Source organism: Gastrolobium bilobum, unplaced genomic scaffold, assembly GCF_033153095.1.
Source record: "Gastrolobium bilobum isolate Gb01-03AN ecotype WA unplaced genomic scaffold, APGP_CSIRO_Gbil_v1 utg3817, whole genome shotgun sequence".
NCBI lineage: Eukaryota > Viridiplantae > Streptophyta > Magnoliopsida > Fabales > Fabaceae > Gastrolobium > Gastrolobium bilobum.
The window spans coordinates 33,591-105,679 of NW_026896846.1; the positions used below are offsets into that span (position 1 = coordinate 33,591).

General features: G+C 36.2%; 1 protein-coding gene across 1 annotated transcript; it reads right to left on the reverse strand.

Moving 5' to 3' along the window:
• Positions 1–14,249: 14,249 nt before the first annotated feature.
• On the reverse strand, positions 14,250–54,707 carry LOC133302336 (uncharacterized). The gene is made up of 4 exons (XM_061502098.1): positions 54,382–54,707; positions 15,122–16,122; positions 14,600–14,926; positions 14,250–14,521 (listed from the first exon to the last, which is right to left on the reverse strand). The coding sequence occupies exons 1-4, from the start codon at positions 54,705–54,707 to the stop codon at positions 14,250–14,252; spliced, it is 1,926 nt and encodes a 641-aa protein (XP_061358082.1).
• Between the last annotated feature and the right edge of the window lie 17,382 nt (positions 54,708–72,089).

The following is a 72,089-nucleotide window of genomic DNA, read 5'->3' on the forward strand; positions in this document are numbered from 1 at the left end:
AAGCGCACAACCAAGCGCCCAAGAATACAAAAATTCAGACTCGAGGAGCACGCTCGAGCGCCCAGTAGCACGCTCGAGCGCCCAGTAGCACGCTCGAGCGTGCTCAGGAAGGCAGAAACAACTATTTGAAGCAATTCAGCACGTTCAAGTGGCCAACAGAGCGCTTGAGCGCCCAAGCACGTTCCTGACAGCGAAGATTTGCTGAGGTTTAATGAAGATTTGTCAGATTGCGATATCCGGAACCAAAACGAAACATATCAAAAGATATTCATGGAAGATTGAAGTAGGATATAACAAGATTCAAGCTCAAATCTATCAACCAATCCACAAGATATTAATTGCAAAAAGGAAGCAATTGAAGAATCAATTACAAATCTGATAAAGATTCGTTGAGAGATACAATGAAGGATACAACTTCAATGGTTATAAATAAGGAGCAGCGGATCAAACCAAACAATCAATTCACAAGTCCAGAGCATTACACCAAGACTGAAGGAGGAATCCTATTGCGGAGTGCTGGAACACTGAGGAACCAAGTCAACATCACACCAATGGAGGCTTGGGGTTCTCTTTTCTTTATTATTATTTTTCAATTCAGTATGCTAGTCTAGTCTTTTATGTAGTTAGGGGTAGATGGAACACAATTGAATCTTTATGTTTATGAATTAAATTGTCTCCGAATTCTGTTATTTTTATAATTAAATAAATTATCTGTCTTTTTTCTTTCTATGAGTTTGTTCTTTCTAGAATGATTTTGGAGAATTGTATGACAATAGGGATGTTGGTGCATGAACCCTGATTTGATAATTTATCATAATGATCGTGATCTAGGGATAGACATAGGGTAATTATGCAATCTTGGGATTCTTGATCTTAATGCATGTTTTCTTAGGGAATAATCGGAGAACAAGAGTTCTTTCCAGATTACATAGATTTAGGGTAACAAGGAATTGAGCCCTAATTAACTTAGAAAGAATTGATTGGCAATATATCAAGAAATAGATTCTTGACTGTTTAATTCATAACATATTGAGGAGAATGGGGGAAGTCGAAACCCTAACTACGCTTGTTTTACATTTTAATCAATTATCATCTTTTTCACTTATTCTTTGTAATTCTGAATTTTCTTTAATTGAATGCTTTTCATTACTTGTCTTTAATTTTCAAGTTCTTCAATTACAACTCTCTTCATCTAAATTTTTAATTGTTCAACTAAAACGTAATTAGCGAACTAGTGCTTGAAATTCTGATCCTAGTGGGAACGATCTCGTACTACGGTACACTTTATTACTTTACGACCGGTGCACTTGCCGAGTCGCAACAAGTTTTTGGCACCGTTGCCGGGGATCGAAATAGATTCCGCCATATTGCGATGAACAGTGGAGGAATCACACCTTTCTCTGGTGACAGTGGTCACCCGCAACAGTAGAGAAAGCACAGACATGGGCAACTCAAGCCCCACAACAATCGGGGTTGCAATGAATGAATGTGTAGCGCCGGAGTCAGACAAGACATCAACAGAAGATCCACCAATGGAAACAGTACCTCTGATAAGGTTCGGAGCTCGGTCCGACTGCTGACGATCCAAGGTGTAAACTCACCCCTGGTAGGTGGCACAACAGGTGCCGCTGTAGGTGGAAGGGGAACCATCTGAAGTGGAACTTCCTGAACCGCTGCAGCTCTCGCCGTCGACGATGAACACTCTCTAGCATTGTGGCCCTCCTTGCCACACTGGAAACAGATAGTCTGACTGGTAGCACACGGCCCCAAGTGAACCTTCCCACAACCCGAGCATCTAGGAGTAGGAGGTCTTGCTGAACTCCCCTGAGTGAAACTCCTCTTGAACTGACTAGGCGACTGCCTAGCAGCCAACTGCTTCCCTTTGCCTTTGCAGCAAACTTCTTCCTGTCCTTCCAGGAAGTGGAACTACCAGCTACCTTCGTCTCAGCCACCTTGGCCCTCTTGGCCTTACTCGAGTTACAGAAATCCTCGATGTCCCGACAGTGCTGCACCAATGTCCCGAAGTCTCTAGAAGCAGACCCTGCAAGGTAACCAGCAATATCCTCACTAAGTCCCCTGCGGAACTTAGCAGCCAAAAAGATCGGAGTGGGTCTCTCCATCCGGAAGTGTGCAAACTTCACCAGCTCATTGAACTTGGCTAGGTACTCGTCAACGGACAACGAGCCTTGAACCAACCTGTCGAACTATCCCTGTTTCCTCTCCTGTGCATCATAGGGAAAGTATCTTCCCAAAAAGCAGTCCTCAAAGAATGGCCATGTCATAACATGACCCTGCATCTCAAACGCATGAGAGGTGTTCATCCACCACTCGCCAAATAAGGCAACAAAGCCAACAAGGTCTCAACGACAGCAACATAACAATAACAAGCTAATAGCATATCATCAACAGATATAATCCAGCACCCAAACATGTCAGCATATAAACAGCAATATCAGCTAAGCTCTGGCCTCCTGCCGCTAGAGGTCTCAAACCCTGCATTACCTGAACCTGAAAATGGTGCCCCAAACGTGGGGTGAGATCTCTAAAAAGAAATCTCAGTAAGACAAGGGGTCCTCAAGGATCTTCCGCCCCAAGCTCACTTACATGTGAAATATAAGTTCAAAAGCCATTTAACAATATAAGTTCCAAAATCGTGCAATGCAACAGATAATCATGTCATGTGTGTTTATACTATTCTACTGATCAGAGAAGTGCAGGAATATGTCTATTACCCACATAATATCAGCCCATGCTGCACCAGCCCATGTTGTATTCGCCCACAGGATCGCCCCATGGCCTCCTGTGTAGGCGTCACACCACATACATATCATAAAGCATTTGCACTTAACAACTCCATAGCATTTCAACAAAATAGTACATGAAAACACATCATGCATATAAACCATCCCCCTATGGGACATGGTGGAACCAACAGTGGCGAAACCGAGGAAACGAAAGCTTACCTTGCAAGCTAACTATCCAATGCCAAGAGTCCACACACTGCTCAAGGCCCACAAACAGCACAATCACAATCTGTTTGTATCATAATTCATCATCAATAATCATAGCACATAAGCTTATACATAAAGACAACGCTTCTCTTTTATGTTTTACGTCTTAAGGCTTCTCACAAAGCCACAAGCCCTTAATCACTTGATTCTGACTTAGTTTAATTATTACAGAAGTTCACATAAGTCAATCATGGGTCCACAAACCCAAAATGACATTCTGTATGAACAGTACCGTCACTGTTCCGAAATTCCCAGAATATCCGGATATTTTTCGGGGACATATCCAGATATCCCATATTCGAATATCATATCCGGATATCCATATTCGGATATCACCAGACCCCATATCCGGATATTTCGCGACAGAATGCAATTCTGCATTTTCGCGAAGATATCACTTAAAGGTTGGGTTTTTAACCCATTACAACGTCCAAGCATGCATTTTTAAAGGCTTTTATGTTCATGTTTAGGTTGGATACTTGTTTAACCCATTAAGCATGTCAAGACACCTCTTTTATCAATTAAAACTCATGACCAAAGGTTGGTAACACTTACCCAAGCTTTAAAACAGAGAAATGAGTGCTCTTGGAGCTCACCAACAACCTCCAAGGTTCTGACTTTGAAGATGCACGAAAATGGCACACAACAATGGTTCCTTTCCTTCAAAGATCACTCCTTGAAGCTCAAAATGCCTTCACAAAGGCTCCACCCTCACAACACAGCAACACAGCCCCTAAGTCTCACCAAGACAGACCTCAAACTCAGAAAGGTGAAGGCTTTCACCCTCCAAACACACATCTCTAAGTGTTTACAAGGTTTAAAGAGAAGAATCCATGGTAAATGAGGTGACTTGGGAGAGTTTTCATGCAAGAAGGTCAAGGGAAGAAGGTGACCAGCATGAGAGTTCAAAAGTCATAATAGAGGCACGTAGGAGGCTGTAAAATTCCCTAGAAATCTGTGCCATTTAGTATTTATAGGCGGTTTAAGGTTAATCGCACTGTATTAGCGCTAATTGCTACGCTTAGCAATTTGATCCCAAACTTTGGAATCTGAACCTACCAATGTTATTAGAATCGGACCGGTCATTGACCCAGCCGAGGTACTGGGTCACTGGGTCAATGGTTCAACCGGTGGGTCACTGGTTGAACCGCATGAACCAGATATATATATAAATTTACATTTTATACTTAATTATATAATAAATATTTTAAATGGTGCAATTCAAATAATAACCTAATGTAGTCTAGTGGTAATTACTATGTTGTCTATCTTCAATGCAAAGGGTTCAATTCCCATTTGATGCAATTTTTGAAATAATTCTGTTAACTTATAGTTATATAATATGTATATTAAATGGTGCATTTTATTCAACAAGAGATGGTAGCCTGGTGGTTCAAAGTGGCGTTCCTCACCCTGAAGGACAGGGTTCGAATCCCACTTCGTGCAAAAAATGGAATATTTTGGAGCTTATTTTGAAAAACCGGTTGAACCAAAAAAACTGGTACCGGTTTATACTGGTTGGACCGCGGTTTATGACCGGATCACTGCGGTTTATGACCGGATCACTGGGTTGATACCGAGTCGAATGCTTAAACGGTCTAACACTAGAACCGGACCGGCTGATGGGCCGGTTTCCGGGTCAACCGGTTTTGATAACACTGGAACCTACTCATTTTTCTAAGATTTTTCATATTTTTATTTTATTTTTCGCAGCACCTTTCCAGTACGCGCTTTTCCATAGCCAGTGTCAGTTCTGGCACCAGTGCTTATTATTTCGACTTGAAACTCGTTTTACTAGTGCTATATATTATTCTAGGAATATTCATGCACTTATTATAATTTTTCGGGATACTTTATCGATACGCATTTATACCGACTAACAGAACTGGTATCTGCACTTTTCGTCATAAAAGTGACTTTCAGCATTATTACTCACTTACTATAATTATTAGAGCCTCATAATAATTAGTAGGGTCAATTATGGAATTTTTTTCTAATTTCACATAATTAATTAATTAACTTCCTTAATTAACGGTACGGGTTCTTACATTAGGAATCCCAAGTTTTGGATTAAAATGATAAGCGTAGCGATTAATGCTATACCGTGTGGTTAGAATTAATGAGACTATAAATACATCTTTTGGCCCAAAACCCTAGGCCATACTCAGATTTCTACGTGAGCCATTTCTGATAAGGAGCTCTCCACTTTGATGCCACCCTCCTCTCCTTTCTTGGCTTGAGTCTTTTGCTTGTTTACACCAAAGACACCATTTTTACTCTTGATTTCTTCTCCTCTTCCTTGCAAACACTGAATGGTTGGTTGTGCGAGTGAGTTTGGCATATCATTCTGAGTGTGAGCTACTATTTGTGAGATTTTGGGGGCTGAGTTGTGGGTTCTCCTTGTGAAAGCCATTGTCTTGGCATTTAGTGCTTCAAGGAACCATTTTAATGGAGAAATATCCAACCTTGTAGTACATTTTCGTGTTTTTACAAAGTCAGAACCTTGGAGCATTGCTGGGAGCTCCAAGGAGGAGTCTTTTTCTTAGTTTTGGACCTTGGAGGTATACCATGATCATAGCTTTTGTATTTTCTTGATTTAAGCTTGTTTAATCCATTAAAAAGTAAAACTTGGATCATTTGAGTTAAGGACTGTGTTTCTGAGTCTTTAGTATGTTAATGAACATCTGTTTATGGAGTCATTGGACTCCTTTAAAAATGGGATATTGCAGATGACAGTTCAAATTTCTGCATTCTGTTGGATAAGTATTTGAATACTTTTCGTGTAGTATTGGAATACTTGTCCTCTGGTAGTCGAATACCTCTTGCAGGAGTATTGAGATACTTTTTTGGGAAGAAAAGTATTCGGATACCTTTAAGTAAGTATTTGAATACTGGGTAGTATTCGAATACTGTTGTGGAAAGTATTCGGATACCTTGTGGTATTCGAATACTTAAGTGAAAGTAATCGAATACTTTCTGGAGACATGGAGTATTCGAATACTCATTGAGGAGTATTCGAATACCTCCTGCAGAAATTGCATGAAATGACTTAAAATGAGTTGGAAAGCCTTAATCACTTAATGGAATATTGTGCAATGATTATTGATGATTAATTATTGCATAAACAGATTGTGATTGTGCTGTTTGTGGGCTTTGAGCTAGTGTGAGCTTGGCTTGGATAATTAGCTTGCAAGGTAAGCTTTCGTGTCCTCGGTTTAACCATTGTTGGTTCCACCATACCCCATGGGGGATGGTTTATATGCATGATGTGTTTTCATGTATTGATTTATTGAAATGCTTTTGAGCTGTTAAGTGCAAATGCCTTATGATATGTATGTGATGTTTCCATTGTTGGCTATATTGCCTTATTTGGTGAGCATGGGGATTGTCCATGCCACATTGATTATGTTTAAGTTTATTTGAGATGTATAAACTTTCAAGATCTGTCTGGTCTACGTATTGTAGTTCCGTAACTAGCTAGAGACACATTCAGTTATTTATTTAATGAGGTATTTCAGTTAGTTGTTTAATTGCAATTTACATACAAGCAATGTTTTGAAAAAGAATTAAGTAAGCAACTTGGTAAATGATAATGACGTCATAATTGAAAAGAAAAGGATATTCCGCTTTTTTAATTAAGTGTGGCTTAATACAATGACATGATAACAAACCGGGTATACACGGGGGTTACAATATACACTACAGCTATAAGGGACGTAAGAAAAGTTTGTTAGAAATTTTCCTGTATATGGACAATATTAATTAATTAGTTTTCTGTTTTAAAATTAATCGGGTTAATGGATATTCCAATTGCATTATTTTGATAAGTCCGTTGTTATCATGTTGAGTTGGGCTTTTGGCATCTGTTGGTATTAGGCCTAGTTGGGCGGTAGTGTAGGCTTTAGTGTGACCCTTGTTTTCCGTGATAGGTGGACCCAGTGGACACAAACTCTTTTTAGGGTATTTGGCTAGGTCCTCTCTCTAGCCTATTTATATTGAGATTAAGTCTCATGAGCCATCATGCTCCCATCGCAGAAGGCTGCCATTTTGTAATTGGTCATAAAGAGGAAGACTCTAGCCGTGAGATCAAGGTTCTTCGCTCAGTAGATAAGATGGCCCAATCAGGTATACAAATTTTTCTCAGAATAAAAATTGATATGTGGTGTTTTATCTATAATACATGTATCGATCTAGCATATGATTATAAAACCTACAATTATTCAATTTTTAAAGAGTAAATACATTTTTTAGTCCCTAACAAAAAACACGATCTCCACTTTAGTCCCTTACAAAAAATAAATTAGTCAGTTAGTCCCTAACAAATTCAAAGTGGACCTATTTAGTTGAAATCGTAGTCCTTCACAAATTCAAAAAAGACCTATATTAGTCCCTCAAAAGGACTAAAGTGGGTCCACCTTAAATTTGTTAGGGACTAACTGACTAATTTATTTTTGTAAGAGACTAAAGTGGGGATCATATTTTTTGTTAGAGATAAAAAAAAGGTATTTACTCATTTTTAAATCTGGGTTGTTGTGTAAACCTTCTCTGTTCCGTCTTTTTTTATATATCTTGTCGTATATACCATGTTGTATACAATTGATATCAACCCACGCAATTTTCGGGAATTTGAAATCAACTTTCGTTTGTCGTGCCGATAATATCTACCATTTATTTGTCGTGAATACGTAGTACCATTTGTTTCGATTTTCGTTAATTGTTTTGTTGCATATATATATGTTTGGTTGCAATTTGCCATCTCGATTTTCGTATTGATTATCCGTAAGTCGATTTAAATTGCCGAATACCTGTATTTGGAATTATGAATTCTAGTTAGATTGATATTTCCTATATATATGGTCAATATGTAATCATATTGCTTACATAAATTTTAGGAGTTAAAATCACTCTAAATTTGTAACATTCCAAGTAAAAAAAAAAAAAAAAAAATCACGTATTCGGTAAAAGTAGTTTTTTGATAAACATTTTAAGGGCAGCATTTGATCTTGAAGAACTGAGTAGCTCCCATGGTCATTATTGCGGATGGTCAGGCTCACCAATGTTGAGGCAATATTATGTCTTTTAGGAAAAGAAACCTTATTCAAAATATGTAATATATCTGGGGTTATTAGACCATCATTTGGATTTATTTCATGTTTAATGTTTTGACTGGATTTTCAATTTTCGTGACTTTAGTGTGTTACTATTACACTATTATTTTCTTTGTGTAGTTATGTCACTCATGCATTAATTGCTAATGCTTTGTATGTATGAGCTTAAAGTACTAAAATCATGCCCTTGACTTCGATATTATTTTATACTTGAATAATCTTAAATGTTAATTTTGTGGTAGAAATTAACTTCCTTTATACAGTACTGTATGCACAAATTTTCTTATGCTTTGCCTTTTTCTATTTTCCTAATTGTTGATATTAGTGATATTCTACTGATATTATATCAAGTGGGCTACTGGCATTGCAATTGGGCTTTAATCATTAAAGTTTCAACGTTCATTTTGGTTGACATGTTATTTTTTGTACTTTAGATTTCACATCTGATTTGGGTCTGTAAATTACTGGACATTTGATTTTGATTTTAGTGAAATAAGTGAAAATCGTTTGAACTTTTGCATAGTTTTGTGAAATAAGATCACATGAGTATGTCTCATAATTAATAAACTTTGTCTTTTTTGGGACATTTTAGTGGGTTTTCATATTTCACATTTTGGATTTAGTGAAATTGGTTTCATATTTCATTTGTATATATGATTCTTCAATATTTTATTTAATTGGCACATTTATGACTAGTTCATTGTCATTGGTTTTTGGCATTGCATAAACGTTGTTGCAATATTTTTAGGCTCATTGTGCATTGCATCATGACTTGTGACTGACAATAGATTAAACGCAATTAATTATATTTTACATTAATTAAGGTTTTTGATTATAGCTTAACTTATAAGAGTTAATATTTACTCCATTTGGCAGTGCTACTGAATCATTTTATTGAATAAAAATGAGTAAAACTACTGTATAATTTGGCATTCATTGCGTGTGGCAAAAGGAAGGTAAATGGGTATAACGGATTATGAACCCATGACTGAAAGTTAGTATTTATGCACCATATGAATTAAATTAGGCAAGTTTTTATGTCATGTATTATAATGATTTGATTGTATGTATTAATTAAAGTTTGCTTATACATACAATATTGAGATGAATAATTTGAATATTTTGGTATTATTTCCTATGGTTTCTAGCAATAATTTGGGTTTGGAAATTAATGTCAAGTGATCCATATAATTTTATTTAATTAGAGATTAGCCTCAACACCCTTAATTATTTCAATTATATATTGAGAGTCTTTGGATGACAGAAATGGTGTGACATTAGTTGTAATTCATTATACAGATATAATAAAAATTCTTGTATGATTTGTTGTGGCAAAATTTGTTGGATTGACAAATGCAATATAAATTTTGGAAACACATGTTGTGAAGTGTTTCATGCTGTTAGAAACACATGTAATGAAGTGTTTTATGTTGTTGGAAACACATGTTGTGAAGTGTTTCATATTGTTAGAAACACATGTAATGAAGTGTTTCATGTTATTGAAAACACATGTTGTGAAGTGTTTCATGTTGTTGAAAACACATGTTGGGAAGTGTTTCATGTTGTTGAAAACACATGTTGTGAAGTGTTTTATGTTGTTGAAAATACATGTTGTTAAGTGTTTCATGTTGTTGGACATTATTATTGATATATTATTTGAATTATTATATGTTAATTACCTGCCCAAATGGGGGTTGTTACATATAATAATTTGGGAAATTGCATGAAGAAATTATTCATTAGATTACGTGATTTAAAAGTATTTATCTGCTCAAAGGGGGTAAACTATTTTTAAATTGCATGTGGTATTATAAAGAAATATGTATAATTTAAAATTTTGTCTGCCCAAAGGGGATGAATTTTTATAATTGTATGTAATTCTCCTTGTTGTTCAAATCTTCATGTGATAGAAAATATTTGTATATTATATTCCCTGCCCAAATGGGGGTTTATAGTATATAAATTATTTTGTTGTTGCCCAAATTTAATCTTATTGCATTGTGTATGTCAATCAGTTATTTTTTCCCATTAACATGTTATTGTTGAGTTATTTTCTATATCAAATTATAGGAAATGGAGATGTATAATTTATAGAATATTTTTATTTATTGAGTTATATGCTTCCGCTTGAACTGTTTAATTAAGTGTAAAACTTTTTGAAGAATGCTATTGTTTTTGAACTCATGATCAGTGAAGGTGTTAAACTTTCTTTTGGAATACATCATGATTTTGGGCAAGATTTGTAAGAGTTTCTACGAATTACTATGGTATTACCACTAAAGTGGGATTGATTTATTTGTCATGTAAATTTGATAAATGTTTCTGGTTATTTCATGCAATCTCTTGCCCAAAAAAGGTTATTGTGTGTTTTAATTAGAAGCTTGTCTGTAATAAAGTTATTGGAGGTGCATTTGTCTAGGTGATCTGTCTGCACAAAGGGGACAGATCTCTGAAGCTAGTGTATATTCATTGATTGATTCATCTGAGGCTTTAACCTTGGGTTAAACCTTGGTATGTGCATTTTGCCTAAAGGAAAATGTACTATTTTGTTAGCCTCATTGTAATAATGTTGTGAAATCGGCAAGTATACCATTTGTTTTAAGTAATAAAGTGATAAGTAGAGTATCGTTTCCACGAGGATTAATGCACAAAGTACTAGTTTAGCTATTCCCCTTAAGTTGAAAAATAAAATTGGTTTGAATTGTGAAGATAGTTGATTTTAGAATTTAAAAACAGAATTTAAAATAAAATAATATTTAAAAACAAAATTTAAAACAATTAATTTTGAACGTATGCAAGAAAAGATCAAGAACACAAGAAAGTATTGATGAAAAATTTATAAAGAGAATGTAGTCCGGATACACTTCACCTCCGATCCTCCCTTATGTTCCTATATTGTATTTTATAATTTAATTAATTCGTTTGTTCAAACAATTCATTATTTCCCTATAAAATAGTTGAACCCTACTGTCTTAGTGATTTCAACCATTTAACCCAATCAGAACTCTAATGTCTTAGTAATCCCTCTTGAATTAAGCATTAAGCAAATGAATTACGAGTTTGCAATTTATGTAAGCCTATGTCTAGATCATACACAAATTGTTATTCTACCCTTGTCCAGACCAAAACCCCAATATGTCTATTGTGAGTCATAACCCTCAAAGCCCTATAATTTAAAGTGATCAGTTCTAAACAGGATATGAAAAATTAAACCAGGTAGAATAAAACAAACTAACTAATTAACTTATAAAATATCAATACAGAAATTATAAAGGATTCACATTCGGTTCGTGATCCCAACTACAAAAACAAACTAGCCAGACATAGCTTACTTAAACAAATTAAAGAAATAAAAAGTATTCATGAAAACAATAAAGAAAAAGAAGAAGAAGATGGAATCCTGATCTCCAGCGTGAGCCTCCAAGAATTCTCTTCAGCCAAAGATTCTTGTTTCCTGGGGTCTGAGTCTCTATTTATAGAGTTTGTATCCTTGCTTAGAAATCTTGATTAAATCTTCATCGTAAATCTTGGTCCAATCTTGCTCCGATTCAGCCTCAGATTTGTTTAACAATTTCTCACGTAACTCCAGCACTACTAGCGTGAGTTCCACGCTAATAGCGTGGGAGTTTTATTCAGCCTACTGCAAGCTGGCGCTACTAGCGTGAGTTCAACGCTAGTAGCGTAGGAGTTTTGAAAGGCTGGCGCTACTAGCGCCAGTTCCACGCTAGTAGTGTGGGTGTCTCGGGATGAATTTTAATTCTGGCGCTACTAGTGTGAGTTTCACGCTAGTAGCGTGGGTGTTTCGGGATGAATTTTAATTCTGGCGCTACTAGCGTGAGTTTCACGCTAGTAGCGTGGGGCTTCATCTTGGAAACTTCCTCTTGGGCTTCTTTTTGTCCTGTTTCCTGCAAAATCAGAAGGAAATCAGTTGCGTGATCTCTAATTGAGATTTTATCAAATAATCAGTAATTTTATCCCTTATTATCCAAGATTGATCAATATTCTTTATATTTTTGGCTTAGAATCATATATATGCTGGAGGCATATCAAACAATTCTCAGTTTTGAACGTTGTTGTCCTCAGCAATGTAATAGATTAAAGTTAGAAGCAAAGATTAACTCTGTGAAGAAAAACATGGAACATGAACATCTTAAGAAATCAGACTAATATGCATGTATAACTCCCTGTTAAAAACTTCAAACAATGCTTTTCAGTTGTATCAAGAATTCAGATCATAACTTGAATATTCCTTACTAGATAAATACATACTCTCATCACTCTAGTGTTTGAGGGGTTTACACTCATTCCATCAGTGTAGTAGAAATTCCATAAGCTTGAACATATACTCAAATTCCTAAGATTGAGGAACCCATTTGACATGCATAGACTGATCAAAAGGTCTTTTGATAGGTTATAACTTGGTCTGGTTTAGGGGTAAGAATCTTTTGGTCAGAGGCTGATTAAGTTGAGAGACTAAAATCCTGAGAGTTTTGACATTACTTCATTCTCAGTCTTTTAATTCTGCCACATTTCATCAATTTGGAATTCTTTTCCCTTTTTCACTACCTTTTTCTTTTCCTTATTTGCAGATGTTTTCTTTCTTTTCTCTTTTGAGCTGCAAATTTCTTCTTTTTCTTTTTCAGTATTTTTTTTCTCTTTGCAGTATTTTTGCAGACCATTCTTTTGTTTCCTTTTTCAACTTACTTAACTCTTCTTTTGAGAAGTACCTTGACTTTTTCCTTTGTTCAACATTTCAATCTCTTTCAAGGTGTGTCAATGGAGAAATGGTTAAGTAATTTTCATCAGGTTTTTGAATAAATTGGTCTAAGGCTCAAAAGGGCTAACAATGGAAAATTCTTTTAGGTAGGCTGCTTGGCTCTAAGTTAACAAGAATAAACATGCCTTTATCATGTCAGTAATGCATGCAAGCTAGAGAAACAGCTCAAGTTAAAGAAAACTACTACAGTGAGGCCTCTCTGAAAAAAAATATTTCTGTTTAGGCTTAAATCCTCACAGTTGTGATTCAAATTAGAATCTAATTTCAAAATTTTACATCAAGCATTATCTAAGAGTTTTAATTAAAACAGTTATACAAACGAGCAGTCATCATTCTCAGATTATAAAAAACAATTGAATGCTCCACAGATATCATGCTTCTTATAATTCAATCTAATTATTTCCTGAGTAAGCTCTGCAAAATCTAAGAACGCTTGTTCAGGAATTCACTATTTTTGTATTTTTTTAATTTTTCTAAAAAAAAATTGAAAATTTGAATGAAATGCATTAAATTAAAACAGCAAATAAAAAAAAAATTGAAGGTTAAAAATATCTCCCCTTTTTACGAAAAATTTCTATTATACGTCCTTTATGTTGTGTAGTTCCGCAGTTAGCAGGTCTCGCTTATAGCAGCATGCGGCCAATTCCCAGATTTAGAACGTTGTTGTCCTCAGCAACAAACTAGACTAGTCGAGTGAAGCTACTTCTGCACAAATGGAACACTCACACACTTGTTAAACATCAAACAGAATAATCATAAAAGTGAAATATATTAAAAGGGAGACATAATCAAACCATAATCTAAGAAATTACTAAAGTCAAGGTAAATGGTGAGAATACTGGCGCTGAAAGCGTGGAGTTCGGGCTTTGAGCGCGGATCTCATTGAAACTTTAGGACCTGTGGCGCTGAGAGCGTGGATCTCACGCTGTTAGCGCAATTCTTTCGTGGGTTTCTGGCACTGTAAGCGCCACCTTGGCGCTGTCGGCGCAGATCTCGCTGTATCTTTTGGGCTTGTGGCGCTACGAGTGCCAAGTTGGCGCTGATAGCGCCAATTCCCATATTTAAAATTTTTCCAGATGGTCCCTAATTCACCACTTACTTGACTTGTTAAAAATAAACTAGCTAAGCAAATAAATAAAATAAAAACAGAAAACTACTATTGGGTTGCCTTCCAATTAGCGCTTGTTTAACGTCACGAGCCTGACGTACCCCCTGTGATTACGGTGGTTGAAAGCATGCTAGCATTGACGACCCAGTCTTCTTGATCCAGTATTGTGTCTTTCCAGGATCATATGCACGTGGGTGAGGAGGAGGTTTCTCGGAAACTTTAAGCTTAGGTTTCAATTGTTCTTCCTAGCTCTTGGGCTTTTCCATCTTAACCTTTGGCTTGCTTTCCTCATGCCGCTGATGGACTTCTTTCTTGTTCCTTTCCTCAACCTTTTTCTCGGTAATGTAGTTGACTTGGTTTTTAGGTTGAGATGCAGGCAATAGAGCTTCATTTGTAAGTACCTTGAATGTTGCTTGCTCTCCATCCACGCGCATTATTAACTCTCCCTTAGGTACATCGATTAGCACTCCTGAGGTTGCTAGGAATGGCCTCCTGAAGATCGTAGGCAGACTGGCATCTTCATCAATGTCAAGAATAACAAAATCAACAGGAATTAGAAATTTGTTTCCCTTGACGAGCACATCTTCCACAATACCATGTGCTTGCTTTGTTGAGCGGTTGGCCAGTTGAACATTCATCTTTGTTGGCTTGACTTCATCAATTCCCAGATTCTTCATCAGTGTGAGGGGCATCACATTTATGCTGGCACCAAGATCGCATAAGAATTTCTCTATAGTCGTCTTGCCGATGGTGCATGGAATACTGAAGCTCCCAGGATCTTTCAACTTTGGAGGCAAGTTTTTCTGTAAGATTGCACTGCACTCCTCTGTTAGCGTGAACGGTTCATCCTTTGTGAGCTTCCGCTTCTTAGATAATGTCTCCTTCAGGAACTTTGCATACGAAGGCATTTTCTCTAGAGTTTCTGCAAAAGGAATGTTAACTTGTAATTTCTTAAAAATATCTAAAAATTTAGACATTTGCTTCCTTTGCTCATGTTGTTTGCTACCTATGGGATATGGAGGTTTCTCAAAACGTGAGAAATCTCATTGCTTCTTTTGAACTACAGGAGGTTTCTCCTTTGCTTCTTCCTTGCCTTCTTGAGTGTGCTAGTTCTTGCCTGTAGGAGCTTCCACTTTTTCCAGATCCTCGCTTTTAGTAATGATGGCATTGCAGTGCTCCCTTGGGTTGATTATAGTGTCACTAGGGAATGTTCCAGGAGCTCTTTCATTCAATTGCTTGGCCAACTGTACAATCTGAGTCTCAAGATTTCGGATTGAAGCCTTGTGATTCTTGAAATTTGATCGTGTCTCTTGAATGAAAGCATTGGTAGTTGAAGCTAGGGTCTCCACCAGTTTCTCCAATTCGGATGGCTCATTAAGTGGAATAGGAGGAGGTTGTAAATAATTTTTGGATTTGTAATCCAAACCTCCCCCTTGAATTCTACTTTGGAAGTTGTTTCCTGGAGCATTGTTCTGGTTTCTCTGGAAATTTTGCTGTGGTCTTGGTTCATACCAGATTCCATTCACTTGTAAAGCATCTGTTCCTACCAATGTTGGGCAAAGGTTAGTATCATGCTCACATTGGCAATACTCACAGTTGACCAAGTCAACTTGAGCTGTAGAGAGTTGCAACTTGTCCAACTTTGCATTCAAACTAGCTATCTGTTGAGATAGGAGCTTTTGTTCTGCAAGTGATGCATCATTGTTTCCCAACTGCAGGAGTCCCCTTCTTGGTTGAACTGGTTGAACCGTTATTGATGCGTTATCAGCCCTTGCCATGAAGTCGATCAGCTCTAAAGTTTCAGCTGCTGTCTTCTTTGCTATGGTCCCACCGGTTGCACCATTGATGATCATTCTGGAGTCTGGTGTCATTCCATTGTAGGAGATTTTGACCTTTTTTCCGTCTGGCAGATCATATGCGGGGCACGTTCTAATCAGTTCTTGGAATCTGGTCCAAGCTGCACATAGAGTTTCTCCTGGTTGTTGAGTGAAGTTGGTGATTTCCACCCACTTGTTGTATTTCTCCCTGGAGAAGTGCTCAGCAAAGAATTTAGCCGCCAATTCATCCCATGTTCTGATGTTGTTGGGGGCTTGTCTTCCAATCATCTGAGAGCTTTCCCTGTTACAGCAAAAGGGAACAGTCAGAGTCTTATTGCATCATCCGACACCCCGTTATGTTTGGTGGTGTCACAGATTCTCAGAAATTTGTCCGTGAAATCATGGGGGTCTTCATAATCTTCTCCGTCAAATGGGTTTTTCTCCACCACAGTTATCAGTGCTGGTTGGATATCAAAATTATTGGCGTTGATTGGTGGTCTGATTATGCTAGAATTTGGCCTCGTGAACTGTGGAGCCAAGATTGACTCCATCAATTCCTCCTCCGGTGGTGGTTATTTATTAGCTGCCATCTCGGGTTCGGCTTTCGGCTCTGAACTCGAGGATTCCTCTATCTTCCTTAGATTGGTTAGCTTCCGGTTCTTCTTTGCAGTCTTCTCGATTTTTGGATCAAACTGTAAAGGTTCTTTGTTAGCTTTACCTCGCATAAAAGAGAGAAATCAATTAGTAACAAAAAAAATTCCAATCTCAAAGATCGAAAGTTAAGACTAATATTGGCGTAATTAATTCCCGACAATGGCGCCGAAAACTTGTTGCGAAATTGGCAAGTATACCGTTTGTTTCAAGTAATAAAGTGATAAGTAGAGTATCGTTCCCACGAGGATTAATGCACCAAGTACTAGTTTAACTATTCCCCTCAAGTTGGAAAATAAAATTGGTTTGAGTTGTGAAGATAGTTGATTTTAGAATTTAAAAACAGAATTTAAAATAAAATAATATTTAAAAATAGAATTTAAAAATAATTAATTTTGAACGTATGCAAGAAAAGATCAAGAACGCGAGAAAGTATTGATGAAAAATTTATAAAGAGAATGTAGTCCAGATACACTTCACCTCTGATCCTCCCTTATGTTCCTATATTGTATTTTATAATTTAATTAATTTGTTTGTTCAAACAATTCATTATTTCCCTATAAAATAGTTGAACCCTACTGTCTTAGTGATTTTAACCCTTTAACCTAATCAGAATTCTAATGTCTTAGTAATCCCTCTTGAATTAAGCATTAAGCAAATGAATTATCAGTTTGCAATTTATGTAAGCCTATGTCTAGATCATACACAAATTGTTATTCTACCCTTATCCAGACTAAAATCCCAATATGTCTATTGTGAGTCCTAACCCTCAAAGCCCTAGAATTTAGAGTGATCAGTTCTAAACAGGATATGAAAAATTAAACCAGGTAGAATAAAACAAACTAGCTAATTAACTTATAAAATATCAATACAGAAATTATAAAAGATTCAAATTGGGTCCGTGATCCCAACTACAAAAACAAACTAGCCAGACATAGCTGGCTTAAACAAATAAAAGAAATAAAAAATATTCATGAAAACAATAAAGAAAAAGAAGAAGAAGATGGAATCCTGATCTCCAGCATGAGCCTCCAAGAATTCTCTCTAGCCAAAGATTTCTGTTTCCTGGGGTCCGAGTCTCTATTTATAGAGTTTGTATCCTTGCTTAGAAATCTTGATTAAATCATCATTGTAAATCTTGGTCCAATCTTGCTCTGATTCATCCTTAGATTTGTTTAAAAATTTCTCACGTAACTCCTACGCTACTAGGGTTGGAGTTTTATTCAGCCTACTGCAAGCTGGCGCTACTAGCGTGAGTTCCACGCTAGTAGTGTGGGAGTTTTGAAAGGCTGGCGCTAGTAGCGTGGGTGTCTCAGGATGAATTTTAATTCTGGCGCAACTAGCGTGAGTTTCACGCTAGTAGCATGGGTGTCTCGAGATGAATTTTAATTCTGGCGCTACTAGCGTGACTTCACGCTAGTAGCGTTGGGCTTCAGCTTGGAAACTTCCACTTGGGCTTCTTTTTGTCCTATTTTCCTGCAAATCAAAAGGAAATCAGTTGCGTGATCTCTGATTGAGATTTTATCAAATAATCAGTAATTCTAGCCCTTATTATCCAAGATTGATCAATATTCTTTATATTTTTGGGTTAAAATCATATATATGCTATAGGCATATCAAATAACTTGCCTTAATTGAAGTTGTATTTTGCCCTATAGTTTATTTGGATGCATTTGCTTTGCCTTAACAGCGAATTTTTGTTAATTCCATTGAATTAATTTAAATATATTTTACAAGTGCATTTACATGAAAGTAAGTGGGAGTAGATGTATGTTCTTAGTACTTTATGTAAATGACATTTTATTTTTCAGTAAGATGATGATTTACTAACGAAATAAAAGTTCTTTTTTTATCTTAAAAGCTTTTATAAGAAATACCTTGAAGTAGCCTCCTTTTTATATATGAGTACTTTAAATTCTTTTGATTCCCTTAATTAGTGGGAGTTGTACTCGAGGCTTTCTTTTGAATATTTTAAATTCTTTTGATTCCTTTAATTAGTGGGAATTATATTCAGTTTGCCTTTTTAGTCATGCAAATTGATGATGATTTTTGTGACTTTTGTTTGAATTTTATTGATCATCATCATTATTTTTATTTCTCCTGTCGACTGAGAAATATATGTATGAATGGTATCTTTAAGCATGTTGTTAACTTAAAGATGATTGGATGTCACAAGTTTTGAGATCTCATATTGTACTGTGACATGTTGATTTATTTAAACTAAGCAATTTCATGTTGTTTGTAAATTGCATTAATTCAATTTCATGTTGTTAAGAAATTGGATCGAAAAGGCAATTTCATGTTGTTGAGAAATTGCATTACAGAGTGTAATTTCATGTTGCTTGGAAATTGCACTAATGTAATTTCATATTGTTGAGAAATTACATTGAGGACCGATAAAAATTAGTGTGTTAAATTGTTGATCACATTTTGACACTAATTCTTACTACACTACTAGGCCTTGATTCATAAAGATGTGATACTCATTGTATGTGAGTATGGAAGGTCATTTGCTATGATATTTTCGGTATATTGATCGTCATGTTCCTATGATGGGGTTATGTTTGATTGAATTGTGTTGAGATGCTGATATTTGAATTGGAATATTATTTTTCAAAATCGTGCCCATGTAAAATGATTTTTTAGTTATTAACCCGATAGAGTCATTTTCAAAATAAAATGATTTTTAAAATAATATTAAATTAATTAATATAGCCCAACAGTGTTAAGAAACCTGGACCGACCCGGCCGGGTCAACCCGGGAACCGGTAAACCGGTCATATAACCGGTCTGGTTGAAGCAATGGACCGGTCATGCATCAGAACTGATGCGACCCGGTGCGACCCGACCGATTTTAATGAAAACCGGTGACCCGGTCAGTTAAACGGTGACCCGGCCTGGTCCCAAAAAAAAATTTCAAATTTTCTTTTTCAAAAAAAAATCATAACGGACATATTTGAATATTTTTTTGCTTATTGTGACTTACATAAGTTATGTACTTACAACACTAATATTATCTCAATTATGAACTATGCAGAAATTTTTAATTTGTTTTATAGTTAGAGATGTCATTTTCTGAACCTAAAGTCCCGTATCACGATCATTATATTTTTGTTTGTTCTTTTATTGAATAATAATATGTGATTTATTATTTTTTACATTAAAATATTTGTAATTTTTATCATTTTTTTAGAAATTTGAGTATGTTTATAATTTTTTAATATAAATTATAAAATTGCATATAATTACCGGGTCATGCAGTTGACCCAGTGACCAACTGGTTGAACCAGTGACCCAATAATCCAGTACCTCGATCGGGCCGATTTTAATAACATTGTAGCCCAAGTGGCAGAATGTTAGAAATTTTTCTTTATATGGCCAATATTAATTAATTAGTTTTCTGTTTTAAAATTAATCGGGTTAATGAATATTCCAATTGCATTATTTTGATAAGGTCGTTGTGATCATGTTGAGTTGGGCTTTTGCCATCTATTGGTATTGTGCCTAATTGGGCGATAGTGTAGGCTTTAGTGTGACCCTAGTTTTTCGTGATGGGTAGACCCAGTAGACACAAACTCTTTTTAGGGTATTTGGTTAGGTCTCCTCTCTAGCCTATTTATATTGAGATTAAGTCCCATCCATGAGCCATCATGCTCCCATCGCAGAAGACTGCCATTTTGAAATAGGTCATAGAGATGAAGACTCTAGCCGTGAGATCAAGGTTCTTCGCTCAGTAGATAAGATAGTCCAATCAGGTACACAAATTCCTCTCAAAATAAAAATTGTTATTAGGTGATTTATCTATCATACATGTATCGATCTTCATATTAAATTATTATATGAAAAATTCTTACAAAGTTTTACTTAATTTTTATTGATATTTATATATACGATACTTCTAAATTAAAATGATTGATATTCATAATTTTATTTAAAATTAGTATAATATTCTTGTATTACTAAATGATAATATGCTTTTTTTTTTTTTAAACAATATGCTTTTTTTTTTAAATAAAAGGAAAAACACTTCTCCTTTCGTAAAAGAAGTGTGTTCTTATACCATAGATACATAAAAATTTTATTTAGAGTAAATATCTTTTTTGGTCTTCAGCAAATTTTACGATATTCGCTTTAGTCCCTAGCAAATAAAAGGACTATTCGTGGTCCCTAAGAAATTCAAAGTGGACCCATTTAGTTGAAATCGTGATCTCTCACAAATTCAAAAATGACTCATATTAGTCCCTCAAAAAGACTAAAATAAATACTTTTTTTAATTTTTTAATCGTGGTCCCTAATCCATTTTGAATTTTTTAGGGACCACGAATACCTTTTTTATTTGCTAGAGACTAAAGCGGATATCGTAAAATTTACTAAGGACCAAAAACGGTATTTACTCTTTTATTTATTTTTTTTTTTCTAAAAAAAACATGATGACCCCACCGTGATTTACTATATGCGGGAGAAGAATAAATAATGTTTTTGCATGAGAGCCGCAAACGCCAAACCCCTTAAATAAAATATCAATCAATTTGTGGCCAATCTTTATTTTTTGAAAAAACAATTGTATCACTATGAGTACTCAAAGTGGAATAAATCTCTGGTATTACTATTGTATCAAAGATTCAGTTTTCACCAATAAAAATAGAATTATCATCTATCATTTAACATGATCACAAAAAGTTTTCTACACACGTAATATTTTGTGGGGCCCGCAGCAAAAAAAAAAAACTTCGGCACGCAAAACAAATCTCTATAACATAACACAATCACTTTTTCTATAACATAACTCTTATAAAATCCAATAAAAATATGATATATCAGCTAAAATTTATTTTTCTCTGTCAATTTTTTTTTTTCTTTAATGTGTAATACTCTCATTGATAAGATACACTGAATTTAGGTACAACAATAACACCAAAAATTTATTTATAAAAGTGATAGGCGTCAATTAATAACTGATTGCTGTAATCGATGATTAGTATTTAGTGATGCATTCAGAATCATTAACGTTGACAGACAGGTAATAGTGACAAGTGGGGACCACTTTCGCAGCTTTCACACAATGCCACATGACCCTGACCCGAACAACTCACACTTCTAGAAGGAGCTCGTTGTCCGTTTAGACATCAATTCTTACCAACCCGAGAATCTTCCAAAAGATTATGCCTAAACCTCACTGTACAAATAAGAAGAAACTAACAATGATAAATGGAGGAGCCAATAGATGCAGTGATAAGTGACAATCGTGTTTTTGTTCCATTTCTATCCAATGGGACTTGGGGCTGCTCAGAGGTAAGTATGGGAAAGGTCATAAAGGATGTTTAATAGTTATCTATTTGTCATATAGTATATGTGTTAAAAGTGAAATAATGGTGCTGCCAATATAATATGAAGGGAAATTATTATCTCCTTCTACATGAGATAAGAATTTTTTTCTACACAAATTTGTTTTCCGTGCCAATTAATTTTTCTTTTCTTTTTTAATTTAAAATGTGGGACCCACATTTAACTTATCTCTACTTTTTTTCTCTCCTACTATCCTACAACATAAGAAAATATGCACCATAATATGAAAGCCATATGATCGGTTCCCCATCAAGTTTGACATTTAATCCCTAAGTAAGAAGAAGCACGGATACAATGACAAGTTGATGTATCAAAATTGCACTAGCTAGTTTACTATACTCATATACTAATATTTTAGAAGAAATACCTAACCGTTGAATATAGATGTATATTATATATTGTCTCAAATCATCCTCATTGTTATGGACTGTTCGAATGGGCCTTTGTTAAAAGGATAAAATGTTCACGCCACAACAATTTCTTTTCGACTTTATTTTGGAGTTAAATTTTAATAAAAAATATTTCTATTCAAATTTTTAAAGGAACATGTTTTCATCAAAAATTTTGATGAAAAATATTTCCGTAAAATTTTGACGAAAAATATTTCCGTAAAATTTTGACGAAAAATATTTCCGTAAAAAAATTGATGGAAAAAATATACTTTCAAAATTCTTTACGGAATCTAAATTTCGTCTAAAGTTTCAACATAAATATTTTCCTAAAAAAATTTTGTCAAAATTTTTGTCGCAACACATTTCCATCGAAAATTTTAGACAAAAACATTCCGTCAAATTTTTTTATGGAATTCTTTTTTCCATCAAAACTTTTGATGAAATTTTTTTCTGTTAAAAATATTTAAGAAATCATTTTTGTCAAAACTTTTGACGGAAACTAAATTTCGTCGAAAATTTTGATAGAAAATTTATTTCTGTAAAAAATTTTATCGGATAAAAATTCAGTCGCTTTTCAATGAAAAGTATTCGGACGAAAAAATAATTTTTTGAAGAAATTTTTATCGTTTGCAACGTAGAAATTTCGTCGAAAATATGATATTTTTCAATAGTGTGAAAAATATATAAATAAAAGAAATTTTAAATTTAATTTTATTTGTAAAATATAATAATGATATTAATTTTTGAAAAAAGATAAAATTGTAAAAATATCTCATTAACCCTTCAATTTTTCTCTTACCATTTTTTTAACTCCTAAACAAGGAAAGAAAATACCCTTCAATTTCCTTTCCTTTCTTCCACCATCCCCTTGAATTCCCTTTCTTTTCTTGCTCTCCAAACTCCCAAACAAGTTCTTCATCTATTCAAATAACCACCTTCTAGAACTATGGCAGCATATTCCTCTACCTTTAGTACACGTCCTCACTTATTGAACTATTCGGTGTCATCTCACACAATTTAGAATATCTCACAACTACCTATATACAATGAGAATAAATCCTCTTACGTGTATTTAGTTAACATGATACGATTATGTTATATGAGAGGATGTTAATCATGAATAAATCTATAGAGATAGGAAGAAACAAGATCATAATCATTGATTTACCTATAAATAATTAGGATCCTCTTACGTGAACACAAGTGGATCCACTACTATATACAAGCATTCTCGCCCTAAGCCAAGAATCTTTGGCCATTTGTATATGAACTAGTCAAAAAGGAGAAGTAGACAATGCATATTTATATGGAGGAAGTGTATCAAAGTGACCATGATTAAGAAGTAACAATATGAACTCGAACACAGATAAGTCACCGTTCAACCATCTGGCAAGCTGAGAATCGATTGTTTTTAAGTCCCTCGGGTTTTTTAATGCAAGAATGCGGATCTAGGTTCAATAGGAGGGGACAAGTGCCCACCTTTGAAATATGATGTAAAAATATAAAAATATTCTTATCTTAAAATTCAAGTTTTCTCAATTTAATTTCAGGGTAGGATATTATAACAACCAATTAGGGTTACTACTAATATTACTACCAATCAATTTAACCGTTAAATCGATTATGTTGATCTAACGGTTATATTTATTTTCATCTTTGTATGGTTATGATTCCCCATATTTAATACTTTATATTTATTTTCACCTTTGTATGGTTATGATTTTCCATATTTAATACTTTTACATTAAATATGAGGATCATTACTATACAAAGATAAAAATAAATATAACTGTTGGATCAACATATCGATCTAATAGTTAAATTGATTAGTAGTAATCATAGTTGGTAGATAAGATATCTTACCCCTTTAATTTCTCTTATTCTATTTTATTTTCCCGTGAGTTTTTTTCATCCACCTTCAGTATCCAAACCTAACAGCAGAGATCTCTATTCCTGATTCATCGTTTGCATCTACATACTGATTCATCTCCTCTCAAACCTCAATCTCCGTTATTGGAAGTTGGAACATTAACTTCTTCCTCCATCATCAGTCCAGTTTAGTCGCAATCCGTCCAGATCTAGATCTAAACCAGACCCAGTCAGCCGACAGCTGCTCGCAAGTCGCGTTTCAGACCAGATCCAAATCTATATATACTTGAACTTATTAAGTGTTCACTTTTCACTAATTTTCTGGATCTATCACTGCACACATAGAGGCAATAATGAATTTTTTATCTGAGAATGTCATGTTACAGAGAAAAATGATGACAAATTACCTTTTTTTATGCTAGGATATTTAAATTTTTTGGGAATGCAAAAACGGCAGGCTAACAAGAAATGTCTTGTCTACTGTGATATATACGAATAATATTGAACTAATGACAGTTATTTGTTGAATGCAAAATGCTGCACTGAGTGAAATAACTACTTATTTGAATGCATTTTTTTATGAGATGAAATGCTAAAGAACCACTTAATTAATCTAGATGAAAATTTTCTTGTTTGTTATTGTGCTTTTCCTTTTTAATGAAGTATAATAATGTTATGATGCATGTAGCGAGAAATGATGACTATATTTGAATTTATTTATTTTTTAATGTGAGTTTTAATACGAAAAGGAAAACAATTTAATTTAATTTTTTTCGAAATGCAAGATCATTATATATCAGATGCAATACTTTTTTTATTTTTGAGGGATGCAAAATTACCATGCTGATATGAAATGAATTATTATTTCGGTCTTTTCTAATGGGGTGCAAAATTACTATTCTTCATGACCGAAGTCATTGGATCCCTATTAGTCAAATCCTTCGCTTTTATATCATCATAAAATAATTGAGTCGGCCGTGTTGCTGAGCATGTTTAACCACGCAATGCAATGGCACACACAGCACAAAACAATTGAGTCTGCCGTATTGTTGGACATGTCAAACCGCATGTGTGTGTCATGTTCAACCACGCAACGCAATTCACTCGCATACAAATCACAAAACAATTGAGATGGCCGTGCGCGGGTGCGTGATTCTTAGTTCGTTAAGCAATGTGAGCTTAACTTTTATTAAAATAATTTCAGAATAGCAATATATCAATTTCGGATCACCGCCTGTAAATATAGTCTGAATAAAATATCAGACTTGTTAGCAAATATAATCATAACAAAATTTATAATTTATAATACTTATAAGTGTTTTTAAATACTATTAGGTGTCCATTACATTGCCTCACATGCTGACCCCTGCTTTTAATCACATTTGTTTTGTTCCAGAAGTTAAGTAATATCCACCTTGTGTTTCTATATGTTTCCTCCATAAACATTATGGATATATTAAAATTACATGATTGACAATATATATATATATATATATATATATATATATATATATATATATATATATATATATATATATATGTGGTTATCATTTCTCAAGCTGCCGGAGATAAAGTTATCTCCGGCTACTAAATCATAACCGTACAAAGATGGACCAATGGTGATAAAGGAAGAGAGAGAAAAGGAGAATCATAACCATTCAAAGGTGAATCAATACATATAAGGAAATAAATAATCAAAACGACATAGTTTTAGGATAGCCGAAGATAAATTTATCTCAAGCAGTTTGAGAAATATTTTTCCCATATATATATATACCGACTATAATTACCTATTTGAGATGAGTTTGTTGGGTATGACTCATACTTCACAAGCAATTTGTGTGTTATTGTCGATTTCCAACATTTGGTATTAAGAGCTTTGATTTTGCTACCGGGGTTCCTATGGCAGATTGGGATTTCGCGATTTGGGATTTTTACTTGGTATAGGGAAAACTACAAAATTGATCTGGGAAGGATGTCGACTAGCCAATCACGAATCGGGGTTGAAATGTTCAAAAGTGTAACGCCCCGTTCTAGAACCGGTTTGTTAACATTACATTATGATATTAAGCGCAGTTACAATCACATTGGTTCAATTAAAAATCCGGGTAAATTTTTCTTCTTGAATAATGTCGAATTTAAAATAGCCAATTGCGTGACCATAACATATGACATTACGGAATAAACGAAACTAAGCTTTACATTATATTCTTAATTTATTTGACCACATGTTGTTAAATATCTTTATCTCATTTATCATTATAGGAATTCTTTACTTCCTCTATAGTTCTCAACTGCTACTATATTGTAGATCTCTTTGATATCTTCGAGTGGGTTCAAACTGCGCTCAAATCGAAGCTCTATAGCTCGAGTTACACCAGTTTTACTAAACTAAGTTTTTTCTGATTTTTTGGGTAGAGCGTTTTAGCGCCGGACTGAGCGTTTAAACGCCCAGAGGCAGAAAATTTGGTCTTCTCCAGGTCTTCAGAGCGTTTTAGCGCTCATTTTGCGTGTTAAAACGCCCACTTAAGCGTTTTAGCGCCCTCTTTCGCGTGAAAACGCCCAAGGGCAGGGATCTTTCCTCCATTTTGCGAATCTATCAGCGCTAAAACGCTATCTAGCAGGGCAAAACATGCCCTCCTCTGTTTTTATGTAACTTCATGAGAACACTCCCCCCTCTTTCATAATTCTCTCGACACCTAATCGATCATATATCTATCCAACATATCATTCATCATAATTTAACATAAGAAGCTTTTCAATTGTACAAGAACTCATAAGATTATACTATTTCCCATGGTCTCAATGACATATCCATATGGTACTCAAAATACATATCCAATGGTAACTCAATTACAATTCAAGTTTCACCATGCTTTTCCACAAAATATATTCATCTTGACATAATTGCATGCATAATCAAAATACTGGCTAGAGCCTCCATCAAATGATACAAGTATGCAAGCATGTCAAAATACTCAAAATATATGCGAAAGTATGCATCACTGCTCGGGCCTCCTACCTTGAGGTTCGTCTCCTGTGCTATCTATGGATCCTGAAAATAAATCCCATAAGGGGTGAAAGACAATCTCAGTAAACTCAGGGACCTTGGAGACTCCTCCAACCCTGAGCTCACTTACATGTTATACTGGCATCAAAATAGCATATAGTATACAACATATAATAATTCTATTGGCCAGAGAACCATCCAGTCAAGCATAAGCGCAAGACCAACTAATCTAGTCAAGCATAAGCGCAAGACCAACCACAATACAAGGACATGCATATACACCCAATTTTCACACCAATGTACACACATGCTATAGAAACCACAACTATCCACATGAGTGTGGCAGAACAACAAGGGGTAAAGTCCCCAAAATCCAAGAGTTTACCTTTCTAGGCTTTAATCTTAACTCCTCGTGTCCAACAAAACCAGTATCACAAAGCCACCAACAAAATCCAACCTTTGTTCTTGAGATTTCACATACAAGGCTACCTCAAAGGTTGTCTCAACCCAATATCAACACCTCCAACAAGGTTCCTACATATCACAAAGAGGATTTAAGATTCAACCCCCATATCTATGACATACAATTCTAAATTCTCAAACTTTCTATGAAACCCTAACAACCCATTTCATGAAACTCACAAAATTCATGAAAATAAATGTTCTCTTACCTTCTAATCACCAAAGCCCTCTGCAAAGAAAGATTCCTAAGCTTCCATGGAACCCCCAATTGCCCACTTTTGCTTGCTCTTAAGGGACCCACAGATTTGGATGGGAGAGATGATGCTTCTCTCTTAATTTCGTAGATGAGATGATGATGATGAGGTGAGGAGAATTCTAATGGTTGTTTAACTCTTCAAACTTGGTGAAACCATGAAGTAACAATGGAAGAAACAAGAAAACTAAGGGGAAGGGGAGAGGGAAGGGAGGTCGACGGTCAAGAGCAAGGAAGCACTGACACTTCGAAAAACAGGAAGAGTCGAGTCTGACACGATCCGACACGCCGACACGCTCCAACACGCTCCAACACGGTGTCGGACACGTGGTCAACTTTTTCCAACATGTTGACTATTTCGACACGCAAATTTGACCGTGTCCGACCCGGTCAAATGGCATTTTCGTAAAAAGCAATATTTTCTTAAAAATTATATTTTAAAAAAAAACTAAAATATATTAATAAAATTAAATATTTTTTAAAAAAATAACATTTAATAAAAACAAAAACCTAACCTAAAGTGCAATCGTTTCACGTCTCTCATCTGCCTCACATCTGCCTCCGTCGTCTCACTGTTCTTGCCTCTCGTCTGCCTCCGTCTCACTGGTTTCACGTCTCTCTCGTTGTGGTCTCGCTGGTGTGATTTACCAGAAGAACAAGACAGGTCTCGCGTCTGCCTCTCTGTCTCATCTGTCTCTCTCTCGCTATTGTCTAACTTCATTCTTTGTTTTGCTTTGATCTACATCTAGTTATATTATTTGGCAGACACCATTTACTATTCGCTCTTTTCATCTTTTGCCATTTATTGTTTTTTTTTTAATAAACTAATAATTTTTGCATATTCTTTTGTTATATATTTTTTTAGGAACACAATCAATTTATTATATTAGTCTCTTATTAAAGAATGAAAAACCTCAAAAAAAAAGAACCACTCTCGTCTCCAAATAAGCAACACGGTCAAATTGGTTTGTTCATAGTGTTCTAGGAACGGAGAACAGAGAACATATATGTTACTGTTTTAATTTAATTGCTTTATACTTGCATAAGTAATTATTTTATTCATAGTGTTATATGGATATGCTATTATTTTTTCTTTAGATTAATATAATGGTATTATGTAAATGATTTATTTTTTTTGGTTAAATTGATAGGTATTATTAGTTTAGTTTTATTTTTTTTTAGATTATTGAATATTAAATGAAATATACACTATATAAATTAAAAATATCATTTAATATTAAAATGTGTCCCAACGTGTCGAAATACATATTTTTTTAGGATCGACGTGTCAGAGTGTCGTATCGTGTCGTGTCACGTGTCGCGTGTCGAGTCGGTGCTACCTAGGTCAAGAGAGAAAAGAGAAAAGAGAAAAGAGGAAAGGAAATATGTGATGCGGAGAGGAGAGAGAGTATTACAATTATCTTGTGGGGAAGTTACTCTTTTGCCCTATTATTCTTTAACTTTTTACACCATCCGATCTCAACTATCTAGTTAGGACATTTGGTTAGTTGTTCCAAAGGATACATGTCACTTATTTAATTATTTTGGGTTTCATCCTCTTTGTATAAATTGCATTGTAACCCAATCTTTTATTTATTTATTATTATTTCCACTTTTACTCCGAAAAGTGACTTAATTTATAATTAGACTTTTTATCTCACTTACCCCTCTATTTAATGCAATTTAATTATTAAGGTTATTATAGACAGAAAGGGGTTCGAGTTATGGAAATTGAAGGTGGAGGCTTTGCTCGTTGACAGGGATGTGTGGTACGTGATCAAAGATGAGAAGTCATCGGTACCAACGAAAACTATCGGTGATAGAACGTCAGAGGGAGGCCAATCGAAGGAGTGGACCAGAGACGATAGAAAAGCGTGAAGCCTGATCTGGTTATGCTTGGCAGATAACGTTTTGGTGAACGTAACTTCTGAGAAGATCGCGAAGGATCTCTGGACAAAGCTGGGAAGCCTCTATCAAAGCAAGTCACTCGTGAACAAGCTGTTCTTGCGAAGGAAGATGTATATTTTGTGGATGAGGGAAGGTGATTTTGTCTCTGCTCATTTAAATGAATTTAACACTGTTTGTGCATAACTTTCTTCTATAGATATAAATCTATATGAGGAAGATAAAGCTTGCACCTTGCTGTTTTCACTGCCAAATTCTTGAGAGTACATCATTCTTTCAATCGGAACTAGCGTCAATAAATTGTCATGCAAGACAGTTGTTGTTGCCCTATTGTCCGAGGAGATCAGAATGGTAGCTTCTGAAGGTACCAATAATGACGCTCCGGTCGTTAGAGGGAGAAATGGCAACAGATCGAAGTCTGGTCAGAGAGGAAGATCGAGGGGACGGTTAAAGTCTCGTAATAAATTTGAAGTAAGGTCCTGGAGGTGCAAACAGATCCTCTTGAGAAGTGGGATGATCCACCACCTTCTGGTTCTGGTACAAAGAAAGATGATATAGATAGTGTAGGGGACTTGTACATGGAATTTGACAGTAATAGCGACTGTAAAGAATTGATCATTGACACTAGAGCATCATTTCATATGACACCTCATATGGAGTCGTTCTGCACCTACGAATCATATTTTGACGGTACAGTTAAAATGGGAGATGACACGATTCATGCTATTGTAGGGCATGGAAAGCTAAAGCTGAAGATGAATGATAGAACAATCAAACACATGCAGCAAGATATTTATGCAGTGAGAATGTTTTAAAGACACTCATAATGTTCCATGACATGCTGAAATATTTCAAATAAACATCAGACCTACAAACAAGAACTTAAACAATGAATTTTATTTCTCTTTTTATTAACAGCTGCTAACCCAAATAAACGCGCTTACCAAAAATTTTAATTTTCACATCCAGCAATCAGCGTTCACATTCGATTCCCACAATTGATGCAAGTAACAGAAAATTTCTTCGTGGTACTAGTTCGAGTAACACATATATAAAATAATAAACAATTAGACAACTAGTAATTACCACAGTCAAGGACAGAAATTTTCCATACCGGCTTACTTCTAAAAATTGAGTTATTCATGCTGTTTTAAATAAAAAGATGATTTAGTTCGGCATTAATCTTTTAACAGAAAAGTGTCACATTCAGTTTCCAAACAGAAAAATTTCAGTGCTACAGAAACATATAGTAGATGAGCATAGTTCAAGGTTCGACATTTAAAAATTAAACTTTCCCTTAAATCCAATTAATCATGATATGAATTTTCCACTCATAACACACATTGCAATCTCAACATAGCTATCAAACATAACTCACTAAAACTGACCAAGTTTTCATAATTCAAGTTCACAATACTTACTTTCAAGGTTTCTAGCTGTAGTTAAGGTAACATTTAAAAATAAAATCTACGACACAAAACCTCATGCCTAACATAAAATAAAGAACACCAATCCCAAACCATCACAATGTATATGGTGGTCTCATAATACAACTCAACTTTTTAAGCAGAAATTCACACAGTATAATCACGGTTAAAAATGACACAACATGCATATTAAATCATAATTTAATAGTGTTAAGACACTCCAGTTTAATTCTACTTTTATATCTATGCTCAATCTACAGATTGGATGCTCAAGTACTGTGCAGTCATATCAGGAGAATTTCATGAGTACTAACTCTATTGACATATACAAATAACTTAACAATTCACAGCAAACGTGAACAGAAGTAAAGAAAATTCTTATTAATGAATGTTAACCTAGAGTGGAACATAATTGTGATATAGGGATGTACAGAAACAGAATTTAAAAGCCACTATGAGGCATAACGTGTTAAGCGCACTTCCTAGCAAGTTTTCAGTTAATATATAAAAAATTTTCCTTTCAATGCATGTCCTAGAAATAATTTCAATAACAATACAATATCAGGACATAGTGTTACATCACCCTACAAATAAATGATAATTCACCCACAAGTAGTCATTTCATAATGAAGGTAAGTTATGGATCCCAAAAATAACATGATTGTAAACGCACATTTTAATTCTTAATATAAATTTAATAAAGCAGTAACACATATACGTATTCTCTTATTCAACTTCCATTGGTTTGTTTTTAGGGGCTACCAAAAATCAATAATTACTTGTTTTCACAAAATTTCTTCCCTTTTATACATGAGGTTTATAATTCGACAACATACTAGTTCTATAACTATAGACAAGTCAAAATTCAATAAGACCTAGGATAGACACGTCATTGTAAAGATAACAGGGGGTTGGATTGACTGTAGAATAAAATTAGACAATTCTGAAAATCAACTCAAGGGAAATCACACATACCAAGAAGCTATGCACGGTTCTTTCATGATATAAACTTGATGCACCTTTTAAAATAATTTTTTTCCATAAAGATAACTAATATTCATGACAGCATAACACTTTAAATTCTAGGAAGGCTTCTATGGTTCTCCAGTTTTATTTCGTTGGATAATTTGATATTTGATAACGGAAAAGTTTCACAAGGCATCGAGAAGGAGACAAAAATTGAAAGCATACAGATGAAGATAACGAATCAGCCAAACGAAACAAAATAAAATAAAGACTCAGTGAAACGAGACCATTCAAAGCATGCACAATTATCTGGTCAGTCCAGTATATTTTTAAATTTAATTCAGATAATCTTTCTTTATTTGTTCATGCAGTATTCTTGCAACGTTTAAAATCTAGACCCACAACTTCAACAGTCACCAAAAAGAAAACTTAATATAACCAGATGCAAGTTTAAAAATAGTTACATCACACAAGGCAACCTAACACGTAGGAACTAGAATGACAAATATCACTCACTTTGTTTAACAGCTTCTTTCTCAAGAATGATGTCTAGTGCTAATTCACCATTAGAAAAATTTGTAATAGCAATAGACCCACATGTTAAGTCTTAATTAACTCCTATCCTACTATCCCAGGGCATTAATTAAATCTTCTTAGACAGTTGTTCTATTCCTACGTAATTTGTCTTCGTACAGTTTTAAGGTCAAACAATAAATCTTCTGAAGGCTAGTTATCTACATTAATTATCATGGTTATATCACAGCTACACAAATCAGTTATAAACCTTGTGGAAGTAGTGGAAGGAACAATGATTTCTATTATCTATCAATGTAATACAATTACAACACATAAGAAAAGTCATAGATCATTAAAACAAAGATAATGTTACAGCCTTAATTAACACTAATTCTACGTTCTAGGAGCATTAATCAGATTTACTTACATAAATGTCCTATCCCTAAATTAATTTTCATATTTAAATTTCTGCTACTCTTCTCAATCATATTAATTCCGTACGCAATTTAATAACAAAAAAAAATTAAGGAAAATAATAATTTGTACTATTCAGCCAATTACACCATCACACATGCAAGGAAAACAACATGAATCTCATAAACAAGTATGCCAGCAGTCATTATTTAAAATCTACATGTTAACATCCATGGCTTAGTGTCTCACAAAGTATTCACGTCTAACACATATACATGAAGCCTTGATTATAATCCCTAGTAACATAATTGACCATGAACCATTAACGTAATTGGTAATTTACCATGTCACACATAGCATTTCAAGCACAAGTGTACCCGGGGTTACCATGATGGTGCACCCACATCCTACGTGGCAGTGAGTTGATCAGGCTCACCCCTAGTATTGCAGTGTGCATAACCATGTTAAACACCGGACACAACAAGTACCATCACGCACATAACATAATATCAAGCAGCCAACAACCTTTCAATAATTATATTCTAACATCAGCAGCGGAACAGTATATTTCTAACCTACAGCCAAACAACCAATTCACAGTTATATTCAAACAGTAATAATTCAACAAATTATACCAACAACCAACATATTCAAACAACAACCAGGCACAAACAACAAACAATTCATCAAACACAGCCACCTTGAATCAAAACTGCTCTGATACCAATTAGTGTAACACCCTCTCTTGTAGGCCTCCAAGAGAGTTGTTTGCTAAGCGGAATTAGAGTTCTTTAATAGTATTTTAGAGACTGAAAAAAATTTCTCTTTTACATTTCCAATTAAAACCAAAGAGGGGATCTGGTTAATTACAAAAATCAGAGTACACAAAATTTCTTAAACTTATTAAAAATATAAATTTTCTGATAGACCTTGCTGTCTTTAAAAATTCGTATAAAATCCATTTCAATGATTCAAAAATATATTCTTTGTAATCTGGAAACTAGACATCTGGGGCTTCACGTTCATATAAAATAATAGTGATTTGGAGTTCGTTTGCCCCTCGAAACATAACTCGCAAAATAAGAGAGAAAATAGTGGAAATATCCCAAATGTCCTGGCTGGTAAAATTCATAATAAATCGATCTTTCATAATTTCTTTGCAAGGTATATATATAATGAAACTAGACACCTGGGGCTACGCGTGCATATAAATTATAAGAAAATCGGAGGTCCGTAGCCCCAGTACGACAACTTACAAAGTGCTCGCAAAGACTTTTCAAAACTCAGCATTTAAATCACATGTCAAAATCCTTTTCGCAAACGTTTCAACATCTGTTTCCAAAATACTTGCTGGTCATAAAATCGTAATGCAATAATAAAATCATAGTTCACAGTAATAAAAACTTCTCAATTTCATACAGTCATCTATAAAATATCACATCAAGAGCAGCATGCCCAAAACAGTAGAAGCCAACAGCAAATATCCAAGTCCTCAAAAGCTTTTACGTCCTCCTGCCATTTTGTAAAAATAGCAGCCCCAAAGGGGTGAGAGAAAATCCCAGTAGTGTGGCAACAAAACCATAATGCAACAATATTAACTAGGCACAAAATCATAAATAGTCACTTCAAACATTTAATCCTTTTCATCATATATCATAACGCGTATATAACGCCCTTTTTCCTTTACGCTCATAGCACCGTCGTGCGCGTAGCATCACAGTGGGTATTCCTAATGGCTCCCATGAAGGTGAATCCCACTGTGGAACCTATGCGGACTGAAGCCAAGTGTCCCCTCTCCTGGTACCAGGCATGCCTATATGATGCATGCTCAGTCACATGTCCTCAATACAAAGATATATATATTCAAGATGTCATGAATCAAGTATACATGCCATGTTATGCAATCGCACCCAACAGAAAAATGTATTATGATGTAAAATGCATGCATATATCATATCATTCTTTCATATTCTTACCATTGGCTCATCATCATCATAACATACATAGAACAAATGTGAGCAACACATCACAATTCCATACACTAGCCAATAGTCACATTAGGTAATACCGCCTACACATACCTTGTGTCCAAGCAAAAATCAACAGCACCAAAATTCAGCTCACTCAATACGAGTTACGTGCACCTAATTAATGGTACAATCAGTCAGAACTTTATTCATACTACCTACTATTTACACGAAATTCGTATGCTTCTTTATTCTTGTATTTCATTCGATTTACCATGCTTCTTGTGCATCACCATTTTCTATCGTGATATCTATTTGCCAACGACCCTTAATTTACAAAAAGTCTAGGATATCCCATACATGCATGTCCGATTTACAAGTATTACTAAAGGTTGATAATTTTCCCTTAAACAATGCACTGCTTAACTCACATATACTTAAGCTAACAGGTCATTTAATTTCTTTGCTACTTACATAAATTATATCCACATGCAAGTTCGACTTTTAACCAGAATTTATTGGCACCAAATTAATTTATTTGCATCACATTTAACACAAATGCTAGGCCTTCAACAGCATACAGCTTCGTGTCGGTTGTCACTAGGCACTCCTAGTTTATCCGTTTACATAGGCACTCTTAATTTATCTATTTTCATAGCCACTCCTAATTTACTAAGGAAGGCCGAACAGAGAAAACCAGGAATAACAGAATGTATGCCCCACCTAGTGTATCACAGCATGCCGAACAGAGAAGGGAAAAAACAAGAAATCGGTTTATTGATACCTTCTAGACTACACACTCCTGCTTTCCAATCGAACCCAGCCTAGCCCTTTTTGTTTCTTCAGCTTCAAAAACTTGCATCCAATCGCATGCAATGCAAGAGAGTGGCTCCCTCACGGATGGTTACAAGCATGCAGTAAAAGAATGAAAACACAGCAAGGATTTGTCAAGACCAGCAGCGGCTGGAACCGAGGAAAGAAAAAGTTTGAGTTTCTACGGTTACCTCTTTGCAAGAGAACAGGGTCTTCAATCGGTTCGATAGGTATCTCCAAGAGTGGTGCTAGGGTCCGTACCCTACTACTCTCCTAAGCCCACCGTCGCGGTTGCACGCAAGGAAACTATTAAGCCTTAAAATTGACTTCACAGCTCCTAGACGGATGTGGCTGAACCGAACAAGGCAGGAAGATTTCTAATTAGATTGCTATTCTCACATGGAGTTTGCGGCTTAGAAGGGAACCAGGGAAGACACATGTTTGATAGAACACATAATGTTTGGCCGAAGATGGGGGAGGAAAATGAAAGTGTGAGTGGGCAAGGGGATGGTTCTTCTTCGTATGCAGGTTACGGTTTGGAGAATCCAAAATGAGAAACAAGGACATGCACTCTTTGCAAGCCCTCCTTGAGGTCTACGGTCTTGAAGTGGAAAAGAAATGGTTGTGTTACTCTTTAGGAGCTTAAGAGGTGAATTCTTTAATTTTGTTTGGACACGATAATTTACTCCCCACTTAAGACTCTGCAACCGTGCTTGGATGAGAGGAACAATGGGGCTGGAAGGCTGATTGAAGGGCCAGCTCACTCTTTCGGGCGTCCCAAAACAAAGGAAGGGTGGAGAAGGATTTCTATCCAATAGATTTACATGCAAACTGTTTAATTCATACCTATTGGTTGCATGTTTTAAAGATAAATTATCTTCACAAGTAATCAGAATTTTGGCAGCCCTATGCGCACATGTGGCTGGATAAGAAAGTGAGTATTGCCATGTGTTGCTCTCTTGCCAATCAAAGGCCACCTTGTAGGATTTCTCAAGATAAACTAGAATAAACAAGGGTTGAACCAATATCCCCCTTAAGGCCTTTGGGTCGTCGGTTGCATGAGTGGTTGGGTCCAATAATTCAAGTCCAAGGTTCTGCCATTTTATGAACTAGCCCACTAGGTCATTAGTCCCCACATCTTCTAAGTATCATTAAACTTCCTATACGCTACATTTAAATTATCCCTATACTTTTATCTAGGGTTCCACATGTCTAAAATAGATACTCACCCCCAATTGTAATTGAGGTAATTCCCTAGTTTAAATTAATTCCACCCTCTTAACTAGAATCCTCTATGATTTTATTACGTGTGGTAACTAAAATTTTATTTTCATGTATCTCCTAATTATTAATTAGAATTTATATATCATAATTATGTCATACTATTCTCTTGGCTTAAAGCTTCAATTCCTAAAACACCTACTCTCCCATAGTTTACAATTGGCATAATTTCCGTGGTTTAGTTAAGCCCACTCCGAATTAATATATATTTTTCGAGTTCAAAGTAAGCTTCTATGTTCCTAACCAACAATTATATAATTTCCTAAATTTGCGGGATGTTACAATTGGTTTCAAGTTTTGATATATATATATATATACAATTTTGTCTCGAGGATCGTGCATTTGTATTTCAAATACATGAAATGCTTTGTCTTAATGCACGGTAACATAATGGCCATAAATGTTTCTTAGCAAAATTGGTTGTGGGACATACATATTCTTTTAAAAGAATGCATTGATTTATGTATAAATTGCTTATATGTTGATAAACTCCACTCTTTTCTCCACAAAAGGGGCGCTTCATGATCAAATTTTTGGTGAAAAAATCTGATTCAAATTTATTCCTTTTTCATCTCCTTAAGTGTTTTTCTTTTTGTGATATTCTCCTTAGGGTTTTTAAAAAATAAAAAAGCCATTCTCTTCTGCAATTTGTGCGCTACTTTGTGTGAGTTTTATGGCTGAAAATTCTCTCATCTAAACATAATAAAACCGAGCTTCCTACCTCTTCACAAGGGACGCCTAGCTTGCTCCTTTGTGGTGTTAGAATTGGTGGCTTTTCAAGAAGAGTTCTTGCGTCTTGACAAAGGGTGGTGTGGATCAACATTAGAGGGTTTGAACCTTCAAGCCTAATACTGATCACCTTCGAGTTTTGAGTTACGAACAAGGTATCTCTCTGTCCTAGAGTATGTATCTTGTTTGGTATGTGTGTTTCCGCTTTGAAAAATTTTTGTTTTCATCCTCACATGCCTACGGCCTTCAAGGCTCTATCTTTCAACTGGTATCAAAGCCCGATTGCTTTACCATAGACGGGTGATGGTACTTTGTTTGTAAAAATTTATCGAGTAAATATCATTTTGGGTCCCTAACAAAAAACACGGTCCCCACTTTAGTCCCTTACAAAAATAAATTAGTCAATTAGTCCCTAACAAATTCAAAGTGGACCGATTTTAGTCATTTTGAGTGACTAATATGTGTTTTTTTTGAATTTGTGAGGGACCACGATTTCAACTAAATGGGCCCACTTTGAATTTGTTAGGGACTAACTGACTAATTTATTTTTGTAAGGGACTAAAGTGGGGATCGTGTTTTTTTGTTAGGGACCAAAAAGGGTATTTACTCACATTTATTCTTCACGGTAAAAAATTCTTTAAAGATGTTAAAGATTGATTCTTTGCATGTGGATATAAAATGTTAAAGATTGTTCTTTCATGAACTTGATTAATATGATTATGATGTTCATATATCTATGTGTACTCATGGTTTTGTTTCCTTATGATTCTTTGTGAAAGTTTCAAAAGAAACATTTTTTTTGGAAAAGAATATGATTCGGCCATGATGTGAATATTGAAATGCCTTGTTTTCTCCATGAGCTTATGGCATATCTCGACTACATGTATAAAAGAAGGGTTCTTGATTTTGTTTGAATTGTTAAAAAAATTTGTGATAAAATTTCTAAAAAATGAGCATGTATGGTTCGTAGGGGTGTTCGCGGTCTGGATTGGATCGGTTTTGGAAGCAAAAATCATCCGATCCAATCTCTTCGGTTTGATCATGTCATCATCCATTCGGTTTGGATTTTTTTTCAAATCCGATCCGATCCGATCCAATTTTTTTCGGTTTTGATTGGATCGGTTTTCGGTTTTTTAAAAATCGTAAAATTTGTTTTATGGTTATTGTGCAAATAACATTTTTGGTATAATAGGCTTTGTAAAAAAAAAAATTAAATAGAAGAGTAAATGATAATATAGTTTTCTTTTTGGCAATGAGATATGAAGCTTTACACAAATAAATTTTTGTTGATGAGATGTTACTAGGTTTTTTCTTGGGTTTAGTTGATGGGTAATAAGTCTTGGGTTTAAAAAATTTTGGGCTATGATGGGAGAAAAGACCCAAGTAGGTAGAGGAGAATTAATATATTGGATCGGTTTTCATCAACCCATCCGAAAACCGATCCAATCCAATTAAAATTTGCGGTTTTTATTCGGTTCTCGGTTTTTCGGTTTTTGGTTTATTCGGTTATCGGTTTTTCGGTTTGGTTACCGCGGTTTGAATCGGTTTGGATCGGTTGATGAACACCCCTAATGGTTCTGCCATATTGAGATTATAGTTATATGTATGATTTAATTTTTGTGTTCTTTGAGAAAGAATTGACAAAGATTTGAATTATGTATAAAGATGCATGATTCGGCCATTTGGAGAAAATTAGGAAATTTTGAATTTTGATTCTTGTTTTGATATTTTAATTGTTAAATTATCAAAATATATGTGAGAATATATTTAATATAAAATTGTGTGCTTGCAAGTTGTGTAACATTTCAGGTGCAAATTGGAAGGGGATCGTCATGGTGCCCGAATTTAAATTTTAAATTTTAAATTAAAGGTGTAATTTTGCTCTATTTAAATTAGAGATGTAAATTTGAATTTTAAATTTTTGTATCTTCATTTGTCCCTCCAAAGATGTTTTGGAGTTTCTTTAATTATTTTGTAATTAGAGAATTAAGCTAATGGCGTTTAGACGAGTAGAAGCCGTGGTCTAAGAAGCAAGATGGAAGAATGCGCGAGCACCATGACTGTTTCAAATAAAACTGTTTTATATGCTTGTATGTTTTAAAACGACTAGTATGCATGAGATAGTGTATCACGGATGTATGCTTTTATGTTTTAAAATGACTAGTATGCATGAATTGGACAAATCACATTTGTATGTATTATTATGCACGTCCAATTACGACTAGTGTAATCCGATAGATGTTTGACATAGGTTACGACTAGCATGATAATAATACATACGTGTTTGATGAGACATAGTAAACCCTAAATAAAAGGAACCCTTAAAGGAATCAATTATTAAGTGCATGATTACCTCCCACCACCAATATTACTCAAACCTCCTCTAAATAGTGGTGCTCCACAACTCAGTTGGGACCCACTGTTTCGTTGAGTGAGAGAAGTATTAGAAGTGTTAGACACTTAGGGTGCTAGTTAGTGCTTAACTGAGTTCATGAGTTGCAGGCCCAGCCGGGCTCATGTGCTTAGGGTAATAGTGCTAGGTTGGTTGCATAAGATGCACCACTAAGTGACAAGGAGTTGTCAACCTAATGTTAAGAGAGGGTATGAGATACTGTTGATAAGGATCAGCCCATTATTTAATTTAATCTTGCGGTCTCAGACGAAGGTTAAAATAAATGATCGCACTCTTAAAATCCCACTAAGGTAAAATCTAAAAGTAGAATAACCCTAAGTCAAAGTTAAGGGTCATTGACTTGGATAAAATATTGGGAGGGGCGTATTATTTAAAAGTCTTTAATAATCTGTTCTTATTACATGACAATATTAATTAATTAATTTATCTTTACATCTTTTCAGTTTTTAGAATGACTAATCCACTGTCACTGCGCTCTATACTCGATACGAACAAACTGACTGGTTCAAACTTTATGGACTGGTATCGGAACTTGAGAATTGTTCTTAGGGCCGAAAAGATAGCTTATGTTCTAGATGCTGATTTACCCATAGCTCCTAAGGAAGGGGAAGTTGGTTATGAAGATTTTGATTTTGAAGCTCATAAACAACACATGGATGACAATGTGATGGAGGTTTGCATTATGTTGGCATCCATGTCGCCTGAACTGCAAAACAACATGAGTATATGGATGCTCCCTCTATTATCTTACATCTCAAGGAGTTGTATGATATTAAAGGCAGGCATGAGAGGTATGAGGCCTCTAGAGAATTGTTCTCATGCAGGATGTCTGAGAGCATGTCTGTGAGCAGTCATGTTCTTAAGATGATCGAGCTCATTGAGAGGCTAGGAAATCTAGGCTTCGTGATGGATGTCGAACTAAGTAATGACTTAGTCCTCACCTCACTTCCACCTTCCTTCAGTCAATTCATTATGAATTACAATATGCATGGGATGCTTGTGAGCTTGCCTGAGTTGTTAAGTATGTTAACAACTGCTGAAGTGTCTATCGAGAAAGATAAGACACAAGCTCTTCTGATTGGTTGGCCTTCTAAGGCCAAGGGTAAGCCCAAGAAGAAGAAAGGCAAAAAGAAGGGTAAGAATGCACCCAAGGAAAAAAGCGATGCTGAGTGCTTCCATTGTGGCAAGAAAGGCCATTGGAAGAGGAATTGTCCAGACTACCTGAAGAGTGTGAAGGACAAGAAGCATGGTGATGCTTCTACCTCAGGTATTTACATGATTGAGATAAAGTATTCTTGTGCTGATCCAACTTCATGGGTATTAGATACCGGATGTGGTTCTCATATTTGCAATTCGTTGCAGGTGCTTAGGAGCCCAAGAAGATTGGAGAAGAACGAGGTGGACCTCCGCGTTGGTAATGGAGCAAGAGTTGTTGCTCATGCTGTTGGAGATACCGACCTCATTTTGCCTACGGGCCTTTTATTGCATTTGAATAATTGTCTTTATATTCCTAGCATTTCTAGAAACATTATTTCTATTTCTTGTTTAGAACAAGATGGTTTTGCTTTCACTATTAGGGATGGAACATTTTCTATCATTTTGAATGATATTGTTTTTGGTACTGCTTCTTTAATAAACGGCTTATATGTTTTGGAAATGGGAACTGAAGTGCTCAATGTAAACGTGAAACGACCTAGGACAAATAATCAATCTTATCTTTGGCACTATAGACTAGGGCATATAAACGAAACAAGATTGTCTAGGATGCATGTGTAAGAACCCGCACCGTTAATTACAGTATTTAATTGATTAATTAAGAAAAAATAGGAAATGATTCCATAATTGACCCTAATAATTATTTATGAGGCTTAATAATCATAATAAGTGATTAAGAATGTTGAAGTCGCTTTTCGGAAGAAAAGTGCAGATACCGGTTCTGCTAGTCGGTATAAATGAGTACCGAAAAAGTATCCCGAAAAATTAAAGTAAGTGCATGATAATTACTAGAATAACATGTAGGACTTGCAAAACGAGTTTCAAGTCCAAATAATGAGAATTGGTGCTAGAAACCGGTACTGGCTTTGAAAAGCGCGTACCGGAAAGTTGCTCAGAAAAATATAAGAAAAATATGACAAATCTTAGAAAAATATGTAGTTTCATAATACAAAGTTTGGGATTAAAATGCTAAGCATTGCAATTAAAGTTAATATTGTGTGCTAATCTTTAAGTGGGCTATATATACCCTTATTAAGGGCACAAAACCCTAGAAAACAGTTTCTCTACGTGGGTGAGGGGCTGGTCAGCTGCTGGTTCCACTGTTACATTGCTTCACCACCATTTTGTGAGCTTTGTGACCTCTCTTCCTCCTTTTCTCTTCACTTTGTACCTTGGGTGAGTGGGAGAGATCATTGTGAGTGTGAAAGGAGCTCTTTTCCTGAGTGTGGTGGCTGTGTGGAGGCTGTTTGGAGTCTGGACTGCCTTGTGGGAGTGTGTGAGCTTCTTCCTTGAGTTGTTGGAGCTCCAAGGAGAACCTTTGTGAAGAAAGGACCCTCCTTGGTGTGTATTTTCGTGTTCTGTGAGAGACAGAACCTTGGAGCTGTTGTGTGAGCTCCAAGAGCACCCTTTTTCTGAGTTTGAGCTTTGGTAAGCTTCATTACCTTTGATCTTGAGTCTTTAAGCGTAAAAATGGAACCTTGATGCATGTAAAGGTTAAAAGATGATAACTTAACGTTGGGTAATGTCAAACACACCTAGAAATGTATGTTTAGGTGTTTAAAATCGGTAAAAACCCAACCTTGGAAGGATATCTTCACGAAATGCAGTTTCTGCATTCTGTCGTGAAATATCTGGATATGTGCCCGAGCAATATCCGGATATGTGATATCCGGATATGGGGTTTTGGATATCCGGATATTTGGTATCCGGATATGGGATTCTGGATATCCGGATATGCACAGTGAGATATCCGGATATTGAATATCCGGATATGGTCCCGAGGAATATCCAGATATTTTGGGTTTTCGCAGAACAGTAGCTGTACTGTGCATACAGTAGGCTATTGGGGGTTTGTAGACTCTAGATTGATGAAGTTGAACTTCTGTTTTTAATGGATTTAGCCAGAATCACGGGATTAAGGGCTTGTGGCTTTGTTAGAAGCTTTAAGACTTGAAAACGTAATGAAAAGGCGTTGTCTTTAATTTGTATGCATGTGGTACATGTTATTGATTTATATTTGGTCCATATCAGATTGTGATCTGCTGTGATTGGACTCTGAGCTTGTGGCATTTGATAGCTAGCTTAGAGGTAAGCTTTCGTGTCCTCGGTTTAGCCATGTTGTGGTTCCACCATGTCCCATGGGGATATGGTATATGCATGCTGTGTTACATGCTTTTGATGTTTTGGAAATGTTGTTGAGCTATTGTATGTTAGTGCCTTGTTGATATGCATGGAGGTGTTCCACCTATACGGTAAGCCTGTGTATGTAGAACATACAAGAGGGTGAGGCTGTGGGTGAGGTGCAAGCGGTGTTCCTTGTACTACATGTAGGGAATAGACGTATTCCTACATTTCTCTGTCCAGTAGATAGTGATTACACACATGCCATAGATATCTGTTGCACTACATAGTTTTGGAACTAATAATGATATAAATGCTTTTTGAACTTATATTGCACATGTAAGTGAGCTTGGGGTGGAAGATCCTTGAGGACCCCTTGTCTTACTGAGATTTCTAGTTTAGAGATCTCACCCCACGTTTGGGGAATGCTTATTTCAGGGTCAGGAAATGTTGAGACCTCAGGCGGCAGGAGGCAGGAGCTGAGTTAGATTGCTGTTATATTATGCTGACATGATTGGATGCTGGATTTGCATGCTGCTTTTATGCTTATAGTTTCAGTTTATGTTTTGGAGTTTGATGTTGAGACTTGTTGTTTACTATGTTTATTTGGTGAGCATGGGGATTGTCCATGACACATAGTATTATTATGTCTTGATTATGACTTGAGTCTTTTGGGAGTTGTAATAATGTATCAGGATATTGTCCGGATTACTTGATGTAATGTCGTGATTTAGATACACACTTTATCTATATATTGAGGTATTTCAGTAGATGTCTTATTGCAATTTTATATACAGGCGATATTTTATGAAATTGATTAAGTAATCAAGTTGGTAATTGATAATGACGTCATAACTGAAAAGAAAAAGAATATTCCGCATTTTTAATTAAGCACCGCTTAATACGATGTAATGATAATATTCTGAGTATACACGGGGTGTTACAGCATGCAAATAGATACCTAGATTTCATGGATTTGGAATCCTATGGACAATGTGAGTCTTGTCTAGCTGGGAAAATGACTCGTCACAAGCCCAAAGGGCTTTAAAGTCATAGGGCTAGTGAGTTTCAGGATTATGTAGAAAATGGAATTCTCTCGCAGCTTACTGCACCTTACACACCACACCAAAATGGTGTCTCAGAAAGGAGAAACGGACCTTGTTAGACATGGTGAGGTCTATGATGAGTGAGACTCAACTTCCAAAATTTTTTTGAGGACATGCCTTAGACACAACGGCATACCTTCTAAATAGGGTGCCATCTAAATCTGTTCAGACCACACCATATGAGATATGGAATGGTAAGAGACCCAACCTAAGTTACCTCAGGGTATGGGGATCACCAGCATATGTCAAAACGTTGGCATCAGACAAACTTAGTGCTAAGAGTACTAGATATCTATTTGTGGGGTATCCCAAAGGTACTAAGGGATACTACTTTTACTCCTTGGAAGAACATAAAGTGTTTGTGTCCAAGAATGATGAGTTCCTTGAGAAAGATTTGATCTCTCAAGGAGCCAGTGGGAGCAAAATTGATCTTGAAGAAGTTCAAGGACCACATGAACAGATTGAGGAACCCGAGTCTGCTCCGTAGGTGACGTTCTCCAATGGAAAAGTGAACACACAACTCCGTAGGTCTAGTAGGGTCATCCATCCACCTGAGAGGTATGGATTTGTGATTGAGAATCAACAAACCGTCGAGGATGATGAACCTAGTAACTATGAGGAGGCAGTCAAGGATGTTGACTCCTCTAAATGGCTTGAAGCCATGGAACCTGAAATAGATTTGATGCATCAAAACAAGGTATGGACCTTAGTTCCAAAACCGCAAGGAATAGTTCCTATCGGTAATAAATCGGTCTTTAAAAGAAAGACTGATGCAAATGGCAACGTTCAAACCTACAAAGCTAGGTTAGTTGCGAAAGGATATCGTCAAAGACAAGGAGTTGACTATGATGAGACTTTCTCACAAGTTGCTATGATCAAATCTATTAGGATCATGCTTGCCATAACAGCATATCACGACTATGAAATTTGGCAAATGGATGTCAAGACCGCCTTCTTGAATGGATTCTTGAAGGAGGAAGTGTACATGACACAACCTGAAGGTTTTGAAGCCAAAGGCCAACATCATATGGTATGCAAACTGCAAAGGTCGATACATAGGCTAAAGCAGGCATCACGGAGTTGGAATATTTGTTTTGATGAAGACGTTAGAAGTAACGGTTTCATCAAGAACGAGGATGAACCTTGTGTTTACAAGAAGGTTAGTGGGAGTAATGTCGTTTTCCTGGTACTTTATGTAGATGACATATTACTAATAGGAAATGACATCCCCACATTACAAACAACATAAGAATGGCTTTCAGAAAGCTTCACCATGAAGGATTTGGGAGAAGCGGCCTTTATACTTGGTAAAGATCTAAGAGATAGATCCAAGAAGCTGTTGGGTTTATCTCAAACCACGTATGTTGACAAGAAGCTAAAGAGGTTTAACATGGAAGGGTCGAAAAAGGGTTTTCTTCCCGTCAGTCATGAGGTACATCTTTCCAAGGCTATGTGTCCTAAGTCACAGCCTGAGAAGGATCGCATGAGTGGAATTCCATACGCTTCGGCTATTGGATCCATCATGTATGCCATGATATGTACGAGACCAGATGTCTCATATGCTTTGAGCATTACGAACAGATACCAGTCTGACCCTGGTGAGGGTCACTGAACAGCAGTCAAGACCATCCTTAAGTACTTAAGAAGAACTAAGGATGTATTTCTGGTCTATGGTGGGGTGGATGAGCTTTCAGTGAAAGGATTTACTGATTCCCGCTGTTAGAGTGACAAAGATGGCTGCAAGTCACACTCAGGGTTCGTATTCACCTTAAATGGTGGGGCAGTGTCTTGGAAGAGTTCCAAGCAGGAGACTACAACAGATTCAACGACAGAAGCTGAATACATAGATGTTTCAGAAGCGGGTAAGGAGGTCGTGTGGATCAAGAAGTTCATATCTGAACTAAGGGTGGTTCCAAGCGTGGATGAGCCCATACAGTTGCTTTGCGATAACACAGGAGCCATTGCGCAGTCAAAGGAACCTAGGTCTCATCAAAGATCTAAGCACGTGCTCCGCAGATATCACCTGATTAGAGAAATCATTGATAGGATGGATGTAAAGATGGATTATGTTCCCACTGATGATGACCTGGCTGAATCTCTGACGAAGGCTGTTTCTCAGAGAAAACATAATTGTCATTATGAGGCTTTGGGTATACGTCTTAGGTCTGATTGGCTCTAGGCCAAGTGGGAGCTTGTTAGTATATGGATGTCCTAAAGACAATCTTTTGATTAGATTAGGACATTTGTGTACCTTTTTTATTCTCGCAAATAAATCTTAAGCACTATTTATCCTGTTTCATATTTTGTCTCAATGTCATTGTTTATATATTATATGAGTAACTGGATAAACCCCTTGGAATAGAATAGGTATCTCTTGAGTATCTGTGATGAGATCCCGATCATGAGGATTCTAGGATACCAGATGTTTATTCCTAATTTTATGTTCCTAGTCTAGAGACACTGAGAATTGGGATCAGTAATCTCGGGTAAGACTAGCACGACTTATCTACTTATATTCAGATACAAGGTAAAGACCTCATGAGCTATAGATATGGAGAAGTCTTAGCTAAAGTCGTGAGTGGACCTATAAGGGTATAGCTCGCACTGAACAGACCCACAAAGAGGCTCTATGAGGAAATCTCACAAATAGTATCATTAGAGTAGCTTCTTATTATTTGGGTATGTCTTTCCTTAGACCAGAAGTTTTCACCTAGACTATGTTCTAGATGCATGTTTTGATTGTATACCTCGTCTTCCTGAAACATGGAGATTCATAGGTATACCTTTGGGCATGTCCTGAAAGAACACAAGCCTAGGGTGATAAGCTGAAGGAATTCGTCAAATCTCTGTGAGGGATTAGGTTATCTGTAAACCGGAGAAATTGGGATGACATTTACGGGACTCGGGAATCTATGCATAGTAAAAGAGATCATGAGATTTCCTATTTCGAATTAAAGCTTACCCTAAACCGCAAAGTTGATACATCTCCTCACCCTAGGTTTAATGGAAAGGTAACCGAGACGAAAAGAAATACATATGGTAACCAAATACATTTAATAGGATGATCATGTCATTAACCTAACTAGCTCTGGGGAAACAAAGCATTGCCAGTGCTCTGTGTTGTCATTAAATGTGTTGTGGTCTTATTGGGCCCAAGTCCATTTATGTCAGTGTCTAAGTTGGTCCTAATGGGTCACACACTAAAACCTTATTGTCTTGACATTATAGCATTAAAGGTTTTGGGCTTAATAATGGTTGTTAGCCCAAGAAGAAGTTTGGATGCCCACCTTAGAGGGAAAAGGGCGCATGGATTGTTGTAATGGGCTTGGATGGTCCAAGACATTATTAATTAATTTAATTAGTTAAATTAATTATCTAATGTTTAAATTTAAAATTTAAATTATGAATTTGAATTTTGAATTTAAATTGTCAAGATCAAATCCCAAGTATCAAGAGGAGATCTTTGAACATTGATGCTCTCCGGCAAGTATACCGATAGCACAAGTAATATAGAAAGTAAGTAGAGTATCGTCTCCACAGGGATTAGGTCGAATATCAATTAATATTCCTTTCAAGAATTGAAAAGTTCACAAGAGTTTGTTTGTGACAAATAATGTCGAGTTGTGTAAAATTGAGAACTGAAATAAAGACTTGTTTTTGTAATTTTTCTGTGATGAAGAATAAAAATAAGAACAAGAATGAATTGATTTATAAAAATGAGAAAAACATTGTAGCCAGAGCGCACTCACCTTATGATCCCCACTTATTACTTTGGATTGATTTAAAAATATTCAATTATATAAATACTCAGATAATTATCATCTAAAATTGATTAGTTAAATTCCAATCCCTTGGCAATTTAACCCTTTAATCTCAATTGGAATCATAATCCCTTAGCAACCCCTCATGAGAATTAAGCAATGAACACGATAATTCAAACATCTGCAATTCAATACACATCTATTCCTAGCATGCATACAAACCGTTATCCTATCCCCTTTCAGGATGAAAACCCCAATATTCCTATCTAGCTATCCTCAACTATCAGATTGATCAATTCTAATAAAGAGAATATAAATTTCGCACAAGGTAAAGATAAAGAACTTTATATAAATGAGTAGAATTAAACCAATCCGCCGTAACAAGGGTTCACATAGGGTTTGTGACCCTAACTACAATAAAAGTAACTTAGCCAACCATTGTCATGGCTGAAAAATCAATATTCAATGTTACTTGGAATGAAAGAATGGAAGAATAAAGATAAAGATGAATCTCTCTCCGGAGCTCTCCTTCTGAAGCAATCCTTGTTTTCCTTGTTCTCTGCCGTTAAAAGTGATGTTTCTGTCATAAAACCTTGTTTTTATAGTCTCTCCCTCCATTTTCCAGAACTGCCCTTTCTTAAAACACGGTCTCTGACTTTCGCAAACTGGCGCTCTAAGCGTCAGTTCCACGCCAAGAACGTGGTTGCTTCTGAATCTCCACGCCATCAGCGTGGAATCCACACTATGAACGTGGATCTCCATTTTAGCAAGTTTCCGTTTAACTCCAATTTTGTATGCTTTTCCTACAAAAATCAGCATAAAATTAGTTGAACAATCCCGAATTTGAAATTTCATAAAAACAACATTAAACTTTGCCTTTTTACTCAGGTTAACAATTAATCTTCCATTTTTTGACTTGAATTTACCCATATGCTGAAGGCATATCAGACATCATCAAAGATGATTGGGGCGCTGATTTGGTGGCTTAATGATGGTCATTCAATCAACAAATCAAACTCCATTCAGATTTGGTTGGTTGTGGAAATATTTGATTTAGTTGATTCAATTTGAATTGCAACTAATCAATATTTTTGGAATGATTTTGGGCTGATTGGGGCGCACAATATGGCTGATCATATAATGGTTATTGGGTCAAAATATTGACTAGGTGCAGACTTAGTTTTAAGAGGATAGGATAGGAGTTTGTTGACTAGATTTGATTTACAACAACTCCACTCTTTCCTCCACAAAAGGGGCGCTCCATGATCAAATTTTTGGTGAAAAAATCTGATTCAAATTTATTCCTCTTTCATCTCCTTAAGTGTTTTCCTTTTTGTGATATTCTCCTTAGGGTTTTTAAAAAATAAAAAGGCCATTCTCTTCTACAATTTATGCGCTACTTTGTGTGAGTTTTATGCCTGAAATTCTCTCTTCTAAACATAATAAAACCGAGCTTCCTACCTCTTCACAAGGGACGCCTAGCTTGCTCCTTGTGGTGTTAGAATTGGTGGCTTTTCAAGAAGAGTTCTTGCGTCTTGACAAAGGGTGGTGTGGATCAACATTAGAGGGTTTGAACCTTCAAGCCTAACACTGATCACCTTCGAGTTTTGAGTTACGAACAAGGTATCTCTCTGTCCTAGAGTATGTATCTTGATTGGTACGTGTGTTTCCACTTGAAAAAATTTTGTTTTCATCCTCATATGCCTACGACCTTCAAGGCTCTATCTTTCAGTCATGTCAGCATACGGCATATATAATCACCTAAGCTCCGGCCTCCTGTAGCCAGATGCATCAGCCCCCAAATTACCTGAAACTGAAATAAGTGTCCCCAAACGTTGGGTGAGATCTCTAAACAAGAAATCTCAGTAAGGCAAGGGGTCCTCAAGGATCTTCCACCCCAAGCTCACTTACATGTGCAATATAAGTTCCAAAAGCATTTAAACAGAATAAGTTCTAAAACAGTGCAATGCAGCCGATAATCACGTCATGTGTGTTATAACTATTCTACTGATCAGAGAAGTGCAGGAATACGTCTATTACCCACACAGTACCAGCCCATGCTGTACCCCCTGCCCCAGGACAACCCCATGGCTTCCTGGCTAGGCGAAACACCACATACATATCATAAGCATTTTGCACTTAACAGCTCCATAGAATTTTAATAAAACAATACATGAAAACACATCATGCATATAACCATCCCTTCATGGGACTTGGTGGAACAAACAATGGCTAAGCCGAGGACACGAAAGCTTACCTTGCAAGCTAACTATCCAAGCAAAGAGTCCACACAAGCTCAACGTCCAAACACAGCAGAATCACAATCTGATTTGGACCTGCAATCATATCAACAACCATAGCTCATAAGCATATAACATAAGACAACGCTTCTCTTTTACGTTTCATGTCTTAAGGCTTCTCGCAAAGCCACTGTTAGTATATAGGTGTCCAAGAGACAATCTGTTTTATCAGATGAACACCTTTTTCGAAGTGGTATTTCATGATTTATAAATTTGAGCAAACTTTATCTTTATCATATTTATGTCTCGCCAATATTTTATTGTTAATATGTGAATAAAGATAAAGACCCTATGAATAGAACAGGTGTTCACTCGGGGATCTATGATAGGGATCATGATCATGAGGACTCGAGGACACTGTATGTCTATTATCTAAAATCTGTTCCTGGTCTTGAATCACCAAGAAAGGGTATTGGTGATCTCAATAAGACTAGTACGATGTCATTTACTTGTATAAAGATACGAGGTAGGAACCTCATGGAATGCAGGCATGGTGATGCTTTAGGTGATGCTTTAGGTGATGTCGTGGGTGGATCTGTTAGAGAACAGATAGCACTGAACTGACCCACCGAGAGACTCCACAAGGATTCATTATAGAGAGTATCATTGGATTTGTAAAGTCTCTCATCGTTTGGTAGTGCAGATCATCCTAGACTTAAGGATGTCATCGAATACTATGTCCTAGAGTTATACTTTGACTGTACAACTTTATCCGCCTGAAAAATGGGGAGAATAGTGTACTCTTGGGTATGACTCGAATACATGAGTATAGATGAACATGCCGAAAGGACTTCACAATCCCCTATAAGGGATTAGTCGTTCACAAGACCGGTAGGGCTTGGATGACTTCTAGTTGATTCGGGAATCTATGCATAGTAAGAGATCATGAAGAGTCATGATCTATCTTAGAGTCAATGGAAGAAGATTTCTAGTTCCTGTGAAATATTACATTTAGTCAATAAAGAGAGATGATACTCTATCATTGCTCTCGACTAAATGTGAATGACGTTGTGAGGGATGATGCCGGCACGGTATCCAAATTAGAAAGGTAGATCACTTGATCAACTCAATTAGTTTTGGGGCTGCAGAGCATTGCTAGTGTCTTATGTGGTCATTAGATAAATTGGGCCTGTTAAAAGAGTTTAATTGGTTCAAGTTTATTTATGTCAGTGACTAATTGAGCCTAATGGGTCACACACTAAGGTAATTCTTGATTGCTTACATTTAGCAAGTTTGGACCAATAAGTGTTATTGGATTTTTCAAGACTATAGGTGTAATTGGGTTGGAGTTGAACTCCAAGTCCAATATCATCATGCGCCTTTGGACTATTAGTGAAAGATTAATTTTTCTATTAATAAGCCCAAATGTGTTAGTAGGCCCAATACGGTATTGGGCCATGAATCCTAGCAAGTCAAATATTTGACTTGGCCAAAATAAGTTTTTGGCGCAATTCGAAATTTGAATTTGAATTTTGAATTTTCGAATTTTGAATTTGAATTCAAATTTAAATTGCGGGCTAGGATAAAATCGAATTTAATTTTATTTAAATTCAAGAGGTTAGGTAATTAAGGATAGTTTTGAATTATCCTTATCTGTATCTAATATGATTAGATAGAGATTTATTATTTCTATTTTATTTGAATTATGAATTTAAATAAAATTATATTTAATGTAACGTCGGTCTCTTAATGCTGATTAAGGGATTTGATGAGGAAACGTTAATGTAACGTCCATTTCTTAATGCTGATTAAGGGATTTGATGAGGAAACGTTAATGTAACGTCCATCTCTTAATGCTGATTAAGAGATTTGCTGAACCACGTTAAAGTAACGTCTTTTTCTTCAGATCAAGATATACAGCGCCTCTCTGGACTAAAATCCTAATTTTGGCCACCCCTTTTTCTCTTCATCTCTCTTCCTCCATTATTGGTCCTCTCACCTAACCTCAAGACAACATTACAGTCTTGAGAAAAATAAACAAAAACACTTTAAAGCCTCCACCTTGCCGCAGCCTAGCGAGCTTCCAAGGAAAGGGAGGGTTCAGGGAGAAAGCGTTTCTCAGAAGCAACCAAGAGGTAGCCGTGTGGATTACTGTTAAAGGGAGTCATCCATTTTGACACCTTCAAGTGAAAAGGTATGAATTTTAAACCCTACATGTTTAACGGGCAGATCCTAAAACATGAGGCGCATAGATTGTCTATGCTTCCGCATCAAAGACCATTTATTTTGTTTTTACCCTCAAGTAGGCGCATCAAGGTGGGACCTTTGTGCAGCCAATTTTGACTTTCAGCCACAAGTCTTAATCACTTAGATTTTGACTTCACTTCATCATTACAGAAGTCCCACTGCATCAATCTAGGGTCCACAAACCCATAACTCAGTTCTGTATGAACAGTACCGTTACTGTTCACGCAAACCCATAATATCCGGATATGTGTCGGGGCCATATCCGGATATCCCATATCCGGATATCATATCCGGATATCATATCCGGATATCATAACCGGATATCCATATCCGGATATCCATATTCGAATTTCTCAAGACACCATATCCAGATATCAATATCCGGATATCATATCCGGATATTTCGCGATAGAATGCAGTTCTGCATTTCGCGAGATATCCTTCCCAAAGGTGGTTCATTTCACGATTTCATAAGCTTAAACATGCATTTCTAGGTGTGTTTAACCTTACCCAACCTTAAGTTATCAACTTTAATCCATTACATGCATCAAGGTTCCATTTTTAACCATTAAAACTCATGATCAAGGTAAGTGACACTTACCCAAGCTCAAAACAGAGCAACAATGGCTCTTAGAGCTCACCAATCATCCTCTACAGTTCTGACTTCACAAAGGCACGAAAATACCAAGCAAGCAAGGTCTTTTCTTCACAAAGATTGCTTCTTGGAGTACCAACCACCAAAAAAAAGGATTCCACAACCCAAGCAAAGGAACTCAGCCCCAAAACCCTCGCAAGACAGTGCTCACAACTCAGAAAAGGAGCACTTTTCACACTCACAAGACCAAAGCTCACTCAACAATGGTGTTTAGGTAAAGGTTTCATGAAGAAAGGTGGCTCTTTGGCTCACAAAGATGGAGAGGAAGGTGGCAGGGGTGGCTGACTTCAAAGGCTCCAGAAAATGCTACGTAGAGGTGCACAAAATGACCTAGGATCATGTGCCACTAGGTATATATGGTCACTTAAGTGTTAATCGCACTGTATTAGCGCTAATTGCTACGCTTAGAAATTTAATCCCAAACTTAGGATTCTGAACCTTTTCGGTACGCGCTTTTCCATAGCCAGTATCAGTTCTGGCACCAGTTCTCATTATTTTTACTTGAAACTTGTTTTACAAGTCCTACATATTATTCTAAGAATATTCATGCACTTATTATAATTTTCCAGGATACTTCGTCGGTGCGCATTTATACCGAGTAGCAGAATCGGTATCTGCACTTTTCGTCAGAAAAGCGACTTCCAGTATTATTACTCACTTACTATAATTATTTAAGCCTAATAATAATTATTAGGGTCAATTATAAAATTATTTCCTAATTCTCACATTTATTTAATTAATTTCCTTAATTAACGGTGTCGGTTCTTACAGCCCTCACTAAGGTAGCCCTTTCCAACATACACATCATTCTTAGTAATTACAAACTTATCAGAAACAAATACAAGTTTAAAGCCATTCTTGCTTAACAGAGATCCAGAAACTAGGTTCTTGCGAATATCAGGCACATGGAGCACATCATTTAGTGTCACCATCTTGCCATATGTCATCTTCAAAGCCACTTTGCCCACACCTTCAACTTTTGAAGTAGATGAGTTACCCATATAAAGTTTCTCATCATTATCAGTGGGAGTATAGGAGGAGAACATCCCCTTGTTTGAACAGACATGTCTGGTGGCACCAGTGTCCACCCACCATTCCTTAGAGTCTCCCATCAGATTGCACTCCATCACCACTGCTGCCAGATTCAGTTCTTTAACCTAATCAGCAATGTCAACCATATTGGCTTGAGTGCTCTCTTTTTTCTTATTGAACTTTTGTGGTTTCCTCTGATCTTTCTTTTGTTCCTTCTTACAATCCTTTGCACGGTGGCCAGGATTCCCACAATTATAACAGTTGCCTTTGAACTTTTTGCCCTTTCCTTGCTTAGCATTTCCATCTTCAGAATATTTCTTCTTTTTCGACTTTGATCCCTCTTCAACTACATTAGCCTTAGAGATCATAGGATTGTTGCCATTCCTCTTGTCAGACATCTTATTGTCTTCTTCTATTCTCAATCTTGTAACCAGATCTTCAAGTGACAATTCCTTGCGCTTATGCTTCAGATAATTCTTGAAGTCTCTCCGAGAATTCGGTAATTTTTCTATGAAAGCAACAACTTGGAAAGACTCACTAAGAGACATTCCATCTGCATGAATTTCATGCATAATCACTTGAAGTTCTTCAACTTGACTCACAACAGATTTGGAGTCTTGCATCTTGAAGTCCATGAATCTGCCAACTATGAATTTCTTCAAGGCAATATCCTCAGTTTTATACTTATTGTCCAGACTATCCCAAAGTTCTTTACTAGTCTTCAGGGTACAGTACACATTATACAATGTGTTGTCCAGAGCATTGAGAATATAGTTCCTACAAAGGAAGTCAGAATGCTTAAAAGTATCAATGGCAGCAACCTTTTCCTTGTCGGATTCTTCTCCTTCATTCAGTTTAGGAGCATCTTCCTTGAGGAAACGATCCAGACTCAGAGTTGTCAAATAGAACAACATCTGTTGTTGCCAGCGTTTGAAATTTGTTCCATTCAATTTTTCAGGCTTATCAGCATGCATTGGAACAGAGGCAGTAAGATTGGCAGCGTTTGCACTTACACTAGCCATTTCTGTTACACAAACAGAATTCGAAATTAATCACACGGATTAATTAATCACACAGATTAATCACACAGTAAATAAAAGCAGAAACATTATATATAATAAAACAGAATATACTGATCATAGGTTCAAATCTATTAGTGATATAATATCACCCATTGTCTTTAAAACCTTCAGGTTGTTCTAAATATATCTCTTCTTCCAAGTCACCATTTAAGAAGACGGTCTTGACATCCATTTGATGTACTTCTAATCCACTCAATGCAGCTACCGCGATCAACATCCTAATGGATGTTATCCTTGTAACTGGTGAATAAGTATCGAAATAATTGAGACCTTCACGTTGCCTGTAGCCTTTTACCACAAGCCTAGCTTTATATTTATCAATAGTGCCCATTCTTTTTCATTTTTCTTTTGAACACCCACTTACTTCCTAAAGGCTTGTTGCCAGAAGGAAGATTTACCAATTCCCAAGTGTGGTTGGACAAGATAGACTCTATCTCACTATTGATAGCCTCTTCCCATAATGGTCCTTCCGGGGACGTTATAGCTTCTTTATACGTCCGAGGCTCATTTTCTAATAAATATGTCATAAAATCAAGTCCAAAGGATGTGGCGGTCCTTTGCCTCTTGCTACGTCTAGTTCATCTTCTACCTCCTCTACAGGATCAATATTAGTTGTAGCATCCCGAGGTATCACAACCTGATCATCATTATTACCACTTGATTCATGTATTTTCTTATACGAAAATACGTCTTCAAAGAAAGTAACTTCCCTTGACTCAATAACCGTATTAACGTGTATTTCTAAAACATCAAATTTACAAACTAGAAACATATAAGCACTACTATTAACGACATGATATTGGAAGCAAGCTCCTAAAGAATTACTTAAAAGTAAGTTTGATATGAAAGATATGGGGATAGCAAACGTTATCCTAGGTATTAAAATCCATAGAACATCTTCAGGGTTGGCCTTATCACAGGCTCACTATATAGCCAAGGTTCTTGAGAAATTCAAAAGTTTGAATATACATTATGTTCTAGTGTATATGAAAGATAAGCTCCTAAAGACGTGATAAGGCCAGTGAAACTAATCTTAGTTTATTAAAGGAACGGATTAAGAAGTTTGGTAGTGAAAATGTGTGTCTTTTCGTCGACAAACAAATGTATCTTTTCATCCTAAAGGATGTGTTGTTTCATCCTAACGGACATATTGTTTCATCCTAACGGACATGTTATTTCATCCTTGAATGGGTTTCTTTTCGTGTTGAACGAATGTGTCTTTTCGTGTCCAGCGGATGTGTTGTTTCGTCGTCGAATAGGTGCCTTTTGAAACGTGACCTTACGTTGTCTATAAATAGACACTGACACCTTTAGAAAATGGATCCAATTTTTTTTCCTGCACTGAAACTCTGCCGGAATTTTTTCTCTCCTTTCGGTTTGCATATTCCTTTTCATACTCTGGTGTGATTTCCTCTGGCATTTTGTTGTGTTCGTTTGGGTTGTTGACTGGTTGTGCCGCCACTCTTCAGACGAAATCTGTTCTATCCTTGGAGACAAGTGTCCATCAACCTTTGGCATCAGTGAGGGGGCAAATTGTCTTAAGGAGACACGTTCTGTGGGCTCGGAGTTTATTCCACTGATTCTACATATTTTCATCATTTTGTCTCAACTATATGACAAGTAAGTCTGTTCTAATTTTTCTATTATTACACAATGATAATTCTGATCATCTACTCCATTCTGTTCTTTATATGGGTTCAAATCTCTTAGTGATTTAATATCACCTACTGTCTTCAATAACAAGCTTAACATTTCATATAGAAGAATTCCCATTTTGAAATTATACTTAGGAATATCTCACAGAAAATGAAAATTAAATTCATAATCTGACATAAATATTAGGTCACATTAAATAGGTATGGAATCTAATGACATCAAGTAGTATTCAGCATGTCTATTGGGATTATCACTGTATGTTAGAAAATCTTGTCATTACTTGGATTACAAGGCTATTCTTACACATCAGTTCTGGAGAAGAAAAAAGTGATAAATTATTAGCATAATGGAATTTATATTATTTAGAATGCATAGCTAATAGCCGGTTACAAAGAGGTAAGCTTTCGTGGAAATAATGAAACTGAACTTTTGTTAGAATAGAAAGCTAAGCAAAATTGAGAACAAAAAATGCACAATAGCAACCCACCAATATCCAAATAAGCTTTATCCTAGAGAAAATGTAAGGAGATGATGAGAGAGAGACAAAGAGAGCACAGCCTTACTACCTGGCTAGCACATTCAAGTGAAATCATTTGTTGTTTTCTGATATTTTCCTGCAAATGAAAACAATTTGTCAATATCAAGATACACCAATTCATAACTCTAGTCTCTATTAATAGCTAGGATCATCTAGGGCGTGTAGACATGCTAAAATACCAACCTACTGCTTGAAAAGTTATTTGATGAACTGGTATATCCGACGCTTGAAGATGAAATAATAATATGATTACTCTCCATGAAACAAAATCATACCTTCTATAGATGCACTCTATTTTTTTGGTGTTATATATTATTTTTTATTTAATTTTAGTAATATTTGTGATAAAAATAAATTTAGGATGCTGTTGGACATAATTATTCAAGATGGTTATATATATATATATATATATATATATATATATATATATATATATATATATATTGTTATAGACCCATATAAGGGCCCAATGAATGACAGGCCCAACAAGTGGCAATTTAGAATTCAAATCAAGCATAATTATGGAAAGATGTCCATCAAGGATACCAATCCTAATACGACATCATGACGGATGGGCTTGGGCCATCGTCGGAAGAGGCTAAAGGTCCATAGTCTACTACCCACAGGTAAACCATATAAATAAGAGGTAAAACCTACAGGTATGTTACGCTCTCTCTTACTGTTATGTTATCACTGTGCGCGCACACACCCCCCTTTGGCAAAGTCGTTATTGTTCTATTGTGCACAGTGATCTGCTTGACTCAAGGGTATGTTCTCCATAGATACCTTGGAGAGGGCACTAGATCCAAGATCAATGCACTAGTCCATTGGGCTAGACATCTCTGTCTTCAAGACAAAACACTGGCGCCCTCTGTGGGGAAGTGAAAGAATTTGATATTTCCACGATTCTAATTAGAGATAGCAGTCCGTACAAGGAGCAATAGCCAGCAGCCACAGCCTCCAAATCAGCCGTTTGATCCCATTCTGGAAGAGGTGAATCAACCTCACCACCAACCGGAAAACGAAGTAGACTATGATGCGGTCCATATCAGCAAGGATGTATCAGACACAGCCTTTACGCCAGCCCCCCACAACTGAGTTACAGATCCAGCTTCGAACAACCCTCCTCCTCAAAACCCTGTGGACATTGTTGCTCGTATTGCACAGGCTGCAGATCCTGATTCCCGCCTTGCTCAAAACACGTTTGTTGCAATTCTGCGCCGTATGAAAGATATGGAAAATCGTAACAACCTCCAACGACAAGAGGATTTCAGGAGAATTCAGGAGATAAACGTGAAGAGAATACAAGATCTGGAGCAACGATTGTTGGGGATGAGAGGACCTGGATCAGAAGGGGTCCAAGGCCGCGATGGGAATCACAACCCGGATGGCCAAGCTCGGATTGCAGAGGCTGAGATCCAAGGGAGACCAAATCTTGGGACTACTGTAGGCCCAAACCCGGGAGGCCATGTAATGAACCACCAGAATACAAACACGCAACCTCTGGTCCAGAATGCTCCAACAGGAGCAAATATGCAGAGAAACAAGGATGGTACATGTCTTAACCAAGATGTCCAACCCGTCAAGGGACGTGTGGAACCCAGTGCTTACAAGAGGAAGTACAGTAGGGGCAATACAATAACAACCCCTTTACTGGTTAAATATTGAATGCTCCATTCCCGGAGGATTTTGATTCGGCACACTTGCTGAAATATGATTGAAGTCAGAACCTACAGGTCCATACACAGACATGTATATCCGAGGAATTGATGAACCAATCATAGCCTGAATATTTGCCATAAACTTTAACTGGGGCCATGCAGAAATGGTTTTTGACCCTACCTGCTAACTCCATTGGATCCTTTGAAGAATTCGGAGAGAAGTTTCTGTTGAATTTTGCAACAACCAAAAAACACCCAAAGTCCGAATTTGCACTTGGGAAGATACGACAGCAACCCAGAGAAACAGTCTAGAGGTATCTCAACTAGTTTAAAGATGCTGCCTTACAAGTGCCGGGTTTGCAGGAAAACATCCACGGCCACCTCATTGTAGCCGGCCTGGATGGATCATCTAGACTGGCCAAATCGGTTTATAAAGATCTTGTGAGGACATTGGAGGAATTTAGGACCCGTTCAAAGAAGTACCTGGAACTCGAACCATGGAGATAGCAAATGAGCAAGTTGAATAGAGTAAAAGAACGAGTCCGAGAAGGAGGAGCCCAACCCCAAGAGAAAAAGAGCGAACCGGCAATAAAAAGAAAGACTCCCGAGGGAGAATCCCGGATGATAGAGACTGGGTTGGAAGGTATGAAAAATACACACCGTTGAATGCCCCACGCTCTCAAATTTGGAGGAAAGTGGCGATGACGGAGATGAAAAGGGCAAATAGACCCCGAACCATATTTAATAGAGGAGGCTTGGATAAATCTAAATTTTGTGCCTTCCACGATGGACCGGAGCATACTACTGATCAATGTTGGGATCTTAGAGATGCTATGGAAAAATTTGTCAGAGAAGAAAAACTGCGTCAATACGTTATCAAGACTCAGGGATCCAAAAGCAATAAGAGGAATCCCGGTAACCGGAAGAGAAGCAAGAGCCCAGTGCCTGAAAAGAAAAAGAAAGAAGATAGAAACCAAAGAGATGTATCAATAATCACATTTACACAGCATTTTTCTTTTTTTTTTCAATACATTTTTTATTTTTTCCCACCTAGAAAAATACAAAAAAATGTAAATATTATAGTATATATGTAAAAAGAGAAATTCTTATATAGACTTATGTTTATTAAATTAATAAATATTTCACACATCATCAATTTTTATTAAGTAAATACATAAGTTTATGTGTTAAACAAAGACTTTAGCTATCTTATGTTGTTGCACAAATTTTATCTTATTATATAGAGACAATTAGTGTGAAGTCCATAATTTTTAAAATAAAAAAATTAAGAAAAAAATAAAATGAGACACAAATATCAATGAGTCAGCTGCAAAATCAAAATTTGTGCAACAACATAAAACAAATAAAGCTCATTAAAAAATTATTTTATAGGTTTTTATTTTTCTCATGTTGCAAAAGAGAATTATCTCCTGTAAAATATAATAATTATGTACTATGGTAATACATAGTTATAATAGTAAAATTATTATTTTTCTTTCCATTATGAGAAAGAAAAAAATAACTTTAATATTATAGGAACAGTGACCAAAATGCCATTGTTTCCCATCTTTTTTACTTAAATGTTATGCCAACGGTGTTATTTCCCAGTATGCCACGTGGGCAAGTTCGTTGGGCATTGTAGCGAACTCTGTTTGCTGATGTGTCATGTTCTTGGTGGTGCACAAGTTCCCTACATCAGGTAACAAACTTGTGCAATTAATACCCCTGCACATTCCGACCTGTCAAGCCACGTGGCAGACATGCAGCGAAGTTCACTGGCCAGGTAGGCGAACTGTGGGTAACAGCTACAATGACACATGGCAGACATGCACCAAGTTCGCTGGGGTGGGCAGCGAACTTGGTGCAACGGCTACCTTTCCCTTCCCTATATAAACCCCCCTCCCCATTCCCCCTAGGCATACCAGAATTCCTACGTGAAGCACTTCGTGGGCTGAGGGTGGTTCACTATTCCATTGCCTCCTTTCACCATTTTTGAACTCAAGTTGTCACCTTTACTTGATTTCTTCCCTCTTTGAGCTTGTATACACTTAAGAACATGCATGGTGAGGAAGTGTGAGGGTGTATTCTGAGTTTCCATCCCCTGTGTGTGGGTGAGGGTGCTGGTTTTGGGTGGTTTGGGTGTTGAAAGCCATAGTCATGGCATTTTGAGGTCCAAGTGGTGACCTTTGGTGAGAAAAAACCAACCTTTGTGAAGCCATTTTCGTCCATCTTCCTTGAGTCAGACTTGAGGGGTTGTGTTGAGCTCCAAGAGCATCTCCCTCTGCTGTTTTTGAGCTGTTGTATGATCACCAACCTTTAACTTGAGTTTTAAGGCATAAAAATGGTACCTTGATGCATCTAATGTCTTAAAGATGATAACTTGTTGTTGGGTAATGTTGAACACGCCTAGAAATGCATGATTAGGTGTTTAAAATCGGTAAAAGGGAACCTTTTTGGGATATCTTCACGAAAATGCAGAAACTGCATTCTGTCGTGAAATATCTGGATATCTGCCCGTGTAATATCCACATATTTGATATCCGGATATGTGTATTCGGATATGGGGTTTTAGGATATCTGGATATTGTATATCCGGATATGTGAATCTGTATATCCGGATATTGCATATCCGGATATGGTCCCGAGGAGTATCCGGATATTCTGGGATTTCGCAGAACAGTAGTTGTGTTGTGCATACAGTAGGCTATTGGGGGTTTGTAGACCCTAGATTGATGAAGTTGAACTTCTGTATTTAATGAACTAAGCCAAAATCATGGGATTAAGGGCTTGTGGCTTTGTTAGAAGCTTTAAGACTTGAAAACGTAATGAAAATATGTTGTCTTTAATTGTATGCATGTGGTACATGTTTATTGATTTATATTTGGTCCATATCAGATTGTGATCTGCTGTGATTGGACTTTGAGCTTGTGGCATTGGATAACTAGCTTAGAGGTAAGCTTTCGTGTCCTCGGTTTAGCCATGTTGTGGTTCCACCATGTCCCATGGGGATATGGTATATGCATGCTGTGTTACATGCTTTTGATGTTTTGGAAATGATGTTGAGCTATTATATGTTAGTGCTTTGTTGATATGCATGGAGGTGTTCCACCTATACGGTAAGCCTGAGTATGTAGAACATACAAGAGGGTGAGGCTGTGGGTGAGGTGCAAGCGGTGTTCCTTGTACTACATGTAGGGAATAGACGTATTCCTACATTTCTCTAGCCAGTAGATAGTGATTACACACATGCCATAGATATTTGTTGCACTACATAGTTTTGGAACTGATAATGATATAAATGCTTTTTGAACTTATATTGCACATGTAAGTGAGCTTGGGGTGGAAGATCCTTAAGGACCCCTTGTCTTACTGAGATTTCTAGTTTAGAGATCTGTAACATCCCGTCGAATTGGGAACCTATTTAAATTACGATTAGGTATGTGGTAGAGTACCCTCCTTCGAATTAAATAAATGTTGTGTTAGAGTGGAGTTAAATTAAATTAGAGAAATTAATTGTATTACCCTGGAAGGTGAGTACCTATTTTAGGCATATGAAATTCTTATATAAGTATAGGAATAACTTAATTACTGTAACATCCCACGTAATTAAGGAGAATACATAAAATACCTTAAGGCATAAGAATGCATGCATGAAAATTCAGATTACATATAATATTTGTTGGTTTTCGATTTGTATGGTTACTAGTATGGGATTAATATTGATTTAGGAAATTACTTGAATTATTAAAGATAGGTAAGGAATTATTTTAGGCATATGAAATTTAGTTAAAAGATGCAAGGATAATTTAGTAGTGACATATAGAAGGAATTAAAAATATTTGAAAACAAAGATTTGAGAACTTATGATTTCATGGACTTGTACCTAAGTAGTATACCTTGGGTTTGTGCATTTTTGGTCCTTAAATCCTTGTGATGGTCGAAGGTTCTAGGCCTTGTGGAGTAATTTGGTTCAGCCCAAATTCTTTTAGATTGTCTTCACCTTATCTTAAAAATCTTAGAAGGCAGCCTCTCATTGGTGTAAACCAAAATTCATGACAAATATTGCCCATTGCATGCAGCCCACATGTGCGATTGGGTGTGCCAAAAGAATTCTGAACCTACTTGCAAAGGTGGACTTGCAAATCAGCCCTAAACCCTTCCTTGTGCGCTACTTTGAGCAGAGAAAGGGCTGATAGCTTGCTGCAACACACCAACTCAATCAGTTGTTGAAAACATGCAACCATTAGGAGAGAGGTGGGCAGATTGCATGAGTTTCTATTGGACAAAAATCTCACCTCCTCCCATATCTTCTTTATGCGCATATGTCTCTTGATTATGAACTATAATCAGCCTCATCAATCTCTCCTCCATATGCGCATGGTTAAATGAATCAACAAGCTAGACACTTATTCCTTCTAATCAGAACCAAAGACTCAACTCATTCTATCTTCTCTTTTCCTCTACAAACCGTGAGTACCAATATGGAGACTAAACACTTAAACACATTGTTTTTCCTCTCTTACTAGTCCCGCCGTATACCACCATAGGAGAAATTGAAGCTGCATGTCCTTCCTTTCATCTCCTCTCTCTTCACCTGTTGGATGAAGACATATCTAGTGAATCAAGTTTAACTTCACAGCCACTTATTTTCCTTCTTGTCCAGCCGAAGCAACCATCTATCGAGGAGGTGAGATACTCCTTACCTCCATGTTCCTCATTTTTTAATTAGTATGATGGAGTAGCCTCTCATTGCATGCAGCTGCGAACTTGGTCTTAGAAGAGTAGGAAAATAAGGACTATAGCCCCCATCTTAGAGACCATCTACTTGTCCGAATGTATAACTTGGGGTGTTGCTAAGAGGTAATATTGCATAAACCAAATTCCTTTTCTTTTCTATTTCGGTTTTGTATATATGCTGGGAAGTGATTTCTGTTTTGTTAATTCTTTTACTCTGGTCGGCTGTACAATTATAATAGTTGAATGCATGCAAGCGAATAAACCATATCTCAAATTTATTTTCCCCACTGTCACGTTAACCATATACAGCCTTGGGAGATAGTATTCCTTTGTCTTGTACATTCTTCTATTCTGCTCATTTGGGTAGTTGTTGAACCTAGTGCATGTAAGCTTTAAAATCTGATTGATGAGTAGAAATAGCTCCTCTTGAATTTTCATTAAACTGTGTTGGAAGGATTGACTGAGGCGTCCAGCTTTGTATGCGAAAATTTAAGTAACACAGTATGCTGATGAGTTTTTGCGCCTCTTAGACATGGTATGAATGTTGATGAAATTAAATTAATTGGGAACACCTAGTATTCGACTAAAACGAACCCGAATGTATTAGGGAACTTAGAAATTTTCTGTTCATAAATTAGTATATTAACTCTAAGTCAAAATTGATGCATGTTGTTAAGGATTTGAAAGCTGAGTTATGCACTTGAATAAACATTGAATAATGTTGTTGTGACCGGTAAGTGATAATGTACGAAGTCATAAATTAAAATAGTATAGAAGCTGTGAAAAACCGATTACAGAATAAGAATTAGAAGCGTGAGAAAGACGGATAAATCATAGGAATAAAATGAAACAGACTCTGACTTGTTCCACATGTAATTAGGTGCACGTAACTCTTATTGTGTGGGCTGACTGTTGGTGCTGTTGATTATTGCTTGGACGCGAGGTATGTGTAGGCGGTATTACCTAATGTGACTATTGGCTAGTGTATGGAATTGTGATGTGTTGCTCACATTTGTTCTATGTATGTTATGATGATGATGAGCCAAGGTAAGAATATGAAAGGATGATATGATATATGCATGCATTTTACATCATAATACATTTTTCTGTTGGGTGCGATTGCATAACATGGCATGTATACTTGATTCATGACATCTTGAATATATATATATATATATATTTGTATTGAGGACATGTGACTGAGCATGCATCATATAGGCATGCCTGGTACCAGGAGAGGGGACACTTGGCTTCAGTCCGCATAGGTTCCACAGTGGGATTCACCTTCATGGGAGCCATTAGGAATACCCACTGTGATGCTACGCGCACGACGGTGCTATGAGCGTAAAGGAAAAATGGCGTTATATACGCGTTATCATATATGATGAAAAGGATTAAATGTTTGAAGTGACTATTTATGATTTTGTGCCTAGTTAATATTGTTGCATTATGGTTTTGTTGCCACACTACTGGGATTTTCTCTCACCCCTTTGGGGCTGCTATTTTTACAAAATGGCAGGAGGACGTAAAAGCTTTGGGGGCTTGGATATTTGCTGTTGGCTTCTACTGTTTTGGGCATGCTGCTATTGATGTGATATTTTATGGATGACTATATGAAATTGAGAAGCTTTTATTACTGTGAACTATGATTTTATTATTGCATTACGATTTTATGACCAGCAAGTATTTTGGAAACAGATGTTGAAATGTTTGCGAAAAGGATTTTGACATGTTATTTAAATGCTGAGTTTTGAAAAGTCTTTGCGAGCACTTTGTAAGTTGTCGAACTGGGGCTACGGACCTTCGATTTTCTTATAATTTATATGCAAGTGTAGCCCCAGGTGTCTAGTTTCATTATATATAAACCTTGCAAAGAAATTCTGAAAGCTCGATTTATTATGAATTTTACCAGCCAGGACGTTTGTGATATTTCCACTGTTTTCTCTCTTATATTGCGAGTTATGTTTTGAGGGGCAAACGAACTCCAAATCACTATTATTTAATATGAACATGAAGCCTCAGATGTCTAGTTTCCAGCTTACAAAGAATATATTTCTGAATCGTTGAACTGGATTTTATACGAATTTTAAAGACAGCAAGGTCTATCAGGAAATTTATATTTTTAATAAGTTTAAGAAATTTTGTGTGCTCTGATTTTTGTAATCAACCAGATCCCCTCTTTTGTTTTAATTGGCAATGTAAAAGCGAATTTTTTTTCAGTCTCTAAAATACTATTAAGAAACTCTAATTCCGCTTAGCAAACAACTCTCTTGGAGGCCTACAAGAGAGGGTGTTACAAGATCTCACCCCACGTTTGGGGAATGCTTATTTCAGGGTCAGGTAATATTGAGACCTCAGGCGGCAGGAGGCCGGAGCTGAGTTAGATTGTTGTTATATTATGCTGTCATGATTGGATGCTGGATTTGTATGCTGCTTTTATGCTTATAGCTTCAGTTTATGTATTGGAGTTTTATGTTGAGACTCGTTGGTTACTATGTTTATTTGGTGAGCATGGGGATTGTCCATGACACATAGTATTGTCATGTCTTGAGTCTTTTGGAGTTGTAATAATGTACCAGGATATTGTCCGGATTACTTGATGTAATGCCGTGATTTAGATACACACTTTATCTATATATTGAGGTATTTCAGTAGATGTCTTATTGCAATTTACATACAGGCGATATTTTATGAAATTGATTAAGTAATCAAGTTGGTAATTGATAATGACGTCATAATTGAAAAGTAAAAGAATATTCCGCATTTTTAATTAAGCACCGCTTAATACGATGTAATGTTAATATTCCGGGTATACACGGGGTGTTACATCTACCCAACTCCTTTCTCCCTCTCACTCTATCTCTTTTACATTTTCACTTTCTCTCTCATTGTGTTTCTCTCTCTACATTTAAGGTTAGTATTTAACATATTTTATTTTTTTATAGCTTTGTATATTGTACTTAAATGTTGTTAATAGTTATTTTTAGCATGAAACCTTAGGTTAGAAGACACAATTGTGACAATAGGATAGAATTGTTTCTTATGAATGTATGATTTAATATTATTGTTGTTAGGTTTTTATATTTATATTAATGTATTATTTAGTAATGTTAATTGTTTGATATTATTTAAAGAATTTAAACTTATTTTATAAAATATTTATATTAATGTTGTTAAATTTAGTAATTTATAATTTATAATTATGCATTAATTACTAATATTAATTGTGCCACGTTATTTAGCTATTGGTTGGTACCGTAGGTTAGGAAAATTGTATATTAATGTTGTTAAAATTTGTATTGAATAAATTGTTCTTTATGGATTATTTAGTTATAGGTTGAAATGTAGTTTAGAAAAATTTTATTTTAATGTTGTTAATTGTATTTAATAAATTTTTGACTATGCAATATTTTATAATATTAAATTTAAAAACATTATTTAGTTATAAGGTTGAAAAATAGGTTACAAAATTTTGACTTTAATGTTGTTAAATTTTGGTATTTAATATTTTTTATTAAGCAATTCGTAATAATATTCAATTAAATGACATTATGTAGTTATATAATATTAAATATATTTATGTATAAGTTAAAAATATAGTGTAGAATATTAATTGTGTCGTATTATTTATTAATTACCTATTATTATATAATACTAATTGTGAATGTGAATTTATTTAGTGTAGAAAACTTAGGTTAGAAGAATTAGTAATTGTATCATATTATTTTTTTAATAACATTAATTGTGTGGTATTATTTATGCATTATTTAATAAAATTAAGTAATATTTAATTATATTAATTGTTCTATGTATATTAATGTTGTAATTTTTTATTAATTAATATTTATTTATTTATGAATTATAGAATATTGTCCACATGTTTGATATTTAATTATTTCTTAGTAATTAGTATTTAGTTTTTATATATTATAATTTTGTAATTGTAATATAATTGTTGTTGTAAATAGATCCATGGACCAGCACGACCCGCATCAGACTTTCATCGACCCGGGTCCATCCGACCGTTCTCTCCTTGTGTTGTAAGAGAAGCACATTTTCCCCCATGTGTGGAACACATCGGATGACCCATCCGTACGTGATCGTGTCCTTAATGTTAGGCACGCTGCAACACATGATCACCTTGATATACCGGAGGATATCGAGTCGTACCTTAGGCTGGCTGGATTTTATCACATTGCGCATCTGCACAACCACAAGGTTAGTGTATTATAAATTTTGGTAAATTACTACTGTTTCGTAAACAGATTGATCACTCGCTGATATCGGCCCTTGTTAAGAGATGGCGGCCTGAACGCGTACATTTCATATGCTGATGGGTGAGGTGACAATCATGTTGGAGGATGTTCACCATTTGCTGGGGTTGCCCACAGATGGAGAGGTTACCTGTGGCCGCGTTGGAGCCCATTCTTTCCAGCAACTGATTACTGATTTGTTAGGAGTTCAGCCCGGGCGGCAGCAAGATTTTCAAGAGAACCAGTTGTCGCTGACATTTCTTCGTCAGAGTTTTCTGCATTACGCACAACATGCCGACATTGGGGGGATGTTATTCATTGAGACTGCATCCATCTTTGCCCCGGCACGATATTTATTATTCCTCGACGATTTTTAGCGGACGAGGACATTTTCTTGGGGCTCTGTCGTACTTGTTACCTTGTACAAGGAGTTGTGCAAGGTCACAGAGCCCGGTCGATCCGACATGGGAGAATGTGCTTTATTATTGCAGTTGTGGGCATGGATGCGACTCCCTACCATCTCACTTCGTTTCCCTGAGGTCACTGACCCCGACGCTATATATGGAGCCAGGTAATTGTTTTTTTGCATTACCATGTTTTTCTTCCAATCTGCATATTGTCTTTGTTGTATAACTGCATATTGTGTCCATTATATAAATTGGTAATATTGTTTGCGCAATATTTTTGCAGGTTTAACATTTATACGTCAAGACGGTTCGTTTACTCTCACATCAGACGCTACCAAAATGGTACACTATCCTCCCCTGTTTGACACCAAGTTTGCATGTCATTATTAATACCATTTCAAATAAAATAAAAATAACCGTAAATAAACTAACCTGCCATGGGTGGTGGGTCATGCGTACTGTTAATGCCCGATGATGGAATCGGTTCACATAATGCAGTAGACGGCTCTATTTCGAAATCACCATCAATATTTGTATCCGATAAGTCACTGTCAGGGACAAGACCTTCATCAACCTCTTCCTCGGAACTATCAGTACGCCACGAGGGATCATACATGTCATCGGCATGAATCACATCTAAAGGCATTGTCAGTGGGGGTGATGGTGGTGGGGGTGACACATGTATATCATCCGGATTTACTTGCGGCTCCCTGTAAATGTCTATGGAGTAACTAGTAGGGACGAAACTTTGAGTGCTTCCTCTCCACCAGTGTTTAGTTCCGCATAAAACTCGATGTATGAGGACTCTCCATGCTATCGAAATGCATCAACTACTAATGAGTCATCTTCATCCTCCACAACCTCCACAGCAACCCACTGCATCGGGTTACCAGAGGCGAATCTAGCAATCAGTCGAGACAGGGATTGACCTCATTGTAATCTCAACTTCTTGTATATTATTTTCTTCAGCTCACTATATTTGCAACGGGGACTCATACGGAACATCTCTGTATCTCCTTCAAACACTTGACCATTCGGTCAAAAATATCTTCTCCCATTGTAATATAAAATGCATATTAAATCATTGGTACTCTCACTCATTATGTACTGAAAGTATAAAAAATAACAAAAAAACAGTGGATCTTTCAAAGAAAAATGCAACAAAATGACAAAGTGGGAGTGGGAAGGGAAGGGGTGGGTATAAATAACACTGAGTTCGCTATACAGGCCAGCGAATTGTAACTGTCGGCAGGTAATTTGTTGTCTCATGCAACAAACTTGTAGGGAACTGCCACGTAGCACAAAGTTTGCTATAGGATACAGCAAACTGTGTCAGTTGTTGCCACTTGGCACCTAGTTCGCTGGCCCATTCAGCGAACTATGGGGCTGGTGCCACATGACACATAGTTCGCTTGGACCCTCAGCGAACTAGTGCATGTCAGGCACATGGCACACCTAGTTCGCTCTAAGGGGCAGCGTGTAACACCCTGTATATATCCGATTTGTTATCATATCATCGTATTAAGCCACGCTTAATTTAAAAGTGTGAAATATCTTTTTCTGTTCAATTATGATGTCATTATCATTAGCCAAGTTGAATTACTTACTTCATTTCATAAAACATCGCCTGTATGAAAATTGCACAAGACAGCTAACTGAAATACCTCATAACATAAATAACATAATTATGACTCTAGTCACGGAACTACAACACGTAGACCAGACTGAAAGTAGAATTGGCCTTGAAGGCCGATGCATGCTGGAGGGAAAAATAAAACTTTTTCATTGCGGAACACACATGCATTCAAGATCATGCTTTAGGAAAGCATGATGTTACCTTGTTCGTGAAAACTCGTGATGATCAAGGTAGGTCTGAAGGGTTCAGACCCTCTAACGTTGATCCACACCACCCACTGCGTCTAGGTGCAAGAACTCCTTCTTGTGAAACCGCCAAGTGATCACTACAATGAGGCTTGCTAAGCGCACACTGTGTGAAGAGAAAGGCTAGGTAAAAGTGTTTGAAAGAGTGAAGCTTTCAATGTGAAAACTTCACAAAAAGTGGCGCAGGAGAGGAGAAGAGAATGGCTTGGTTGGTTTTTTAAAAACCCTAGAAGGAACATATATATAGAGGCGCACAAGAGGAACCTATTTGTTAAAAACAAATCAGATTTTTAATCAATAAAAATCCCTTCCAAAAGGGCGCTCCATCAAAGAGAGAGAGAATATGATTTGTTGCAAATCAAATCTCATCAAATCTTGCCAACAACATCCTATCATATCTTTATGATATATTAGGTTCAAAACCTAATCAAATATCTGATCATAAATCATCATATAATCAGTTATATGGTGCGCCCCATATAGCCTAAATAATGACCAGATACGTTTGAGTAGTTGCATTCAAACTTGAATCAAATCACTCAAATATTCTCCCAACAGATCGTATCTTCTGGAGCTGATTCTGATGACTAACCAACAGCCAAATCAGCACCCCAAATCTTCTTAGATCATGTCCAAAAGATTTCCTCTTGATATGTTCCAACAATATCTCATCTTATCCTTTTGTTATGAAACAACTTTTCATAGCCAATTCAAATTCGAATTTCAAACATTTGAATTCAAACTTTCAAACACTTAAATTTTAAATTCAAATTCAAATTCAAAATTCAAATTCAAATTTCAAAATTCAAATTTCAAATTTCAAATTTCAAAATTCAAAATTTCGAATTCAAAATTCAAAATTCGAATTTCAAAATTCAAAATTCGAATTTCAAAATTCAAATTCAAAATTTAAACATTTGATAATTAATTTAACTAATTAGTAATGTCTTGGACTATCCAAGCCTATTACTTAGATCCATGCGCCCTCCACCCTATCTGTGGAGTTCCAAACTACTTCTTGGGCTAATAACAATTGTTAGGCCCAATACCATTAATGCTAGAGCATCTAGACAATTAGGTGTTAGTAAGTGACCCATTAGGTCCAACATAGCCACTGACATAAATGGGCTTGGGCCCAATAAGCCCACAACCCATCTAATGACAACACAGAGCACTAGCAATGCTTTGTTGCCCCAGACCTAGTTAGATTAGTGACTTGATCATCCTATTGCACATATTTGGTTGCCGTATATATTTCCTTT

Excerpts from the sequence above, each read along its gene's own strand:
- LOC133302336 (XM_061502098.1), bottom strand. The coding sequence starts at position 54,707 with ATGGAGTGCAATCTGATGGGAGACTCTAAGGAATGGTGGGTGGACACT. Across the intron at positions 16,123-54,381 it reads GTAATTACTAAGAATGATGT|GGAAAGCTCTCAGATGATTG; the intron begins GTATGTTGGAAA and ends TTGCTGTAACAG. Across the intron at positions 14,522-14,599 it reads CTCAACAAAGCAAGCACATG|ATGCCAGTCTGCCTACGATC; the intron begins GTATTGTGGAAG and ends ACATTGATGAAG.